This window comes from Harpia harpyja, chromosome 3 (genome assembly GCF_026419915.1).
Source record: "Harpia harpyja isolate bHarHar1 chromosome 3, bHarHar1 primary haplotype, whole genome shotgun sequence".
Taxonomy (NCBI): domain Eukaryota; kingdom Metazoa; phylum Chordata; class Aves; order Accipitriformes; family Accipitridae; genus Harpia; species Harpia harpyja.
The window spans coordinates 62,896,997-62,969,085 of record NC_068942.1 but is presented as its reverse complement, the minus strand read 5'-3'; the positions used below and the strand labels follow the sequence as shown (position 1 = coordinate 62,969,085).

The 72,089-nt window shown below is 38.8% G+C and overlaps 2 protein-coding genes across 3 annotated transcripts; one reads left to right on the top strand and one right to left on the bottom strand.

Annotated features, from left to right (window-relative positions):
- Positions 1-11,694: 11,694 nt before the first annotated feature.
- On the bottom strand, positions 11,695-18,866 carry GPR65 (G protein-coupled receptor 65). The gene is made up of 2 exons (XM_052782925.1): positions 18,783-18,866; positions 11,695-13,787 (listed from the first exon to the last, which is right to left on the bottom strand). The coding sequence occupies exon 2, from the start codon at positions 13,667-13,669 to the stop codon at positions 12,659-12,661; it is 1,011 nt and encodes a 336-aa protein (XP_052638885.1). The 5' UTR covers positions 13,670-13,787; positions 18,783-18,866; the 3' UTR covers positions 11,695-12,658.
- A 3,694-nt stretch (positions 18,867-22,560) lies between these two features.
- GALC (galactosylceramidase) lies at positions 22,561-66,419 on the top strand. 2 transcript variants are annotated; one of them, XM_052782923.1, is made up of 17 exons: positions 22,561-22,782; positions 23,814-23,882; positions 25,788-25,851; positions 27,276-27,389; positions 28,830-28,969; positions 31,235-31,273; positions 42,224-42,354; positions 49,775-49,930; positions 52,013-52,137; positions 53,373-53,500; positions 53,970-54,059; positions 55,872-55,961; positions 56,310-56,454; positions 56,988-57,168; positions 59,911-60,074; positions 61,827-61,903; positions 63,630-66,419. In XM_052782923.1, exons 1-17 carry the CDS (start codon positions 22,615-22,617, stop codon positions 63,771-63,773), a joined length of 2,025 nt encoding a protein of 674 aa, XP_052638883.1. In that variant the 5' UTR covers positions 22,561-22,614; the 3' UTR covers positions 63,774-66,419. The 2 variants fall into 2 exon arrangements, with proteins under 2 accessions (XP_052638883.1, XP_052638884.1); XM_052782924.1 differs by lacking the exon at positions 42,224-42,354 and adding an exon at positions 36,443-36,570.
- Positions 66,420-72,089: the final 5,670 nt, after the last annotated feature.

The window sequence follows — 72,089 nt, the reverse complement described above, 5'->3', positions numbered from 1 at the left end:
AGTGGTATCCCCACAGTCTGATTCACGGCTGAATTTCTAAAACATGGTTTCATTTGGTACCCTAGCTTTTATTAAATGCCTTTTACCTTAACTATCACTCCAGTGATGGATTTCCTAAAAATAGATTGTGAACTATGTATCAGTCTTTGCTGAGTCAACAAGACTAGTGGAAGACTCTCAGCCCAAGAAAGTTACACTCAGTAAATGGTGCAGGACAACGAAATTTAGTATTTTAAGTAACACAAACCCTTCTCATTCTCTGGCAATTCTTTTTTTTTCTGCCTTTCATTGCACAAAGGAAAAAACATCCTGTTTCAAATAGGTAGTTGTTATTCCTGCCCAACATAGCACCCTACAGTTATTCTAACTGTGTTTATTCCCATATAATTATTAATATGATGTAAGAGCTCAGCAAGATTCTTCTCATTATCCTTCCCAAATGAGAGCAAAATGAACTAGCAGTGAGCTACCAAGAGCTAAAGCAGTGTGTGGGAGAACAGTATGGTGCTGAAAGGTTAAGGATCTGTCCTGCTGGCCCTCTGGGGATGCATATGACCATTTTCCAGTGAGTGTACACCAAGCAGCGTGCTGAGTGACACCTAGCATTTACAAGTTGGAAGCTTTTCTGAAATAAAAGCCTGAAGTGAGCTGATGGAAAGAGCCAGAGCTCCTCATAGCAGCAACAGGAGGCTTTACTATCCAAAGGCTAGCTTCATGATAGATGCAAAGCTGCCTGGCTCCACTGAAAATATCTTCTCCTTATGCCCAAGCTTCTTCGTTTTCATTTAAATATGAAAGCAGATTGAGCGCTTTAGGTGGGTTTCCTGGCAGACCACAAAATCAATTGAATAATCTTTTTTCTAGTTAAAGAGAAAAGCAAAAAATTGACCTTAATCTTTTGTCTTAAATGGGAATATTTCATTGTGGCTTTGAGTTTTAAAACAGTAACATCTCCAAAATATTAGCAGATTTTATAAAGAGAACACTATTTCAAATAATCTGGCATGTTTGTTTTAGAAAATGCCAAAAGAAAGCAGTACTGTTTTTACAAATACTGTCTTCTAAATTCTTTGGCTTAAACTGATATGAATTCATAAATGTGTTATCTATTTTTTTAATAAATATTGTTTTTCTTTTGCCTATCTCCAAATAAGGAAACATGTAAGAAACACCAACAGTTACATTGCTAAAAAAAAAAAAGCTACAAAAATAGACAGCACATCTCAAAGAACTTTAAACAGCTATAAATGATATTTTCTTTTTTTTTTTCCCCATACGTGCACTTATGCTATAAGCTATTCTGCATAATACTTCTCTCTTATCTGGAGGTTGGACACTTCAAGCAAGTGGTGAATTTAAGACTAGTCCATCATTTGAAACACTGTGTTATCCCAGAGACATCTGGGTATGAGGCTTAGGTACATGCAGGGAAATAGAGGTAAGACCTGTATGTAAGGACATGCATCTACAGCTCATCATGGCCTCCACATCACAAAAATACTTAGTCCTCTGCATGCTCACCTGGGACAAGAGTCGGGAACTGCGTGCATCGTAGATCTTGGCACCACAATTCTGATATGAAGGCTGATAAAAGGGCGTTTTACAGGATCCTTAGTCAGCCAGGGCAAACCACTGTAACACCAGCGAGGCTGTCTTTCCTTGGTGTGAAGGTTCTGCACGCCGGCAGTGTGGTGGGATGTCACCAGTGGCACTGCTGATAGCAGTGACTGTGGTTACAAAGACAATAACCAAGCTGATCAGAAGTGCAAAGAGCTCTCGCCAGGTTTTGGGGAAAGGCAGTTGGGCCAATCCTTGTAACCAAACTACTACTAACTGAAACTGCCTAAATTCAGAGATGAACCCATTGACTTTCTGAAAAAGCGCCTCTGAAGGTAAGTAGAGGTAGGTCAATGTGGCTTCAAGACCTAGGGAAATCCCAAACATGACAGGATCACAAATTTCTCAGAAACCACTCAATCAAGTCAGTATTATGTCTAAACTTGAACTTTTCTGAGCAAAGCTCATTTATCTGGCTATAGTAATTTCTTGAAATTCAACATGAATTTGGATCATGGTCATAGTATTCTAAGGTATGGTAAAGATTTGACATTTATTCTAATAAAAAACTTTTAATGTTAAAACCACATTTTCTAAGTTACTTCAGTTATATATTAAGAAGTTTTTCAGAGAAGTAACTAACAGGGACAAAAATAATCCAAATAACAGGAAAAACACAAAAGGGGAAAAAACCCAGAAGGTTGCAGTAAAAAGGAACATCAGGTTATTTTGAAATCACACGTATATCAGACTTCATGGCAGTCGGCTCTGGAGTCCATTGAAGCTCTGAGAAAATTCTCCTGAATCCTGCTGTGGCTGTCATCGTGGTAAATGTGTCCCTTCTGACCCAGACAAAATACTGATGACTAGTGAGCTTTTTTTTTTTTTCCTTCCCCAACAACATGACACTTCCCTGTATTGTGCAGTGGCTCAGGGTTGCTTATGTTAGTAATAAAGATGCGAGGGGATGAGCAAAGATTATTTTATAAACATTCTTCTGGAGATATAAGGGAGCCAGGTGGAGCAATATAGAAGAATGAACTTGGGAAAAAGACAAAATAAAAGAAGGGAATGTATGTCAAGGGCTAGTGAAATGGAGGCAGAAGGAAAAGGAAGAAGAGGAGCCTAATGTTTCATATTGGATGGACTTGTACAACCTAACATGTAATTTTTTTTTTTTTTGTTAAATTTAATATTTAAATACATATGGCTGAACGAACAAAATGAGAGTTGATGGTGTACTACAGGACATTATTTGCATTTTAGTGGCCAAGTATGTCCTGATGGCAAAAAGGGAAATACATATAGTTCAATGCAGGGTTTATTAACTTTAATTCCTTGTTCTAGTTGCAGACATTTGGAGCATCACATTATTGAAATGTCATTTTTTTCATATGAATAATATAGCTTAGAATAAAAACTGAGCACACAGGAGCAAAGTTAATAATTGCTGAGAATTTAATTAATTCCATACTGTTTCCTGAAACACATCAATCACTTTGAAATTAAGACCAACATTGTTCAAAAAGCCAGCTAATTAATGAGTATTTTGACTTCTAGGGTTGAGAAGATTCATAGGTGTCACTGAAGTAATGAAAGAAGCTTGTGTAGTTGTTCGTTCTGGTCTTAATCCACAGAAAGCAGAAAACCATGAATACAGGAAAGGATAACGGAATATTGATTGTAGTTACAGGGAGAAGAAAGTAGTAGCACCAGCTAAAACTGTAACCGGCCCCTTGTACTGGCTTTGACTGGGATAGAGTTCATTTTCTTCATAGTAGCTAGTATGGAGCAATGTTTTGGATTTGTGCTGGAAACAGTGTTGATAATACAGGGATGTTTTAGCTACTGCTGAGCAGTGCTTGCAGAGTGTCAAGGCATTGCCTTCTCCTCACCCCACCCTACCCCACCAGCGAGGAGGCTGGGGGGTGCACAAGAAGTTGGGAGGGGACACAGCTGGGACAGCTGACCTCAACTGACCACAGCGGTATTCCAGACCATATGACGTCATGCTCAAGCATGGGGGAAGAAGAAGGAAGGGGGGACATTCGGAGTGATGGTGTTTTTCTGCCCAAGTAACTGTTATGCGTGCTGGAGCCCTGCTTTCCCGGAGATGGCTGAACACCTGCCTGCCGATGGGAAGTGGTGAATGAACTCCTTGTTTTGCTTTGCTTGCATGCGCGGCTTTTGCTTTACTTATTGAACTGCCTTTACCTCAACCCACGAGTTTTCTCACTTTTACTCTTCTGATTCTCTCCCCCATCCCACGGGGGGGGGGAGTGAGCGAGCGATTGTGTGGGGCTGAGCTGCCGGCTGGGGTTAAACCACAACAGCTGGTAATAGAGTTAACAAGAGGAGCAGGCCTAATCCTTCTGGGAAGTAGGTATGGTGAGTGTAAAGCACCTAAGAAGCCTTACCCTAATGCGAGCTCCTGGGAGAAAATGGGGAAGAACCAGTGCTGCGCAGAACCTGAAGCTGGATACTGCAGACATTAAAGAAGTGATATGGAAGAACATGATTCTAGTGCAGCAACTGAAAGGTCTGATCATCGAGAAAACATGCAGATGAAAATGATTTATTGTACTTCAGGGAAGCGAATGTCTGCAAAGAAATAAAAAGGTAAAGCATGAATCTCTTGGGGGGGGTGGTGGTGGGGTGGTTATTCAGCAGTACAAAGCGTATTCTGATGTACTTGGAAGCTGACAATAAGGAGAACTGTAGCTTTGGGAATTCATCTGCTACAAATGCCTAAGGAGAGGAGCTGACCGACTGCAGGATGAGTTTGAACTGCTGGTGAAATGTGTCATATGTGTGCTGGTGTGACATATCAAATGTGGTGTTTTGGCAGACATAGGGGAGTATTACAGCAGCTCTCAGTGAGCACTGGTGGTACCGTGGAACTGGTGCCAGCCCCAAGAACAGAGTATGGCTAGGACATGAGAAGAATAAGGCTAGTGGGATGAGTTTGGGAATGAGGGGCTCATCAGGCTAGAGGCTGGACAAGCCTGCTTTGTTTAGCAGTACAGATGTCTGTTCTTGTATATGTATGTACATATTTATACTGGAAAAAATACTGGCAAGAAAGGAGACACAATTAAGCAAAAAAGTTCTTACAAAGAAAAGTAAGCATAAAGCAGCTGATAATAAATCCAGGCTGGAAGAAAGCTCACAAGGCTCAGTGTTAGGCCTTTTGTTTTGAGCTCCCGGGTCTGATGACCCACAGCCTGACAGCTTGCAGCAGCTCAAGGCAGAGGCTGAAGGGATCATGATGGCTCACTCCAGCGTCACGGGGACTCGGGGCGCAGCGGCCAGCTCTGGTCCCAGACTCCCTTTTCTTCTGTACAAGAAACACATCTTTAAACTAGGATTTTTTTTCTGCTCGTCTATAAAGCCTGGCTAAACAGACCAAAATCGCCACCTAGTGAGGACAGTCTCCCGGTTCACTCATTTCAGACAGTCTGCTGTAAATACAACTGAGACAAACGTCTCCATGTAATATTTTGCTGCATTTCTTTGAGTGAAAATGCTACATAATACTTTTCAAGAACAAATCAAGCATATAACGAAAAAAGAATTTGCTGAGGTGACAGGAAAGCAGGCATTTTCCAGAAAATAATATGCACCCAAGCACAGGGATTCCTACCACCTCTCACTGCAATCGTTACGGTGCTTACTTTAATGTCTTTGGAGTGTATTTACAAGGGTCTTGAGTGAAGGGCCAGACTCAATGTCTGCACTGGGTGTCTTACGCCTCCTGCACAGGTAGTGTTTCAAAGGGTGCCTGAGTTCTTGGTCCTGGTTCCTCTGAGTGAATGACTAAAAATAAATAAACTGCATAATTGCCTAAAAAAACAAAGAAGTATCCAGAAGTGGTTTCACTTGTCATATGTCCGTAATGAATTAAAATGAATGCACAAGAAAGAAAAGATAAAAATGCACATACCAAGTTAGCATTTTTTTTGCAAAGACTTCCAGTTAAATCAATTTTGCAGGTTCCTTCGGCTTGACCTGAGTGATTGAATGGGAATTTGTAATCTGCAAAACTTTTCATAGCTACCAAATCATTCTTGAAGTTTACACCTTTCTATTATTTCTACCCTGACACCCTTTGTGGGTTGCTTCCTGTTACAGTGAAGAAACGAACTGAACGTTAAGCTTAAAAAAAATGCATAGTAAATCACTGTTAAGATTTTATTAAAAAATAATGACTTTTAAAACATTCTATATTTTGGATCCTTTTTTTTCCCCTCCTACATTTAGGCATGTAAAATTCACATTGTCAAGACTCTTTGTGCAGTGATAAACATAAAATGCAAGAAAAGGTAAGGGAAAATACACAAAAACCTCCGGATAAGAGCTGTGACTTTCAAATAACCACATGAAAAAATTCTCAAGAAATCATTACTATAAGTAACAGTGAGACAGGAAGAATCAGGGTTTTTTTCTCAAATGAAGTTATTTCCTGTGACTTCCCTTGGTAGAGATGGAGTTGTGGTGCTTACTGCTGATAAATATTTCTAGATCTTTTTGAAACTGCATATGCCAGGCTTATCTAAAGTCAAATTTTGAACCTACTAGTGATGTAATAGCGATCCAAAAAAACTTCAGGACTGAATTTTTCCTTTCTAAAAGGAGCTAATTTTAAACGGCTAAATGCCACTGCCTAAATTTATTTCCTGCTTTCCACAAAAAAAATCATCCTTTAAGTGTGAACACTAGACTTAGTGATGAAATGTGCTACTCAAACAGAATACGGGGAATTACAACGGCTGCAAATTTCAATGTGAGGTTAAACGTTGAGTCACTGGCAATGCTTTCAGAATACACTGTAGTATCTTACTACTTCTTCTATATTATGAGGTCCTATAGTGATATGTCAACTGGATTGAGACACTGCATTGTATTCCAACAGCCATAAAGATGGGGAAGACTGGCACCGATCATGTCAAAACAGGTGTCCAAGAAATTACATCCTGTATTTCACACAATTCTGGCACTAACTCTGTAACAAATGTGAATGCAGTATTGTTTCCCTGTATAACATCTCTGTATGAAGCTTTTTCTTAGGTTGGTTACACTACACAGAACCGGTAGTAGGTTCACGTATGCTGACTGAGCTGTCAGACAGTGACATGGGCTCATTCTCTGCATGCCAGGAAGGAGACCTGACTTCTGCCTGCATGGGGTTTCCATCAATATATCAGCAGTCATCAATAGTTTGACCTTTTCTGGGTTTTTGTGCTGTGCTGCGTTCTGAGGAGCAGAAACTTTAGTTTACTGAAGATTATTTATTGTGTTGCACTCCATGAGGATAAGCAAAGAAGACGGGTGAAGCCATGTATTTATTCCCTCATTCTGAGAATACAATGGATCTCAGGAATTGCTTCATAGATATTTGGCATAGAGTTCCTCTTACCCTCTAAGAAGGCTTTTTACCTTCCTTCCCATTCAGGAGTTCTTGGGTCTCCTAAGGTGAAAAGATACCTCAGAAGATGCGTTGCCATAAGCCAGCCCACTTTGTGAGACCCTGGAGATGTCGTATGTGAGACCTGGTGCCTCAAACTGGGCCACTAGTAGGAACAGTGGGGTGTCAAGGGAAGGAAAGGGAAACAGTGGGGAAGAGCTGTGTCCTGAGGCCATTGGCTGCCCACTCTCACACCCAGTAATCATCTGTTGTGTGTCTGGATGGACTGCAGAAAGCTGAAGTGGAAGAGACTCTAAGAGCTGTGGAGCCAGGAGGGTGACCTGCTGTGGGTGCTGTAGTGCTGTGGCTCAGTTTTCCATCTGGCATCTAGAAGTAGTCTGTTCAAGGGAATACGAGGGGAGGATGCATTTTCACTGGAGTTGTCTTTCCAACCCTACCTTCTTTCTTTGCGTCCATTGGAGTGGAGCTGCTAATCTCTGCAACTTCCTCAGACAAAACAATCTCATCGGTTGTGCCTCATCAGTTCATTTCATTTAAGGATGTGAGCCTAAGGGGTTCTGCCCATACTGCATTTACAGGATGAACTGCATTTTCCTCACAATGTTTCCTCACACATATAATGAAGTATGTGAAACAGAAGACAGTGTATGGACCTCTCCCTTAGACTGTAGCTTTCTGGATTTAGTACTTGCTGTGACATCTCCTAAGGTACCAGCTATCAGATGAAGGAAACTGAGGCGACCATTTTTTCCAATAGCTCAATATATCCCTGAGATAGAGCTGGGATTGATACAGAAACTCTGTGCTAAAATGCTAGACATTTGAAACAAGATTGTTCCTGGATGTAGTTCTTCATGCAGGGTCGGAAAAACAGCCATTACTTTGCACATCTGTTGTTAAAAGGGAGGAAGCTTTTAAACAATGAGAAATGACAGGTGAGGTCAAGGTTCTACAAGAAATCAAAATAAAGCTTCAGCTGGGATGGAGTATGGCACAAATTTGGGGATATTAGGACCAGCTCTTGGGAAAAGGTCATGAAAGTTGTTCCTTATGATAAATGAACTTCAGTAACTCATCTGAAAGGCAATGTGCCACATGTAGATGATCTGAAGAGCCATAGAGAAAACCGTGATAAGGCATGAGCTGCACCCCTATCTTGTTTACTTTACCTTCGTATGTAATGAAGATAAAACTAAATGTGATGTTTATATACAATTGGACACTAGTATAGTATCTGGGTGTGCTTTTACCCAATCTGTCACCATCTCAATTGTTCATCCAGCAACAGATCTTGACTTTACTAGGAAAACAAAACAATGGAAAAGAAAAGAATCTTTTGTCCTGGGTATTGAATCTTTAACGAAGTAGTTGCTATAGCAATAACATTTACTTTAAAATTAGTGTTTTGAGAACAGCTCCTGAGAGCTACCTCAGATCTTGTGAGACATCATCTTTTTTTTCCCAATTTCTCTCACACCTCATTTAAAGAAGCTGGAAGTCTGTACTCCCATTACCAAAATACTCAAAGTTAATTTTAAACACAGAACAAAAAAGGGATTGACCTACTTTCCCTTTTTTTTTTTTCTGCAGGTGTTTCACACCTCCCACTGTTTTAGCATTCCCATTCCACATTAGTGATGTGATTAGTATATATGTGTGCACTCTGATGTTCAGTGAGAGATGCTCTGGGACATGCGTTCTAGCTCTGCTGTACGCAGGCTAGATAGAGGCTGTAGGTGATACACTCTACTGACAGTGCTTCTGGGTTGGCACAGACGAGGATCTGACTGTATCTGGGGCAGTGTCTTTGTAATTCACCTGGATCAGGCTTTTTACATGTCAGTTGATACAGCCTTTTCTTTACTGTTTTCTGTTTGGTTTTTTTTGTTGTTGTTGTTGTTTTGTTTGTTTGTTTTCCCAAAGCCCCAGTTCAGAACAGACCATGTCTTTCCAGGATTTGAAAAGATTTAGGTGAAATAGCTTGGTTACTTTTAATTCACAGCTGAGCAGCCAAAACCTCCCTGTGTCAGCCTAGGCTCGCAATTTATCAGTAACACAGCCATTGTGGTGCAGCAATAAAAGAAAAACCTTTATAATATGCACCAGGTGTTTCACTCTTTTACCCCTTATCAGCGCCAGAGCATCACTTATCAGATGCCACCTTGGATCAGCGCCTTGTGGCAGAGCAGGCGGCCTTGGGCAGGGGCAAGCTGCTGTCTCGCAGGGCTCTGGGACCACAGGGAGCTGCCGTCTCACGCAGAAGGAAAACTCTGGCAATTGGCAGCACCGACCTGTGGGTGCAGCAGTTGCCCCTGGCTGCTGCTGAGCTCAGAGCCACGCTTTGCTTTTCTTCCCCATAGCCTCGTTCTGCGCAAGCAGATCTTCTGCTGTTGTGATTGTGCTGGTCCCAAGTGGCCTAATACTCCCACCCACGTTCTCTCTCTATGCTGTGTGGAGGCGGGGAGCAAATGAACAGTTTGCTCCTTTACCACCTTAGAAAATAGAGAACTAGACCAATGGTGACACTGATGAAACTGGTAAGTAATATGGAAAGTGGCATGTGGCTAAACTATGGCCCAATGCTCCCTTCTTTACTGGCATTAAATTAAGAGTGACATTGCTGATGATTGTCACTAGACTAATCAGAATTGCTTTAGTAGCATCATTCTCCGTGAATGGAAACAGGAAGTGGAATACATTAATCTTATAACTCAAATTCACACTTTCCTTCATCTTTCTCAGTGGCTCTGAAGTTAGACGTGTTAGGGACTCAAAAAAAAAAAAAAAAAAAAAGAAAGGCTAGGCAAGAGTCTCTGCTATCCTACAACCATGTGAGTCAGGACTGACCCCACTGACATTAACAAAGCAAAGCTGGTGTGTAGCTACATCAGAAGAGAATAATGATCTGCATCACGAATGCGGTGACACAGGTTGTGGCTAGGATTCTAGCAAAAACAGACTAAATGAAGTCTGAAATTCCACCAGCTATGTCACCACCGTTCACTGAAATGTTCCCAACTTACAAAGCTGCACTATATCTTTCCTCTGCTGTTATTATGCTGACAACAATATCATTTGGGACTAACATTTCATACCCTGTGGATATTAATTAAATTACCATCACAGCCCTTTTAATTATCCATATTCTTATTGTATAGATTGGGAAGTGAGATGATAGGAAATACAGTGACTCAGTGAGGCCATATATTAATGTTTTTAGGCATTGTCTGTGAGGAAAATGGAATTCAAATGTATGCATTTCTTTTTGCCATTAAATATACATTTGGATTGTATAAACTCTTCTCTGTAATGAATGTCCTTGCTTTGGGAAGAGTTCCTGTGAATTTGCACTTGGTTTTGCCTGCAGAGCCATCAGGAATTCTAAGTGGAATATTCAATAACAATGATACACAGCATGGACTGGAGCCTGGATGAAGACGTTTACTTTTCACTATGCCGTTTCTGCATAGTGAAAAGTACCTCTCCTGTAACACTGCAATTTTAAAAAGAACATAGGTGTTCACTTTCATATGGTAACTTTGGTCCAGCTGGGACAAACATATTTGGAGAGAGAATGAAAAAAGTGTAAATTTTTAGCTATGTAAGAATAATGAGGTAAATACACAAATGATTGAAGTATAGGACATTGTATTCTCTACATCTAAAAGTTTCCTCATTTCTCCAGAAGGTTGTGATTTGAACACACAGACTGAGCATTTCAGAACAATCTAAGGGATTAGGTACCTACATTTTATTGTCATAAAGCGACAGAACCCTGAACTTATCTGAGCTTTTTTGTGAAGCCCAGCCTATAGGCCAGCCATTGTCATTGTTTTCCTTTATCTTGAAGTGGAACTTCAGAAATGCAGGGAGGTACTACAGGAAATGATGCTATGAAAAACATCCACACATACCAATGTAAGCTGGTCCAAGCTATGGCTTTCATGAGCATTGGTGGATTACTAAATGTATAAAATCTCAGGGCCAAATTTTGTGGAAATTAAGCTCTTTGCACAGGGTCAAGGCTCTAAGTTTACCAACAGAGTCTGCAGTCTCTTCTCCTGCCTCCTTGGGGTTTGGCTGCCTCTGCAGAGGCCAGTGCTGACATGGTGTGGCTGTGCCTGGCCTCGTACCTCGCTGATCCTGACCCTGCCTTCCTGACTTGGCTTCCAATCTTGACCTCAGACCTGCCTCGTCACTATGGGTTTGTCTGGTGATCACAGAGCTGTTGGCCAACGCTGGTTACCATCATCGGACCTGCTCTGTGTGCCTCGCTGGGCTGCCATGGGACCGCATGGCTTCTCAGTGAGGATGTTGCCCAGCCTGCCTGGCTGACACCCTCAGCTCCTGGCTCCCTGTCCCTTGCAGAGCAGCCAGCTCTCACTACTCCCTGATGCACAAGTTAAATTTGACTCAGTTTTGTTGCTTAGTTTTAGTTTTCATTATTCTTTATTCGGAATAAATTAAAACAGACTTAGCTTTCCAACCTTTCTGGCATGTGAAAGCTCTAGAAATGAACCACTGAGTTCTTTTTTCCATGAAGTTACAGTGAAGCTCAGTTCTGCTTTTATTCCAGTGCTGCAGTGAAGTTTCACATTATGTTGCAAAATACATAGGTCAGCACAGGAACCAGTCGGTGGTGAAGTAACTTGCACTGCTGCTTGCATACTTTTTCCTTCATAATATATATGAAGGTATTACAGACACCCCCCCCCCCCCCCCAAACCAAAACAAAATCCAGCAAATTAAAACAAACAAGGGAAAGGAACATACTTTTTTAGAGAGGAAGGCAACAGGCAGATTAGTGACATACACAGTTCATAGGATCACAGGACAATTCTGGTTGGAAGGGACCTTGGGAAATCTCTAGTCCAACCTTCTGCTCAAAGGAAGGTCAGCCATGAGGCCAGACCAGGTTGCTCAGGGCTTTGTTCAGTTGGGTCTTGAAAACTTGTCAGGATGGAGCATGCAGAACATCTTGGTGCAACCTGCTCCACTGCTTGGCAGTCCTCATAGTTTCAAAGTTTTTCCTTATACCAACTCTGACCCTTTTTGCTTCAAGTTATGCACATGATTTCCTGTCCTCCTGCTATGCGCTCTGTGAAGAGCTTGGCTCCATCTTCCCAATACCCTCCTTGCAGGTATTGCAAGGCTGCCATTAGGTCCCCCAAAGTCTTGTGGTCTCCAGGCTGAACAAGCCCGACCTCCTCAGCCTCTCAAGTTCCCCTCTTGGAATATGAAATTAATTGAAAGTATAAATAGACAGAAACAGGAACTCATGAGACCAATGAAATTTCTCCAATTTGTAATGGAGAAATTGGTAATTTACACGCAGAGGGATCTTCTCATAAGCTGTGACAGGAGGCAGTTCTGTGGGGGATCGTCAGTAATTTTGTCAGTGTGTCATGGTCATCTTTCTTGACCATGCGTTTGTTTGTTGACATTGATTTATGCACCATGCCTGATTTAAAGATACGTGTTGATACTCCATTGATTTCATTGACCCTGTAATAAGTTCTTATTAGCTCCAGCTACTGGTTTCACTTAGATTAGTATCTGTGACTGTTGGGGTATTTCCTAGGTACAGACTGGGGAAGAATTTTTCTTTCTTTCCCCTTTAGGTTATCCAATTTTGCATTGAATGTGCTTGCTCAGACATTTTTGACAGTCTCCATTTCACGTTCTGTATGTGATCAGCACACTGTTCTTTGTAGGACAACTGTACAGAGCATGGTCTTCCACTTGGTCTCCCTCACGTTTTCGTAGGCACAAGCAACACCTGAGCAAATTCAGTATGTCTGTTCGTGCATTTTCACTCACAAAGCAGTAAAGAATGGGATCGGCAATGCAATTCAAACTTGTTAAGGCCTGTGTGATTCTGTAAACCTTATACATCAACTGCAAAAGCTGTGGATCAGTGGTGTAAGGTTCTCTGATGCTGCGAATAAGCAATATAACGTGATAAGGAGTGAAGCAAACAATGAAAGTAACTGTGATATTCAGAATAAGTTTCCTCACTTTTTTCTTTTCTTCATCTACTGTGGCTTGATTACACCTCACTACTTGGTAGATTTTATAGTAGCAAAACACAATGATTAGCAAAGGGACCAGGTACCCTGAGCATATCCGGAATAAATTTATCCATGCCTGCCACCATTCCAGGGGGTATTTATCATAGCATAACGTATGATTAGTGAAATTGCAAGGATCATTGAATACTTCTTTGTTCACCAATATGACTGAATTCAAGATGCTTTCCAGAAACCAAACAATTATGCTGACAATCAACGAAAATCTTCTTGTGCGCAAGTGCTGGAGCTTCAAGGGGTGAACTAATGCCAGGTACCTGTCAACAGAGATGCAAGCAAGGAATGCAGTGCTGGTGTAGAAATTCATATACATAAGGAAGGCAGAAATCTGACAAAGCAAGGCAGAGAGCCTCCAGTTATCTCCATTCCATGCATAATCAATCCACAGAGGCAGTATCAGAGAGTACAAAAGGTCAGCCAGGGATAAGCTGAAGATGTAGACTGCTAACTCATTCTTTTTCCTTGCCTGAATGCAAGATGCATAGAGGGATATGCAGTTGATGGGAATACTGATCATCATCACAATGCTGTACACAAACGGAAACAAATATATATCCAGGGTGTGATCATCATGGCACTTAGCAGTGTTGTTCATCATCCAACATGAGTAGTATCTTTGGGCTAATTCCAGCCTGGATGCAGTAAAAACCCCTCTTTAGTCTGATGGGTGGTCATCTGTTAGTTCTTCAGGATGTGGTTGGTAAGATTCCAGCCTTCTGTTACCAAAAAGAAAAAATGTCAGTTATAACAACATTTTTGGTTTTTTTATGGGCTTCTTGGTGGGTGTCTTTTTTTTTTTTAGAAGAAAGAAACTGTGTTTGTAGGAGAGCAGAGATTTTAAACACTTCTAGAGTTAGGAGTGCATAGGAAGAGGAACCCAAACGTCTAAGATGGTGAAGGTCAGTTAGATGAGCTTCTACAGCAGAAGCAGGATGAGCAGTTAAGACTCTTCCAGAGGGGTAGGGTCCTGCAATCCCAGGTGTCTCTTGTGGGAGTCAAAGGAGATCAGAAATTCACTTTTTATTATTCTGGTGAGCAGAATAGGGTTTTGGTCATATGAATATGGTAGATTTCTTATCCTCAATAACCTCCTCCCCTCTAAGTCAATGGAGAGACAAGGATAGAAAGACAGGGATTCAGGTATCGCTAGATGTTGGGATCTGCTCAGAAGAGGAGAATGTGTGGCTGATATGTCTCCCTATTGCGAATCACTCTCTTGTCTTGTTGCATTCTCACGCTTCCCTGCTTTGCCTCCCCTCCTTTGTATGCGATCCCCCAAGAACTTGCCATCAACTGTGCTATTCCAGCAAAGCTCACCACATGTCCCAGGAACCTTCATGTGAAATCTGGCAGGCTATTGGGTTGCTGCATGCACAGGAGAATCTGCCAGGGTGTCACTTACTTAGACTCATGTGAATTGGACATTCTCTTACAATTTTTCATTTACACTTCTTTCCTCTAAGAATTGCAGTTGCCATGCATTAGCAATTAAGCTTATCTTAGGCACTACCAGGTCTGTGGGTGTCAAAAGCTTCAACATGAAAAAAACCAAGTAAAATGGCAGCCCTGACTAAAGCAGTTGGACTGGAGGAGTTGCGTGCGTGAGCCTCAGCAGCACTTAGATGACTTGAACTTTAAGTAAGAAAGGGTGTACAACCATAGCTATGAGACAGCTGGTACTCACTGACTGTATCACAGTGCTGACACTCAGTAATTCTGTTCTCCAAAGATCTAATTGTTAAGTTCTGGAAATATGAGAATGGGGAATATTTGTTGTGGTCTAGTTCTACTGCCAAATATACTAACTGCTTCAGACTGCCTGTGATAACTCATCTGTGGTTTGAGCCTAGACTGCCAGCAGAGGAGGTGAAGAGGTTGTAGAATGAGTAGATTGCAAGATAGCACCTTCTACAACTGTTCCTACATAGGAAATAGCTCAAACTGGAGATAACTTGGGTGCAGGGGTTTTCCCATGTGGTAGGCAAATTCATTCTGCCTTTTATGGGTTTGATGCGTGTATGTGTGTGTAGGGTTGTGGGTTTATCAGAGAAACCCAAGTAGGTTTACTGCCTCTGTTGAGAGGTTATTATATGGATCTCTTTTCCATAAAAAAAAAAAATTCATGTGTACTCAGGAAAAAAAAGGAGCAATGACAAAACTAGTCAGAAAGCACATACTTAATTTTACCAGCCACTGCTTTATTTGATCAAGTTGGCTAACTTTTCACAGTTAGAGCTAAATTCCTTCACAGGCTTGAAAGACAAGGAAAGTCTTGAGAAGGAGTTGCCAATTTGGTCCATTGAGCAGCTTTGCTTACATGATGACTAATTAAAAAAAAATGCAGTGTCTATATTTAAGACAAATATAAGATATCTGCTTTTCAGTGTGGTTTAATAAAACCACCCGGTAAATAGGGCATTGTAAGTTTACCAGTATAGATAAGTATCACTAATTAAAAATCTAGCTCTAGAAATTGGATCCCAGGGTTTTGCTGACCCACTTCTCACCAAAAGCAAAGCAAACGTATGCAGACTGACCAGATGAGTAACAGATAAAATACCTACCTCTTTGTCTAATCACATTTTAGCATCTCTTTTCCTGTGACAGGTCTCTTCATGTCCAACACGGAAACGTGACCTTTCAGAAGCATGTGTATAATGTAGCAAGTGTATGAGGCAGTGTTTACTAGTCACGTGGCTGAGAAACTGGAATTCCTTCTCCCTCCCCCACAAACTCTTTCTCCATTGTTAGTTGACTTGTTATATTACAGACTCATCATCCTTACAAGCTCCCGACTTGTCTCCATGTAACTTGCAACAGCTCCTCTCGCAGTTACCTTTATCAGCTCCTTCATATCTACTCGCACACCAACATGCCAATTTCTTCATACCACCCACCTTTATTTCTTCAGCTTTCTCTTTTTAGCTCATTGTTTCTAAAAGTTTTGCTCTGTTGATCTCACTGACCATAAGGTAAAACACTTGTCCTTATATTGAACTTGTCTGAATAAACCGCATGTTCTTTGGGCAAGACCTTGTTTTGCTCTTCTGCCATCTGCCTTAAGAAACTAATATCTTAAGATATGACTGGCTAATGGCAGGCTGGGACACTGAAGATGGGATTCAAAGAAAAGGGTTGAGACCACATGAAATTTGCCACCTTGGTAATTTTTTTCTGTCCTTCATGTTCACAGGCCACTGTACCCCATGGTGTTTTTATTTTTAACCAGTATCATCAATAGTTTCTATGAACAAAGCCCTGGAGGCTGTCTAAAATTCCCCAGGTAATCCATGTCCCAGCTTTGATGACACATTGATGCTTTCAATGAGAATAATAACAAGAAGTGTGTCATTCTGGCATGTACTAATGACCTATACTGAAGTGTGTCAAAGAGCCAGCAAATGAAGTATATCACAATGCATGCTGCAGTTGCTTGCACAGAAACATAAAAGCAGAAAGTACTGTTTTGCCCTGATTACAACACATTTTGTTAGTTACTTGGGACCTTATCTGAGGGGAAGTGGTCCATACCATACTTCCTTGCTTAGATTTTTTCTCATACTTAGGACTACATAATACAAAATGATTTGCCTAACCTGAATGCATGATCTGAAGCATTCCCAGGTTTTCTCTCAGCTACTGAGCGCACCTGCTGGTTTTGCCCAGGAGGATGGTACTGGCTTACAGCTATCCTAAACCACAATGTTTGTTAATTTTTCCCACTGATTGTTAATTTTTTCTAAAAAACTACTGAGGAATATCTGTTTAATGATACAGTCTAATGGTTTGACTTTCATAGTCCAAACCCACTGCGACTAATTCTGTAGACCTGTGACTTGTTTTATAGACTTCTTTTGGTATCGGATGTGTTTCAAACGAAATAAAAATTCTCAACAGTAATTTTTTCTGTTAGCCATATTATTCAATCATTATCATTGTCCCTGTCTCTTTGACATTTTGCTACAAAAACCTCCTGTACAAGACTCTGAAAAAAGTCAGACATAAAATTCAGAGAAACAGACTAGCAAATGCTACGCTTCAAGTAACGTATGCAAACAAGCCTGTAAAGGAACCTTGTGAAAGTTTCTTGAGAAGAGTACTCATTACATATTGTATTTGTATTGATGCATTCCTACAGTATCTTTTTCTGATTCAAAGAGTGCTTTATGCAGTCTCTCCATTTACGACATTTTGAATGTAACAAAGTAAGTATAAAGTTATACATCCATAAGCACAAATCCAAAATGATATTCCATACTCTCATCTGTAAACAACTTTCTAAGGGAAGAATGGAAGATTCTTTTTTATTTTTCAGATGAATGAATTCTACTATAGTTTGGGAAATTAGGAAATATGAAGAAGACTGTAAGGATTTGGTGTTATTAACAGAAAAGTTTAGTCAGTAATTAAAAAAAAATAATCTTCCATTAGCTAATATACACCAGTTTTAGAAACATCTGCAACTGATACATTTCACCCTTTATTTCCAATTCATGTTCATAATAGGGCAAGTTGCTGTAAGCAATATTCATTATAATGTGGTAAGTTTTTGCAAGTACTTTGCTTTTTAGATAAGTAAGTTCCAGGGGAAGAAAACAACGTTGTGTGAGCTAGTGCAGTAGCTCCTGTACTGGTGCTATTGTAGATCAGCCGTAAGATGGAAGGACAGGTGGTTTTCTTGATTTCTTTTTTCTCTCAAAGCAATTTCAGCAAAGTAGATTGCTCTGTGTTCTCAAAACAAGTTACAATGCCAAGCTGATTTCCTCAACTACAAGGACCTTCCATAGCTGGATCTTTTTTCCTCATAAGCAGATCTCAAAAGTGAATTCTGAAAAACTTCACAGTTTAGGAGAGTTGAAATATGCCTTTCAGTAACATGGACATTTTTGCTTAAAATGAACAGCATTTTTTCCTCATGCAACACTAAATTTCGCTCACAGGTCTCCATTAGATTCTGTAGAGACTCCCAGGTCTAAAAGAGCTGTCTTTCTTTTTAACTTTGAGATACACTCTACGGACTGCTTTATAGAGCATAAAAATTCTGCTAACGTGAGCAAATAGAAAAAAAAGCTATGTTTTTTAGGATGTAGACCATGCAGGCAAGTATTATTTTGCTATATCTTTATGTGCATCATGTTTTCCTCTATGCATACAGAAAGATGCTGTACAAAATATTTTCACATACATGATACTTGGTATTCCAAGAAGCTATTTTTAGCACAGCTTATTTTTCTAAGTTTTAAGTGTTGTGTATATTCGTATAAATAGCGCTGAGTACCTTGTTAGTGACATAAAATATTAAAGAACAATAATAGAAGAACTAATGGAACCCCTGTGAGGACTGAGGCATTTTTTGCAGTGAAGACAGGACAGCTCAGAATCCTGAAAACTCACCCCCAAATACTGTTCTTCTCCATCCTCCCCCCCTCTTCTAACCAACAGGTATTTTGATCATGGCAATACCATTACAACAATAAATCAAGATGGCATGTCTTTCCTAATTCAATCTTTTGATGTCATTTGCCCTTTTGTCTCATGTTTCACTTGTGCTGGGAGTAAAATGCTCCTTCTCCCAAAGCAATCTTTTCCAGCCCCTTTTGTGTCCCTTCTTTTTGTTGTATGATGTCAGCATCACATTAAAGGAGAGCCAGGTTGAAATTTGTACCAGAATATAAGTTGTATATCTGACTTCTTGGATTTTGAACACTTACCTAGGCAGCCATGTGTCCCCATGTAGCAGTTTCACTGTGGTGCCATCAGTAGCGTAACCCGTGTCTGCTTCTGAGGAGAAAAACTGCTTCACCAGATAAAGCAACAGGAAGCTGCTTTTGGGTACACCAATAAGGCAACAGCTCACACGTCTCTCAATTTTTTTTTTTGCCTTTTTTTTATACCTTATTAATCTAAACTTATTCATGGGAAAAAAAGCAACAGTTACGTAGAAGTACACACAAAGGATGGTACCAACCTTGGTAAATCTATGAATATTTTTAGTGAGTTTGTAAAAGTTTCATGAAAATACTGCCTAATTACATGAGTGGAGTATATTGCAAATCTCTTATCTAGGGGACAATACATTCTGCAGAGAAACCACTCCACAGAAATAAAATACTGTGGAGTGTATATGTATTTATTTGTGTTTACCTGTATATGTTCAAAACACAGGGTCTTTTTTTGACTGAAGGACTTGTCACTTGCCTTTCCCAACAAATTTATCATAGAATCAAATAGAATCCACCTAAGAAGAGCCCATAAAAATATATCACAATAACTTCAGGAGTTTGTGCAAAAAGAATGAATTATTTTCAAAATTTGTATAACTGTTTTTTTTCTGTTTGCCTAATGATGGGAGGAAGTTTGTGAACAGTTCTAGTTAACAAAGATAACAGAATTTTATGCACTGCAACAGGTTGCATATTTATATATTTTTATATTAACTGAATCTGAGGTTGGCTGTGGCTTTCACAGGAGTGATTCTTTTAACAGATAATTCTATTCAATTAGATAGGTGGAAAATTGTTACATGAGCACAGTTTCTCTTTTCTCTCTGTGATCAGAATAATTTATTGTGCGCTCTGATTTTTTTTTTTTTAATTCTGTTTGGAATGATTAAATTCTACTTCTAAGAACCGGGGTACAATTCTACTTTAAATGTACATCTATTGGGTAACACAAAAACTGGCCTGTTTGATGATTCAGATGCTAAGGAGAAATGAAACAGCAAATTTAAAAGCTCTAAAATAAGACATACTGACTTCCTTGAGAACAATACCAGGCAGCTCTATAGTATTTAACCTCTGAAATTTGGTTCCTTCTTTTTTTTCCAGCCAGAACGTGACTTTTTCATCCACAGTTTTTCTACTGGTGCACTTGTTATGTGAAGCCTAAATTATCAAATCATTGTACTTGTGGTCATTCCTGAACTGGTATCACAGTCCCCTCCAGTTTGGTGAAAGGGAGGCTTTCCAGCCACTTGGTTAGATTAATTTCTAAAATAAATTTCAGTCAAACCTTTATTTTCACTGAGAGAAAAGTCATTAGACAAAGACCTGTTTTATCACTTTTCACCTGCCTTTTCCTAACATGGTACCTACTAAGAACAACGTCTGGTGAGCTGGTTTTGCTGTTCTGTTGAGGGTTCCTATACTTCACTGAAGAAAAAGCAGTTCTTATCATTATTAGAAATAAAGAAACATAGTTGATATATTTCTACAGTTCTTCACTGTAACAATTGATAGTGCGACTGAAAGATTAAAGGAAGCAAGAGGGGAGATGATGCGTTTTATACATTCTGGAAATAAAGCTATATGCAAAAAGCAACTCTTGACTGTGTCCATATGGAACAATTTAATTTCTGATGCAACCAGCACAGTTTTTCAGGATTTTTTTTGAGATCTGGACATACACAGTATCTCAAATCAGTCATCTCGAAACAAAAGGTGTTCTTTGGGTCGGCCGAGATGAAAGTACTATCAAGAAAGAACAACTGAAATAGAAAAGCATTAACAGTGGAAAATTATCTTATCTACAAAAGAAGCAATGAATAAGTCCCTAATAATTTTATTGGTTATATTTGGGCTTACAAAGGGTCCAGATCACATGTCCTTGTGTCATGGACAAAGGTGTAAAGAAAAAAACAGGTAAAAAGCAAGGTCAAGATTCCTAATGCAGAATAGAAGTCCTCAGAGTCCCACCAATATATCCTCTTTTTTCCACCAAAACAGATTCTAAGAATGTTTTTCTATACCAGCTGAAAAGGGGAGGCACTCAGCACATCATAGGATGGAAATACAAGTTTTGAAAGCTGACACTTTTAGGCTCCAAGTGAGTAAGAGACCAAATTCCACAGCTGAAGCCTTCTACCTGGAATAAATTGATGCATTAATTTAAGAAATTATCAGAATTAACCAATTAATAATTCATGATGGTTTTGCAAACCTTCCAGGTGTGCAAAGCTGTACAGTCTGCTGGAATGAATGTGAATTAGGACCATGAGCATAATTCTATCTCTGCACTGACTCACTGTAGCCTTGAGGAAGTCACTCTGTCCTTCTGCATGTAATAATGACATCATATAGCTCATTTGGGTGTGAGCAGGTTCATTAGTTAATGTTTGATATTGCTGTAAAGTGCAAAATGTTTTGTGAGTGGCATTGTTATTAAAAAAGAAATAAACAGGAAACGTCAGTCAGGTAATGTCATCCCTGAGACATTAGATTCCTCAATAACATGGACAAGAAAAGCAGTGGCTTGAATAACAGCATTCTTTATGGACAGAAATGTGCAAAACCTGGGCTTTTCCACAGCTCTAACACATTGCCGGCATGACATCAGCCAACACTGGAATGCCTCATTCCTCCTTTAAGCACATGGAGCACTGCCTCTGTAGAACACTGAGATCAGCAGACAAACAGTTCCCCTTTAAAGATTTTTATAGGATAATCAAACTGATTGCCAATCTCCTGATTACTTTTCCTATGAGCGGACTGCTTTCGTGAGCTGGAGTCTGAGGGAACACCCTGGCTATCCTCATGGAAACTTTTAACATGTGGCACAGCACCATCTCAGCTAGTCCCATTTTGATGCAGCTGCCCTGCAGTGTGCCCCACGAAGGCTGTAAAACAGAAAGGCTTTTTCAGCCCTGCTAGTGGTGCAAGCGAAAACCCCCTTTCCGGATCTCTCTCTGGGGTCCTGCTGACGCAGCTGCGGATCTAACTGGGGCCAACTGGGATTCCCGGGGAAGCCCGTGACGCAGCCAGCACCCCTCTCTGGGGCAGGGCCTCTGCGGGCCTGGCCCTGTGCCCCAGGGCCACTCCCTGCCCGTTCCTGTACAAGCGATCAAAGGTCTTTCTCAGAAGGCGCTGGGAGTTTTCTCCTCTAAAGTGCCGATTTTTGCCTACTTTACGAGAAATTTGGTGGCAGCCTGAGAGCAGGGTAAAACCAGGAAACTAGCTGCCGGGTGCTGGCGCGGGCCTGGAAATGAGAGGTTCACTGGGAAACACCATCCCTCTCCCAGGAAAACTGCTGTGCCTTGCCAGAGGCCCCGAAAAAACCCGTCAGTTTGGCGTAGCTCTCACAACCTGGCTGCTCCTGCCGCACTAAACGCGATTTCCCTGTGTGTTCCCAGAGCATCCCTGTCCAGCCGTGACACCCTCACCCCGCCTCCCCTCACAGCCGACTAGTCAGCTTTCCCACATCCCAAATGGCTCGCACAATAGCTTCACTCGCTATTCAGTGCCCAATTCCAGCATGCCGATAAGCTTCCCACCACCCGGAGCTTGCCTTGCCCTTTCTCAAAATGGCAACCACTAACTTCAACCCGGGAGGAGGCGGGGGGGAGGAGAATTGTCCGTAAGGGCTGGAAGCCTTCCCCTGCCTCCACCTTCCCGCTTAGCAAAATGGCGACGAAGGGTGCCCAGGCCCCGCCCCCCAGGTGACTGTCAGGTTGTGCGGTCACGTGACACGCGGAGCCGGCTAGTGGCGCGTTGCTGTAGGGACGGAGCGGCGCGCCTGGGACGCTGTCGGCGGCGCGGCGCGGGTGGGATGAGGTGCGCGGCTTTGCTGTGGGGCTGGCTCCTGCTTGGCTGCTGCTGGGGCCCGGCCCCCCCTGGGGTCAGTGCCGCTGCGTTCTTGACGGCCACCTACGTGCTGGACGATGCCAGCGGGCCGGGCAGGCAGTTCGACGGGATCGGGGCTGTCAGCGGCGGCGGGGTGAGCGGCGCCGGCGGGTGTGGGGGCTCCTCCGGTGCTGTGGTGTTAATACCCTCCTCGGGGCGGCGGTTGCAACGGACGCTTGGGCGGGGGGTTCTGTCAGTGGGTGCGTTTGGTGGCTTCGGTGCAGGCCCTCGAGGCTTCGGCGGGGCCTGGGCCGGGGGGTGTCGCTGAGGGGAGCCCTGGGGGCTGGGGGGGTGTCGCTGAGGGGAGCTGTGGGAGGTGGGGGAGGGGAGAACTTTGAGGGGAACCGGAGGGGGGCGTGGGGGGACGCGAGTGGGGATCTGAGGGGGAGTCCTGGAGGCCCTGAGGGGAGCTGGGCGGGCAGTCCTGGCTGCGAGGAGAGCTGGAGCCAGGCCCTGCTTTGTGCCTGTCCTCCGTTCAGCTGCGCAATGGCTCTTTCTCATCAGGCTGTCGGGGTGCCGAGGGCCAGCCACGTCCTCGGTGCAACTGGAGGAGAGCTAAGCCAGGGTGGGTTTTTTCTGTAGAGGGTCTTCCTAGCTACTTGTCTCTATGAGTTTCAAAATGCTGGAGGAGCCAACAGCCAGTCGTACGCTTTCCTGTGGTCCAGCCAGCAGAGCTGTGAGATCCTGCGTATTCTTACGCCCTCTTGGACCTACTGAGTTGCTTTCCTTGCCCTCCTGCCTGTGTGGCCGGTGAGCTCCCGTTGCCTTTGGTCTACAGTGAGCCAAAGCAGGGAGATTCTAGTGTAGCGGGTGAAATGGTGCTGGGAGGGAGCTGTGTTTTGCTTGCGCTAAGGCTGTGAGATCTCTTTGTTTCTCTATTCTCTCGACTCTCTTTGCAGTAAATTGCAGGTAACTGGAGTACAAGGCGATTGCAATCTGCGAAACCAGAAATGCACAATTGAAGGGTTAGAAAAGAGTTTTTGTAGGGGCTTAGCTGAGTTCCTGGTGCTATAATTATTTTTCTAGGTTTATTAGCTATGTGAAGGTCCTAGACTGACAAACAGGGATGTACTTCCATGTTTGAAAGTTCGGTTTTTGTATTTGCATGTTTTCTTTCCATTTTAGGCCACATCTAGACTTCTGGTGAACTACCAAGAACCTTATCGCTCCCAGATTTTAGATTATCTGTTCAAGGTAAAGTTGGTTTCACTGCTACAATAATGTCCAATTTCATGCAGAATTTCTTATTGTGTAATTTTGGAACTCCTATAGTATATTCAGTACTAGCTGAAATTAGACAAAATCTCATCTTGTAAAGCATCTACTTTAATGTTGATTTTTATCAGAACCTTAAGTTTTAGCAGTTGTTTTTGACAACTAGCATGTTGTTCAGGAGCCTATTTCTTCAAATGATTATGAAATTTCCTTTTATGTTTTCACAATATGTTTTAAAAAAAATGTTTTCAACATATTTTCATCATCCTTGTGGGCTTAATGAGGATTAAATAATTTTTGTGGCTAAAATGAGGGGTTTAGCTGTTCATAGCGATTGCAGGAAGTGGGTCTTTGAGACAGTTTTGACTTTTTTGGAGCACAGATAGATTCACATAATGTGATAGACTGCATCATTTTAATAGCATATGTATGTCAAACTAGTCCCAAGTATAAGTGCAGTTACTCTAGAAGGTGTGTGAATGTTACTGGTTTGTAAGATGCTTTAGTTAGCGAGTATAACCTGTGGAGTTACCCAACTCAATATATGGTAAGATTATTGCACTGTACAGTGATAACTTGTTTTGCTTTTGGCACTGTAAATTACTGTGCTGGAAGAGAATGTCATGTCACTTTCAAGTAGTGTAATCCAGATGGCTGGAGGGGAATAATTTACTGTGTAGTTTAAAGAATTGGTTTTAAAGGATAGAGTAAGGCATAATGTGTGACTGGGGCATCAAAACCTATGTTTTTTGGAGACCAAAGCTGTGTGTTACAAATATGAGTTTTCTGAAGGAATCACTAGGCATGTGGTAAAAGAAAATCTAGCTGAGAGATCATGATTTTCAAATAATTTTTGACATGTTTTTTCACCAAAATCTCTTAAGCTGTCATGAGATACCTGGGAGGGGTATACCTTGCCTCATTCTCCTTGTTTTTTAATGTCAACTTTCATGATAGGGATGGGAGAGCAAATGTATTAGAAGTTAAAAATGAGAAATGTTAGAAAAAGAAATGGTAAATTGGGAATATTTGCTTATTTAAAAACAAATAAAAAACCCCCAAATTTGTAAGCCAAGCAAACTGTTGTCTGTGCAGCATATTTTCTTAATCAAACTGCATTCTCAAATCTTAAAACTTTTTTTTTTTGTATGCCAAAATTATACTTGGGTAATTTCATGGAGGAGGCCAGCTCATTAGTGCTTATTAAAATAATGATTAGTTGTAACTTCTGGCTTGAGCAACTCTTAAGCCACTAATGGCTGGAAGGACATACTAGGAGTGGGATCACCTGTATGAGCTTGAATTTTATATTCTGCTGCACCAGTCAGATGCCAGGGGAAGAGGGTAGTGGAGTAGGTGGCCATTTGTTTTCCAGTGTGGTGGTTTTTTTTCTCTCTTGCCTTTCCGCCTGTAGTTAGCAGGTTATTTCTGACCTGTATGTATGCTCTTTCAAGTAAGCAGTGTAACCATTCACATCAAAGAATAAATTACTTAAAGAAATATTAACTTAAATAATTTCATTTTAAAAGAAAACAAACTTGACTTCTAGCAACATTAAAAATACTGTTGTGTTCCTCATGTAGCCCATGTTCTACTTCAAGAGCGCTTCAGTATTTTCTTGAGCATAAGCAATGTAAAATGTGCACAGCTGGGGAGAAGTGTTGTTAATGGTGCCAGTCAGTGAAACTGACTAAAGATAAGTACTATTTGTCTTGCTCAGTTTACTTTTGAAGAAGAATTTTGTATAATCTCTCATGGCATCTATAATGGGTGTTTAAAAAATGTATTGAATTTTTAGCATCCTCAAAATTGTACACTTTTTAATTGCATTCTTCTTGTTAACAGCAGGATTCTGTTTGTTTTTCTGTCCCTCTTTTTTTCTAGCCAAGTTTTGGTGCTTCTTTACATATACTCAAAGTAGAAATTGGAGGTGATGGACAATCAACAGGTATGAATTTTGCATGAGCAGGGTTTAACTAACTTCTCTTTGCAGTGATGCTGTAACACATCCTGCACGTGTTGCTTTAGCTGAACCATAGAGATGCATTCTGTAGTTGTATTGAAGTTGCAGAAAAACATGAACAATGTCTGCTAACTTGTAGAAGAGAAATTTACACTAACATTCTGGAGACAGTTCTCACTATCACATGGTCAATAGGTTGTGTTCTAGAGCAAACGAGGTCTTATTTTCCTCACAAGATTAAGGAAGCTCTAGTAGCTTTGTGAATTGCAGAGCATTTCTCAAGCACCAGTTTTGCAATATAAACTGTAAAACTTGTGTAGGACTAGGTAGTTTATGTCTTAAAAGCATGAAAATGGGAAGACAGCTGGTCAGCAGCAGTTACGTTTCTTCAGTTTAACGAGCTGCTGCATATCACTGGACTGGCGTTGTCTGACAGTAGGTGTGATCAGGGGTCTAAGTTTGGAATCATATTGTTCTATGTCTCTGACAAATAGAACTTCCAAATAGTCAAGCGTTAGTAAGGTTAAAAAAAGAAATCAATCCTATCTTCTGTAATAAAATGTGCTGTTTCAGCAGGCTTCATAAAAAAAAAAAAAAAAAGTCTCATCAGAATAGACCTCTGGAACAATTAGGCATGTAGTTTAGCATAAGTAATTGTTGCAGTTGCGTGCACAAGTTATTAACTGACTTTTGCGTGTAATGACTTCCCATGCAACACCAATTTTTTTGCACCTTTCTAGTTTGTTTACCTTTGTCTGAGGGAATTCAGTGCATAGCCTTCAATTCTGAAAACTTCCTGCAGTCATGGAACACCATGGAAATGATAAACTGGATCTTTTACTATAAAAATAAAAAATCTCTTTCCTGTCACTGAAAAACTTCATAGCAGTTCCTTTCTTTTCTCTCCCTGGACTTGCCTTGCACAGAAGAAACAGACTGTAACCTTTTGTTTGGTTTTTGGTTTAGATACAGCCTGCTTTGACAAATGTGGTGGTTTGTTGGTTGGTTTTTTTTTTTTTTTGTCCCCCCTGCTGATCTTAATGCTGTAACTTTCATAGTGGTTGTTGGGACCAAGATAATAATGAATATAGATTTAATATTATCATAGCCAGGGATAGAAAATGTCCAACAGTTAATCACATTCTGATGTTAAAAGCAGGCATAGTCCCTTAAAAATAAAAAATATTAAATTTATGCTAAGTTAATATGCTAAGAATGAAGGGTGTCAAGTCTTGCATGTTCCTTCCCACTACTCATTTTGCTTTGAAATACATACCAAAGAACGTGTGAATCATGTTGGAGATACGTGTTTGCATATTATGGCAGTGAGCAATACAGAAAACTTTATAATGTGTAACAGCTTATGACATAGAAGATAATTGTGAGCTACCTGTCTCTTTGCTTCCTAGATGGTACTGAACCCTCCCATATGCACTATGAAAATGATGAGAACTACTTCCGGGGCTATGAATGGTGGCTGATGAAAGAAGCTAAAAAGAGGAACCCCAAAATTAAACTGATTGGTAAATAGCTTCAAGCTTTAGGATTTAAATGTTTTTTTTTCCCCCTTAACCAAATTACATTCCTGACCCTTAATTAGCATATTAATTTTAATGGGCAGATGTTTTGATGTTGCAGTAGACAAAGAAGAATCTCTAATATTTGGTAAGCTTGTCTTGATGCTTCACTTAAACCGTGTTTTACTTCGTTACAGTAGCACAACATTCTTATGTCGTGCTACTTAACAAGTAGCATAACAAGGATGTATGTAAAAAGTAGCATAGGATAAGAAATGACTCTAATAATTTGCTTGTATTAAGTAACATTAATGCTTAGACTGTATCACAGCAATGAACATAAATGATTTATCATGAGAGCTGAATTTCTGAATAATAGAGTAAAAAAATTGGGAGGGATAAAGTAAACTTATAGGAAGTATAAATCTGTAAGTCTTATACGCACTAAATTCAATTATATGTTCTTATTACAAACCCATCACCCCCTCCCCACTATAGTAGTTCTTGTCTTCTGATTTGTCTTACTCTGTGTAGTTGAGTTGTAAGAGAACTTTCCTGTCTCCCTGTTTGATCATGGGTTGTGTGTGTGCTGTGACAGTACAAATGTTGAACCCTAGATTTTAATTGAAATACTTTACAAAATGTATTCCACATGAAACAAGGTAAAAAGTCTATCAATTAAAAAGTATCTAATCCCCCCCCTCTTCCAGGGATCAGGCTTTGCCATATCCAGCCACAAGGCATGACTTGGTGCAGGATTTGCTAGTCAGGTTCTATTAGACAGGCACTGTGACAAGCAGTAAGCTTACCATGTATGACTAATTGTGATTATTAATAACCTCCCTTCCTTCAGATGAAGCTCTCAACAAAGGAAGGAGGGTTTGCCTTTGAATTAGCCTATAAAAAGTCAGCTGAAAACAGCATGATCTGGTTAGGTTAATTTGTTGTTCTTGTTTACTACAAGATCCAGTAAAGAGCTAAGACTTAGAAATGCTTTTTCATGATCCTAATCTTTCTTTCTCTATTATGATCAGATCATCACTTCTAAAATTCGTATTCAGGAGATTAAAAATTTTTGGCGTTCAGTATTGATCCTTTGTCTGTAACTTTGTAAATTTTTATCGTAAAATCTTTGGAATTTTAAACCTTAGAGCTAATACCACACAATTGAAAGATTGTATGTAGTCAGTTGTTCTCTAGTAATGAAATTTTTCTAGCTTTAAAAAAAAAAAAAAGGCAGCTATTAATATGTTTGATCACAATTTATATTAGAGCATACTCTCCAGTTAAATAAGTTATGTGTCATTGTCTTCACTGGAACTATGTGAATTTGAAGTGCATATCTGCTCTTTCATTTTAGGTAGAACAAATTACAGCTTGCTATTGAAGCTTACTGAGTAATGTAGACCAACCACTTATCTTATTGTTTTTCTTCTCTCTTTCCAGGATTACCTTGGACATTTCCGGCATGGATAGGGAAGGGTGAAAACTGGCCCTATGACTATCCAGATGTCACTGCTTATTATATTGTTTCTTGGATATTAGGAGCTAAACAGTATCATGATTTGGACATTGACTATATTGGGGTCAGTAAAGCAAAATCTCCTGTACATTTTATCTATCTTCATTCCTAAGATCTTGGTGTCTCTGTTGATTACTGGGGGAGGGGAATGGGAAGATAAATTGTTTTGTGATTGCAGTTTTGGCTTTTTCTGTTGCAAGGGGAAAGGCAGAAGATATGTTAGTTTACAGTCTTCCTGCAGTAATGTCCATTAAAGCAGAACCAGTGTAAAATGGCTAGTCTCCTGCCTTCTCAGTTCTAGAATAAAGTTACCAGAGAATGTGAGAATTCTGAAATCCGTCTGAGTCTTGGGCTTGTAATTTTCTGTATTGCTTGTTCTGCTTGGGTTTCACCAGTTAACTAATTCTTTTTGTTAGCTGGTAAGACAGAGTTTGTGAAAGTCAGCTGACGTGACTTCTTGGCATAAAATATGGTCGCGGTTTTGCAGAAGGGCAATCCTCTAAAATTTCTTCCATTTTTACCTGCATTATTTATGGTAGATAAAGGTGCATATGTTACAGTACATTATAACTACTGTATTGTGTTACAGTGCAATATAAGGAAGCAGTGAATTAATGTCTGAGAAAAATGTCGTGATTTGGAGATGAGAAAGAGAAGCAGACAATGTGGAAAAACGCTTTTCAAGTTCATTATTTGACTGAGATTCAACTTTTTTTTTTTTTCTGATTAAGAAAATGTGTTGCTACGATTCCTCTAAAATCAGTCCTATACTTACTGAAACACTTATTTTGTACTTTTAAGTGTTTTGATATGAGACAGTTGTTTAACTGCAGAAAAGCTGAAAATCACTTTGGTAGTCCAGAGCAAAGCTTCTGAAACTATGGTTCCCATGCCTCAAAGGAAGTCTCAACTTTCTGCTGTAATGTGGGAAGGTATATCTGATGTATAGCTCCTCTAGAATGCACCCCCCTTGCTGTTGCTGATTTATTTCAGCTGTGTCAGTCTTGCATTTTGGGTAACACAGTGATGCTTCAGCAATTCCCCTGGGGGGACAGGGAGAACAACTGCTCTTAAATTTTCTCCTTGCTATGCTCTTGGAGCAGGAGGCAAGTTCTGCACTTTACGTATTTGAGTAATGTCTGGCTTCTGTGTTGTTACTTCACAGTGATTGGCCTTCTGAATTCTGTACTTCTAAGAAAAGGGAATTTCTGCTTCTGCAGGCACTGTGGTGACATTGCATATTGTCCGATTTCTTTGTGGGTATAATCTGAAATACAGGAAAGCAGTGAGGTCTGAAGGTTCAGAAACTGTCAAAAAAATTTTAATGCTGTTCTCATTCTACATTGTTAGCCTTTACTGCTCTTTGGGTTTATAGCGTATGTTATATATAATTATTTGCTTTATGATGAAATGAGCCTTTCAGTAAGTAACTTTTTGATTGGCTCATTTCTGAAGTCACATATTAGCACTTAGAGAAAGATGTAGAAATGTCAAAATCAAATGGACATATCCCACCTGCAAGAAACTGTCTGCTTGTACATGGTTGGGTAATCTACACCTACAAGGGATACTTTTACCTTTACTGGGGAATGTGAGTCACAGTGTTCATGTTGTCGTTAGAAAAAAAGTAAGAAGGTTTTGGACTAGGCATTTTATTGGCCAGGGTATTTGGTAGAAAGGAAGACCAGCAGTCCTGCTTCTGAATTTTGAGCTATGTTTAGCTTAAACACTCTTTCCATAAAAGATGGAAAATCCAGAGCAACAGAAATGAGATCATTTTGTGTCTGTTTACTTAAACTGTGCTGAATCTCTCTTGTGCTCAAGTATGGATCTAATCCTGTGTAAATGAGGAAGAGAACTGTAAGTGTCATTGAATAACCCCTGAAAACTGTAGGCAGTTGTTCGATCTGTAGCTTATTCTAGCTCTCCTATGTCAGTGTATGTCAACAGGGCCCATTCATTAGGACCACACCTTGAAGCCACAATGTGTTTCTCAATGATTTCTAACTAACTGTAGACCCATTGGTAATAATGTCATGTGTAACGCTGCTACCATTGTAGAGCTCAAGCAGCTCTAGAGGTCTTTTCAGCAAGAAGGCAGTAAGTAGACCTTAGAGACAGATAAACAAGCCGCTATTTTGAACTTTCATACAGAATTCTCCTCTGAAGAGCTGATAACAAAAACCAACCAGAGCACTTTCCTCTAGCAGACTGAAACCATGGAGTTCATTAATGGATTGTATGATCTTACATATAGATAAATAAAATCTTTCATTATGCATTGACATATCCTGATTTTTCTAAATGGCTTTTTACTTTTCCTTTATAGATATGGAATGAAAGGGCATTTAGCAGCAAATATATTAAGGTATGTATTTTTTCTTATTTCTCTGAAGTGAAATGTTTGTCTTTGTTATCACATGTAAACAATTAGCTTTTCTGAATTTACCTAGAGAAGGGACCTTAATCCTGCAACTACTTCACTTACTGAACTCTGTTTCTTGTAGTTGCAGGCATGGAATGCTAACGGGATCAGATCTCCAGATTATTTTTTTTTTGTGTCTGTCTGTTCCTTCGAACTTTAAGTGTGTCAGTGTATGCTAATGTTTAGGACCTCTACAATTTAATGGAAGCTCCAGTTGAGGCTACTGAAATCATACAAATTCAGCATTAAATTCATCATCAAATACACAGTATTTCACATAACCAATCTTGAGATATCTCTAACATCTCTCACTGCTGCCAGCCCCTGCTGCTCCCCTGCCCTTCTTTGAAAACTCACTTCTGTTTATTATGTTATCTTGAAGTGGAATCTGAAGTACAAGCTTCTGGTTTGTTCATTTCTTGTTGCTGCTTTGAGGCTAAGAAGCAGTAGCATTACCTCTTCTTAAAAGCAAATGAGTTAAATTGAGTGCATAGAAAAACTGCTGATTTTTTTTTTTTTTTCAGAACTCAGCAGGGATTTGATCCCATCTGCTTAAAATTAGTCAATTAGTGGCTATTAGAAAAGTTTCAATTCTAACAGTTTGTGTACACTGGATGAGGTTAGTCACATCATTTGTCCTTGGCAACTTCTGTAGTTATTTTGTTCAATGATTAGTTTTAGTAGAATGATACAGGAAATTGCTTACAACAATTAAAATTGACATTGCAATAAGAGGAAAAAGGTAACTTTTAAGTATCTTTCATGAGGCTGGCATATATAAAATTCTGCCTACTCCTGAAAACTGAGAATGATCTCCTATAAAACATTTCTTTTTCAAAATTATATCTCCTAGAATGTAGAATTAGATGAATACCCTTATAGCTGTTTCCTATGATTTGTGCAGTGCTTTGACTGAGGGAGGGCAGGAAGCATTGGCAGAAAGCTTGTTGCTGGTTGTATACCTTGTACAAAGAGGAATACCTTATATCCAGCTTTATGGGTTTCTTGTTAATAAATATGTTAATCAACCATGTATTTTAAACTGATTTACCGCGTCCACTGCCACCACAGTAACTTAGTTTCCAAGTCTCAACACATCTTAGACCAAGTTCTGTTATGTATACTCACAACTAATTTCATTAATGGTATTTTCTAGACTCTCACTTTTGTAGGCTGCTAGGCCATTAGTTCTTTTTGGACACAGTTTTTGGGTGACTTACAAAATCCTTTCCAGAGAAAACACAAATACACTGAAGTGTGACACAGCAGTGTATCTTGGCATCTGTGTCAAGGTGTCATTTCTTTGGGCATGTGTTGCACTAAAGTGTAAAGGAGTTTGGCAGAAAATAAACCCCCTTGGGTTCCAGCTTATCCTCAGATATCAGAGGGGCTGAGGGAAGTTAGGCTTAGATTCTGGGTGATGCCCAATTCAACACTGTACGGTTGCATTCAATATATATTGAACGACCACGATTATGGACGCACAAATAGCGCAATATACTTTCATTCTAGTTGCGTTCAATGAACTGTCACGGCCAGACTTAAGAAGGTTGGTTGTGTTTGACAAACTATCACGGCTAGATTTTAATGAACAGTACAGTTTATTAAAGCAGGAGAGCAGGTTCTTTTGGATTGCCGGTGATAAATACATTGTCTGCAAAGCACGGGCAAATACGAAGAATATGAATAGTACAGTCGACTACAAGTGTGCTAAATTATGGAAAAACTCTATAAGTTTCCTGGGGAAGCAGTCAGTATAACCAAGGGTTTGAATGTTACCCAATAGGTGTCCGTATGGAGGAAGGAGAGGTTCAGCCTGTTGACTGATCCTGGAAGTCAGCGATGTCCTCCCCACTTGTCTACGATGGTATCTTCCCTAGCATTCCTCCTCTCTTCAGCCCTTTCATACTATTTTCTTATTTTTAGGTGGAGGTTGAGTGACTCTAGTCATACATACCTTTATTTTGATTGGTATCAATAAGTTGCCTCCAGCAATTACTCCACAGCATGTTAAGTAACAAAACTCTGGTGGAGATGCTTCAGATTTTGCTAGTGAAGCTCTTAAATCCCTGTGTAAACTTGTTCAGTGGGTGTGCTTAGAATCCTCTTAAAATATCCCATCCCAATGTGTGCTCAGCACAAACCACAGCCTAACTGTTTTTAAAGCTGGGAAATGAGTTCATAGGGTGTTCTTTTTATTACACCCCCCCCCCCCCCTCAGGAACTAGAAGTTTTGTGTTATATTTAGCCTCAGGCAGTGTGGGTTCCAGGCTTTTCTTTTTCAAAAATAAAAGTGGTTCACTAATCTGGTATAGGCTGATGGAGAAATCACTAAGGATACTAGTAGTCTCCTAAAGGATAATCCTAATCATAGGTAAGTTATGCTGGTAGGGGAGGAGGGGAAAGAGTTTGTATGTGTGGGCTTCAAGTAGAAATCTCTAGTTGTTCAGTGTGTATGTTGTAGAAACAAAACCAAACAGAACTGAAAACACTTGTTTGCAGGCTGGAATAAAACAGTGCAAAGAAGGTGGAAGATAAATAGTGAGGTTTTTTGTTTGGTTTGTTTTGATTTTTTTTTTTTTTTTTGAGCTGCAAGTTTTATCTCTTCACTGACTAGATGTTGTGTTGCTTGGAATACCTATGAGACTGAACCCTTTGTAAAAAGATTCATCAGAGAGAGAAGGCCGATCTTAATATAAATAAAATACTCATTTTATTTCCCTATATCACTGATTGGCTCTTTTTTTAAAACTGGTTTTCTGGCTTTTTGTATGTCTTGTAAGAAATAGAAACATTTTATTTTGCTCAGTCCTATGTCATGTCACCTGGAGGCTTTCTCATCTGTTTGTCTTGGCTTTCTAATGTGGGGAGAATGAATGTGGAGAACAGTCGAGTGTAGGTGCAGCATTCTACTTGTTAGCTTTTTAAATGCTGTTGAATTGGGACTAAGCTTTTGGCTTCTAGAGCTAAATGTTTTGTTTAAAATTTGATCTTAAAATCACCAAAGTATTTGCTGAAAAGTTGTCAGCCTTCCCTCCACTGTACATTAATTGATACAAGGCTTTTTATTTAACACCTGTTTTACCATTCATTCTCTTGCCATGTGACACTGCATAGTATATCTATTCTCTAATCAGCACAATAGTTCTATTTGCAGTCCGCCATTTTGAAAAAGGTCTATTTACTGAAGTGTGCCGATGCACACCAAACATTTTCTGTAATGTCTGACAAATACATGACATAGATAGGCTCTTAGTTATCTTGCTAAATTTTTACTTCTAAGAAGTTATTTTAGTTAGTTCATCCATGAAGACGCTAGTTATTTTTCTTATTAAGCAGAAAAAATGAAAAAAGAAATTATGATTCTATTCCTTATAAATTCTTATTCAAGAAGATCCTATTCTTCCAATTATATTTTTAAATATGGTCATCTTAAACTAACCCTAAACTTTAAGGAGTATCTGTATATAAAATTTAATACTGGCTGTGGGGGAACCATTCTGCATATGTTGTTATGGAGTGCATTTTGAGTGTCTGCGGTTCTGTTTCCTTGGTACTTACCTTTCAACATGGAAGTTTTGCAACCTTTCTAGTCATTTTGTTCTTCTGAACTATCTCTATGGTTAGGCAGTTTTTCTGAATATCTATCTAGCTAGAAAGCTTTAAATTGCAAGGACCTTACTGTAAGTATTTTTACCATTATGAATTTTTCATGTGGTAAACTTTATGCTTCAAAGGCTTCAAGCAGTTGAACAGAGTTTCATTGCTACTTTTCCTCTTAGTAAGTTTTATGTCTTTTAGATCTAGGCTTTCATTGTCACCAACACTTGGACTTCACTTTGTGTCCTAATTTGACTACATGTCAAAATAGAAATGCTCACTGTTCTCCTTCACATTGCTGGAGGGCTATTACAAGAAATTATTTAAGGATTCATGCTTACTGATCTTCAAATGGTTGGAAAAATCTTTCTTATGTATATATGCATGCATGCATACATACAACACATAGTACATCATTCCTTTGTATCCAAGATTGAAAAAAGGATTTTAGACTGTGGACTGATGTCCTTTTTCAGATGCAACTGTATGTGGAAGCTGCTGAAAATGCTTTTTTAATTTTTTTTTTTTTTTAATATGAGTGTTCAGATAAAACATGCTTGTATAATACCAGCCCTTGGTTCATTCTTAGCTGTTAGAGCTGGGTATATTTTGCCTGGGTGTATTTTGTCTAAGAAGTTCCACAGGCAGATGTGAGAGGTTTATCATCTTTGACAGTGAAATAGTAAGGAGAAGCTGGAAAGACAGAACAGGAATTCTCTTCTGCTGGATGTTTGAATTCAAAGTTGACTGCCCCCAGTTTTGTTGTAAATATGCAATTCCAGTTTTATGCATTATGTTCTTGAAAATTAGCGAGACATTATGAGAGCCAAGTAGTGGGTAAATTTAAATATCAGACACAACATCAAGGATCTTTTTTTTGTTCAGTAAAATAGCCTGTGAAAAGAATGCTTAGGTGCTCTTTACTTGAAAAGGACAGATGTTTGGCAAAGATTTCTGTTCCTATAGAGACCTGCATGGTTACAAGGTCTTTTCCATTTTAAAACTTCAGTCCCTCTTTTCTCAATATACTTTTTTTGGGATCAGGTTAACTTTCACTTCTGATCACTTGTGGAGGTATGTCCACTTCCATATTCCAGCCAGTCATCATTTTCAGATCAACTTAACATGACTGACTTTACATATGAGTAATGGATTTATCATAATGAATTACATGCATGCAGTGGATGAATCACTAAGTTGAGAGTGTCCGAGTAGAGTACCTGTATGCACATGGGGTGTCAAAAGTAATCCAAATGATGAGAAGCCCATTTTTGTGTAATGGCTATCTGAATGTCATGGATAACCCTTCAGTGTTAAAAATACTTATCATTAACTTTGTCTTAGTTGTCATTATGGCTCTCCTTTGAGAATTGAGAACTTTTCTTATCCATCTTGGTCTGAAGACAAATGCTTCCACCGACTCCTACAGTTCTTAAATTATTTTCAGTCTTAAATCTTCATGTTGTCTGGTTGATGAAGGCTGTCCTTTAAGTGGTGTTATCTGTTACTAAGGTACTTCGACAATCTTTGGACAGACTGGGTCTAAGGAACATTGGCATCATCGCTGCGGATGGAGATTGGAATATTTCAAAGGAGATGATAGTTGATCCCTATCTTAATGATGCTGTTGAGGTAGTTGGGTAAGTGTGGGAGAAGGGAGGAGTTTTACACATTGCTTATTGTTTCATTTCTGTAAGTTAGTCTTCATTTTCAGAAGTCATATATTCTTATTTCATACTTCCTAGCCATTCCCATTTTTTTCATCATCATGTACAGTGATAACTGATTACTCTTTCCTGTCTTCCTCTCTTCTTTCAGTTTAGTACATGTGTAAGGTAGCCTTATTGCTCTTCCATCATTTCTTTCAAGTGTTCAGTTAGGAGCTCTGTTTTAGGCTTCTTATCTTAGCATTAGCGAATGACAGGAGACTTATAACTAATCTGCATGTGCATCTTCAAAGTCAGAAAGACCTTAGGACTGAATTCTTGGTCTGCAGTCAGTTCTAACTTCAGGTGAACTTGAACTTTCACACTGGAACTTACCACCCTGGGACTTCCCATGATTGCAGCATTCCCTGTTACATATGCTTTGCTTGATATTTTTCTGGTCATGTTCTAAAGCTAGGAGTTTCTGTTTGTTCCTTATATCTGATAACAGATAGTGTTAGAAGCGCATACACAGATAGTAAAGTAGGAGTAAAAACAAGCATCCAAAGTTTGTTTTTAAACTAATACAACCTATCTCAATTTTAGCAGCTGGGAATGCCCACTGTTGTAGTTCTGGCAAGTGGCAACTTGATTGTTTGCCTGCACTCTCCCTCCATAATACGCTTTCTTACTACCTTGCTTCTATCAACTGACTTGGTAATTATTCTGCTGCCCTTGCTTTCTTTATAATCTCTGATTTCTCAAAACTATAAATAGTTTTAAAAATTATAGAACATTCCCGGTGGACATGACTTATATGTGTATAAATTGTTCACTTGTGTTACATCTGTTAACTTGCTTACCTCTGTTGTTAACCTTACTCTGATAAGAACGTGCTTGTGGTCACTAGTGTACCATTTATCCTCATCTATATGTAAGGGGGTGTGATATGCTTATAATTGTTTAAACTAATGCATGGTTCAAAGGTTATAGCAAGTCAGTTAAGAAAGCAGTTTTTTTATAAAATCCCTGCTTATGTGTTGAACTTGTAAACACTGATCACCTGGAAGTGGCTGCCTGAGAAATACCAATTATAATGCCAGCATTGAGTAACTCATTTGGTTTAAAAACATATAACTTTCTTAAGTTAGGCAAGATTTGCACCTCAGCAAGTTATAGCACATTAGGAAATGTTTTAGTTATGATTTCCATGCCAATGAAACTTGCAGAATGAATGAACTGAGTGTGTATGGTTCTTATTTCTTAAAGAGCTTGACAGAATCAAGGCTAGGAGTGCCTATTTTTGTTTGTAGCCTTTAGGACCAAGGACATGTTTTAGTTGTTTTTTAAGATGAAAGTTCTTTTTGTCAGAGTTTTTTCTTGAATGTCATACAGATTTTTCTCCAACTCCCCCAGTCCTGCTGATCACAAAAAATGAAGAGTTAGGAGACTATTTCCTGTGCAGTAGTGTTGTTACCTATTAAGAAATTAAGGTTAGTACAAAATGAGAACACCATGTTTCTCAGCCCGTGCTGACTTTAAGGCACCAACTACCAAACAGAGTTCTTGCTGACCTAGAGAACGATAACAGTATTTAGGTGTCTGTCATTCAAATGCTCAGGTTCAGAAAGTTACTGAAAGTACACTGTATCTGTATGTCTCTTAGATAACCGTGTCTAGTTGTTTGCAAAATTTACTAGTCAATCTGTTTTCTTAAATAGTCTTAAATTGTTTTCTCAGAAATCCTTTCCTGTACATTGTTCTGTAATCTCTTTTCAAGTATAACCCTCTCTGTGGCTTTTTCTTAGTTCTTCCATTTTGGAATGGAAACCTGGGATTAAATTTATATTGTTTTATTTAGAAATTATCAAGATAATTGAAATTATAGCTTTGACATCCATCCACAAAAAGTAACTGACCTTTCCCTTTCTTTGTGTTTCCTTTCATCTTCTTTTTTCCTTTCCTTTCATTTTTGCATCAGGTGACTTTTACCTTGATACCATTGCTCCCTATGAGCTTTATCCCTGCCTAAAATACCATTTGCAATCTGAAGCATATGTAAGGTAGATTTAAGGTAAAGTTTCTATGTCCGTTCTTTCCCCTCCATATTTGGTCTGCTGGCTTATGTTTTAAAAGATGGAGGACTTCATATTTTCTCATTAGAACGAAGGCTACTAAGCTGTTATCATTCAGTGTGTTTCAACTTCATTGGTTAAAGGAGTGGTCTTCTGAATATACTGCTTTCCATCATTTCATACCAATGAGTTGCAGCACTTGCCACTGAAAACAGGAATTTCATTAGAAGAAGAAAAGAAAAAAGCCTTTATCTGCTACTAAATCAAATTACTTACCTGGTATTCATAGAGTGCTTGAAAATGAAAAACAAATTGTAATATAGTTAGCTCAAGTCTTAAACCATTATGTTATGCTTCCTTATTTTGTTTGCAAGACCATCTTCCCTACTGTCTTCCTATGTTATTTTGATGGGTGCTATTTCTGTGTTTGTATAGTATATATTCATATTACTTTTCTCCCAGGATGTATTATGACTCAGTACTACATCTTCTGTGTTAGGCATGGATTTTGTTTGCTGTATTTAATAAAGCCTACAGAGCCCATAGCTCTATTTGGCAAGTCTTTTCTTAAAGGCCTATATGCCAATACACAATTAGACTTGAATATATTCCACAGTCTTTTTTTTCCTGATGTTTATCTAGAAGTAGACAAATTGAAAATGTTTTTCCATAGTTCTCAATTGTTTAAGTTATCTTTGACTTGTAAGTCATTATTAGTGGACAGTAATTGTATGTTGGGTGGTGGAAAAAAATCTGCCTTTGTCAGTTTTTATTTACCAGACAGAACAAATCATATTTTATTTCTAGTTGATGCAGCATGCATCTTTTCTAATACAATAATCAAATAGCAGAAATAATTGCTGCCATTTCAATTTATCTTTTTTTCCTGTCTCCTAGTGTCTGTCATTTAAAAACAGTAAACATGGTAAGTTTTAATGGACAAAGAACATGAGTGATATATTTAAGAGCTATTTGTCAGTTACTATGGCTTTTATGTAACTGGTTCTTGTTCTGTTGATTTTCATAGTTAATATAGTTGCAGCTTTAGAGGAATCATCAGTCTTATGATCCAGGAGCGCTTTCTCAGTGCAATAGGAAGAACAAGTTCAGTTCGCTGTTGTTTGCTCTCTCTGAGGTAGAAAACATTAGCTGTAAGAGAGAAAGATGAATTGACTTGTCTAAGACTATGCTAAGCTGGTGGAAGAATAAAGATTAATTATAGAAAATACTGTCTTATGGATTTATTTTATGATTTGGACCATGCTGCTTTTGCCATTGTTTTAGACAGGATTTTTGTATTGCATAGTTCAAAGCACGAGCTAGAAACTTAATTTTGGATTTATGTAACTGATCTTAAGTTGTAATGTTTGTCTCAATTTAAACCAATAGATTTTACTGGTAGGACAGCCTTGTCTTTTTTTTTTTTTTTTTTTTTCCTTATTTCTGGGGATTAGGTAAAATTATTTCTGTAATTAGTCAGAATTATTGACTAACCTGGTTTGCACAGGACCTCTGGAGGCCATCTGGTTGAACTCCCCCCCCCCCCCCCCCCGCATCAAGCAGGTGCAATTAGATCATGGTGCTGAGGCTTGTTCAGCTTTGATATCTTCTATCTTCATAACCCCATTGGGCAACATATTCCATGTGTTTGACCGTACTCACGCTCTTCTTTTTTTTTTTTTTTTTTCTTTTAAGTTCTTACACCTAACTGAATTTTTCATCAGTCCACAGCCTGTACTGTTGCAAAGGGTTATTCTGTCCCAGGTATAGGACTTTGTGTTTGCATCTGTTGAACTTGACGAGGTTGCTGTCAGCCTGTTTTTTCCAGTCTGTTAGTTCCTTCTAAATAACAGCCCTCCTTTTCAACATATAACTGTTGTTGTTAATTAACCCTGGTAGGCAGCTCAGCCCCACACAGCCATTCATTCGCTCCCTGTCAATGGGATGGGAGGGGAGAATCAGAAGGGTGAAAGTGAGGAAGAAGTGTGGGTTGAGATAAAGATAGCTTAATAGGGAAAGCAAAAGCTGTGTGTGCAAGCAAAGCAAAATGTGAACCTCCCGAGTTTTATTGAAGACATCAAACAGTATTGGCCCTAATATCAGCATATGGGGACATGGCTAGCCAACTGCACCCTGGTCGGACTTTTCTATCCACCTTGGTGGGAGACTTTGCTAAAGTCAAGGTATATGATATCCACTGATTTCACCTTGCCCACACAGGTAGTCATCTTGTTGTAGAAAGCAACCATGTTTATCAGGCATGATTTGCCCTTAGTAAATCCATGCTGCCATTCCAGTCATCCTCCTATCCTTCTTGTGCTTGGAAATGGCTTCCAGGAAGACTTGCTCTGTAACCTTCCTGGGGACTGAGGCTAGATTGATGGGCCTGTAGTTTCTCAGATCCTCCTTCTTGAAGACAGGCATTAAAACTGTTTTTCTCTAGTCATCAGGGACCTCTCCTAATCACTAAATACTTTAGCTTTTGTGTGTATGTTAAGTCTGCAAACCAAATACTGCCTTATTCTAATGCAAGATGTAATGGGAAAATACGATGCAGATTGCTACATTGTCTTCAGGCAAAGTTCTTAAGACTTTGGGGCAGGAAATCTTGAGGTTTCAGGCTACTGTCAGACTGCACATAAGCTAGTTCAGATTCTGATCGGTGGAAAAAAAAAAAGTCTTGCAGCACTGTTTGCTGCAGATAGTGTTCTGCTAGAGAAGATTATATATGGTAGAAATATACAGAGTGATTTGAAGGTAGGTAGGCATTTGATGTTATTTGAATTACAAGTACAGCAAATGCTCTTTAGGGGACCTCTGGACTTCAAGAAACTACATTGTTAGACTCGGTCTTACGTGACATTTTAGGTTTGTTTCATTGACTTTGAAGGCCTTAAAATGTCTCTAGGGACTACTACGCAGTTGAGTAATAAGGTGTGTATGTGTCTGGGGTTTCTCTTGTTTCTTGCGTTGGTTGTGTTTAGGAAGAGCTGATCTCATTCGTGTTGCTTCTCTGTTAAACTGAAATAGTTGATTAGCAGGGAGAATAGGGGGAATCACCTCTTTTTCTTAATTAAATGTTTACTGTGCTTTCACAAGGTTTGTAAGTTATAATTCAGTTGTCCTTGCCCTGTGTGTCGTCATTGTGGCCTAACCCTCAACATTGCAACATCTAAGTGGCTGGCTTGCGAATAGAGTATCTTGCACGAAATATGATATGCTTTGTCTTTAACTTTATTTGCAGTTTTGTGTGTGTAAGAAAATAAGAACCAAATGTTTTTAATTTTTCCTTTTGTCATGTACTTTGGGGTTTGGCATGGTAGAGAAAGAAGGTGTCCTTCTTTGAAGGCACTTTGTGCTTGACAATCTATTACATTTTGTTTGGTGTAACAGTTGTTGTCCAAGTTGTAAAAACAAGAACTGGAACATGATTCGGTTTTGGAATAAATTCAAATAGTGCTGAAGAAGGTGCTTCCTTTCCCAATATAATTTTTTGGCAATTTGAAAAACATTTTTTTTATTTGTTCCTTCTCTCTGTTCTTTGCTCTCCTTTTTTTTTTTTTTTTCCAAAGCTGTTGAGATACACGTTGGATAAGCACGGTCTGCAGCAGGTGAGGATCATAGCCAGCGATAGACTGTGGGAGCCCATTTCCTTTGTCTTGCTGCTTGACTCTGAGCTCCACGGAGTGGTCGATGTGATTGGGTAGGGGGTTCTCTCTGTTTTTCTTTCTTGGTGGTTTGTTCATAGTTTGTCTTCATCTTGCTTATTTGTAACTAGCACAGCCAAAGCTTTACCTCTCTATACTCTTACCTGCAATGAAAGGATTGATACTATAATCTTTCCTATGAACCCACATCAAATCACATGGGCTGTTGTCCTAGTGACAGCCTCAACCCTTTAATTGAATCATGAATCTCCTATCATGTGGAAGATTCCTATGGGCTGTTGTTGCACTTTTGATGAATTGGAGTTTTTTTGGACAGCCCTGTTTATTCTGAGGGTTGTTTTGGTTCCTGTATTTGGTATGCAAAAAGTGCTTTATCTTTACAGCTTTGTATACAGCCTTGTATTACTGACTTCCACTGGTCTGTTACAGAAATGGGTGTGATCCAGAAATGAATTTTAGTTACAATAATGTCTTGATTCTTAGTTCCCATTTTGTTTTGATGGGAAGGTTGTGTTTGGAAAGCATGCAACCAGCTGACTTGTTTTTCTAGTTCTGGGTTTCATCATATGATGCTAATATTTTGCAAAAGTAGTAGACTAAATCTGAGATTGGTTACTGACTTGTCTGCTGAATGGATACGTGTGCAAGACTTGCTCATTAACTTTTCTTTTTACAGTAGCTCTAAATTTTAATTATTAGGTTCCATAAACTTGCCTGACCCAATCACATGCTTCAAATGTGGCTGTTCCTTGCTTCAACTTGACTGTTTTTCATTCATCTTTATATATCTGACCCATAGGAGGTGTAGAAATGAAGGCTTTCCCTCCAAATGCAACAGGCAGTCAGTGCCCCCCCCTTCCCCCAGTCAATCCCTCCCCCCATTCTGAACAACAAAAAGTACCCTGACAGTTGTTTGCAAGTGGAGTCTTGGATCTTGTGCTGATCAACAAGTGAAAGCAATTGTGAACTTACTCTGACCAGATGAAAATCCATTGTAATTACCATGATCCCAATGTAGTGAGCATGCTTTCTTTCTGGTTTTTGGCAGCTACAAGTATGCACCCAGAGTCAGTTCCTGAAGCTCAACTGTTTTTACACTATCTCAGTAAGCTGTAGTTGCTTAACTCTTTTCAAGTGTAAGTTTTATGTCCCTACTCTGATTCAATATTAACAGGGAGATGAAATACTCTCTTGTGTAATGGATGATCAGTTGGCTGCTGGACATTTAGTAGTGCACATCTCATCATGTAGCTTTTAAAAAAATTGTTGGCTTTCTTTTTTATTTGAAACTATTAAAAGTATTTCAGATAGCCAGGATTTTACATGGATGTACATAAAATCAATTTTGGACTTGGTAACATAATTTGTGATCTGTGAGGTGTCTCATCAGGCAAGCTGGATGGGAGGCTAGTTAAAGCTGCTGCTTTGTTTCATTTTGCACTATTTGCATCTAGGCTTCATCTGCAAGATGATGTAATGGCTAGAAATTAGAGGGAGCCCTGAAGACACACTGTAAAACTATTGAATAGATGTTCACCCCCACAGGAATGACCCAGGTCACCAAAGCTCTTTATAATGTGATATTTCCAAACAGCTTTTCAGAGCTATTATGGTTGCATCAATTTTACCAGTGAAATGAAATATAATGAATTATAAACAAGTATTACTCCTACTTTGAACACATTTAAATTACACTGTAGCTCTTGAAAACAATATTTTTCAAGGATGGGCTTGCAAATTCCAGGGCTACTCAGGAGTACTTTAGATGTGCTACTTGTTTGTAACACAGTTAAACCAGTTAGATTTTTGCATGCTATACAGTTAGAGACCAAGCTATTCTGACTCTACCTATTGAAACCCCACCCCTGCCACCACTGTTAATTGAAAGAAAATAGGAAGTGTTTAGAAAGTGTCAGTGAGTTTAGGAGTAACAGCTTTCACTTTCACCTAATATAAATTTAGTATGCCATTAGGTGACAATTCAGTCTTTCTGGTTAGAAGCATCAGTGTTCTTAACCAGATCTGTTCAAAACACACATTTGGCTGAATGTGTCACTGAAAACCAAGCCTTTTAAAGAAATTTTTTAGACCTAATTACACCCAAGTTAACAACCTAAGAAAAACAAGATGATGTTGTGACATTACTGCATAATGGAATCATGATGTGGTGCCTGTAGGAGTGGGAATTCAAACTGCCCCAAGTCCCTTTCAGGCTTGTGTGCAGATACAGAATGAGAAATAGGAAAGACAGTGTTGTTAGCTGACGATTTCTGTTTTCTAGAGATGTTTTTGAGAACTAGATTTTGAGCTTTTCATAGGTAGTGGTTTTCTGCAAAGCTTCATTCATTGTAGTGATGGTATTATATAGGCTGATCTTTTTAAAGATTTATTTAATTTCTACAGCCTTATACTGATGCATGAGAGAAAAATGGTGGAAAACCCTGCTATTTCTATCCTGATTTTCCCTTTCCTCCCCTTTGGGCCATTGCTATATGCAAAACAAAAAATAACACAAACTTCTTTGTTTTTTTTTAACTAAGTTATCCAAATGAAGTCACTGTGGGAAGTTGTGCAAAGCAGTATTTACAATCCATAAGTAGCAGAGCTTTTCTTAATTAATGTTACTTTCTTAATATATCTGATTTAGTTTAGCTGCCCTACACAGGCAACTGTGGATTATTTTTCCCATTGAAGTTACTGCTTCATCATCTGCTGTATAAAACACACTTAATCTCATAGTAGTTAATATTTTAAAAATACTTTGTTACCACTCTAACAGCTAGAGGCCCTGATGATGAACCAACCATGTGCTGGTTCCAGTGAGATTGAAAGAAGGAGGGAACAATGACAATACTTTTTTAGTAAATGACAGTGGTTTGAAGAAATGCAGACACTGATAGTAATAGCTGTTGGTAAACTCTTCTCAGTAATAAGAGGTTTAAACCTGTGTCACTTTTGTTATAATTTTGTTCCTACTATTCCTTTCATTACCTTTTCTCTGCCAAGATCCATTCTTTTTCCCCCTTTCATGATATATATCACTTTTTCCTCTCTCTTTGCAATGGTCTTCTGTTACAGTGTTACTGACTCTGCTCTTTTGAGCAGAGAATCCAAAATCCCACTGCTTCTCCTGAAGCATCACATCTATAAGAATGATGCATAAACTCTGCTCCAGTTCATTTCAGGCAGTGAGAAAGGTAGGTGTTTAGGAGTCTGTGGTTTTTCCTGAAACATTAATCAGGATACTCAAGTCTTTCCAAATGGTAGTGGTCCTTGAGTGGACCAATTATTTCCTGAGAGTGATTGGAGTGTAGTCACTCCTTTGTAGGAGTTTTCATTTCCAGTGCAGTAAAAAGATTGTTTTCACTACTGAAGGAGCAGAGCACGCTGTTCCGGACACAGCTAATCTCCTGTCCTTTGCTGCACACCTTGTGTTAGTTGTTGAGGCTGTAGAGTGGCACAGGATGTCTAAAAGAGGGCTGTAGCATGATCTAGTGTTTTCTTTAAATATAAATCACATAGAGTTCAACAAATCCAGCACACAGTGGCTGTGAAAGCCTTCACTGTAATCTGATAGCAAATGTTTATTTTGTGCATTTGGGTGGGTCTTAAAGTATACATTCTACAGTGCTATTAAAAGCTTAAAAAAAAAAAAAAGGATTGGTGTACTTTTTAAAAAAATAAGTTAGTTATCATATGGAATAGGAGTTACACACTCCTTAGTCATGTTCTACTTTTTAAGGACTAATTTTGATATTAATGAAAGTAAAACAAAACTCCTTGGTTAACAGCCATGTAAGTGAAAAGCAAATACAATGTAAATTGTGTTCATTAACAGTAATAGAAATTGCATCTAAGAGCAGAGAAAAATGATTGATTTCTCAACTGGTGGTGAAGCTGTTTTATCTGATTGCATATCAATGGGTCAAAATGAGAATATTTTAAGTGTGTGGGCTTTAAGTGGAGCAAAGCTACCAATAAAGATACACTGAAGGAGTCTGCATCTAGAACCTGCTTGTTCTCCCTGTAACTTTAATCCTGTTTATCATCCCTATTTTTTCCAATTTATTTCAAAGGCTTTAGTGTCTCTACATAGAATTATTTTTCTTCCTTCTTATGCAAATAAAGGTGACCCTTTGTTTTAGTGCAGGAAATCAGAGCTCTATAGATCTTGTTCTGTGTAATCTTATATAAGGCTCTCTATAACACACCCTCATCCCCACCCCCCTTTTTTTTTTCTTTTTGTAAAGTACAGCTTGTATTCAGCAAGGATGTTGACTCTTAATATTTAAGAAACAGCTCTTCAGGATATGGAATGTAGAAATACAAATTATTCCTTCTTTGCCTTGTCTTTGCAAGCTACATACTTTATGTCGTTACAAAAACCTTTTCTTGGTATTAAGGTAATACTTGTGTTTCCAAGCCAAAGGGGAAACACACAGTAATCTGTACAGCAGAGAGGGTTGTAGCTAAAATTTCTACTATCTGTTACGTTATCATTAGTGAAGCTATGTATGAAGGACTACAACACTAGGAGATGGTTGCTTGTCCAGTAGGGGGGAAATAATGGAAAAAAACCCCACCAAGTCAGCCTAGAAAAACTGGTATTTCTTGTGTCCCTGTCACAAATTTATCAATTTGTCAAGTTTCAGGCTAGTAGTAAAGGAAATATTTATGCCTGCCTTCCCAGTGCTGATAGCTTCATTTTAGTGTATGTATTTAGTGTGTTCACTGAGTGTGCTAAGTGAGGGGAAAATCATGACCCTGTTTTCTGCAAGTGATTTGAAAGGTTTTATTTCAGTCAGGCTAATTTGGCACAGTGAATCAATGTTGTGAGTAAGTATAATCAGTAGTCTTCATTTGGGAGAAAGCATCTCTCCTCATACTAAGGAAGATCTTGGAAAGAAAATTAGCTTTCATTATATTTTTCAACTATTTTCACTTTACAGCTCCGTAACTTTTCTAGTCCAACTGGCATGCCTTTTTGAAACCTGAGTTTATTAAGAAAGTGTGCAAAACTAGCCAAGTTCATGTTTAGGTGCTAAGACATTCATGCAGTTAAGTTCTTAGAATAATGCCTAGTACTGTATCTTACTGTTGATTTTATAATTATTTATGGTTCTGTTTAAGATGGTACAAGGTAGCATGTATTTTCTCTATTTAGCATATTATGGTTATGAAAATCTTGAAGCTCAATTTCAGGATAAAGCTTTGCTTTAGCAAGCTTCAGAAATTGCATTATATATTTAAAGCAAGGTTTACTTATATGCTGGCATGTATCATAGCATCATAGAATGGTTTGGGCTGGAAGGGACCTTGAAGATTACCTAGTTTCAACCCCCCCTGCCATGGGCAGGGACACCTTCCACTAGACCAGGTTGCTCAAAACTCCATCCAACCTGGCCTTGAACACTTCCAGGGATGGGGCATCCACAGCTTCTCTGGGCAACCTGTGCCAGTGTCTCACTACCCTCACGGTAGAGAACTTCTTCCTTACATCTAATCTAAATCTACCCTCTTTCAATTTAAAGCCATTACCCCTCGTCCTATCTCTACATGCCCTTGTAAAAAGTCCCTCTCTGGCTTTCTTGTAGGCCCCTTTAGGTACTGGAAGGCTGCTATAAGGTCTCCCTGGACCCTTCTCTTCTCCAGGCTGAAAAACCTCAGCACTCTCAGCCTATGCTCCGGCCCCCTCATCATCTTTGTGGCCCTCCTCTGGACCTGCTGCAACAGGTCCATGTCCGTCTTACGTTTGGGTCCCTAGAGCTGGACACAGTACTCCAGGTGGAGTCTCTCCAGAGTGGAGTAGAGGGGGAGAATCACCTCCCTTGACCTGCTGGTCATACTTCATTTGATGCAGCCCAGAATGCAATTGGCTTTCTGGGCTGCAAGCACACGTTGCTGGGTCATGTTTAGCTTCTTGTCAGCCACTACCCCCAAGTCCTTCTCCTCAGGGCTGCTCTCAAGCCACTCATCGCCCAGCCTGTATTTGTGCTTGGGATTGCCCCAACCCATGTGCAGGACCTTGCATTTGGCCCTGTTGAACTTCATGAGGTTTGCACGGGCTCACCTCTCAAGTCTGTCAAGGTCCCTCTGGATGGCATCCCTTTCCTCCAGTGCATTGACTGCACCACACAGCTTGGTGTCATTGGCAAACTTGCTGAGGGTGCACTCAATCCCACTGTCCATGTGGCTGACAAAGATGATAAACAGCGCCAGTCCCAATACCAACCCCCAAGGAATGCTACTCGTCACTGGTCTCCACTTGGACACTGAGCCGTTGACCACAGCTCTTTGAGTGCGACCACCCAGCCAATTCCTTATCCACTGAGTGGTCCATCTGTCAAATCCATGTCTCCAATTTATAGAGACAAGGATGTTGTGTGGGACAGTATCAAATGCTTTGCACAAGTCCAGTCAGATGATGTCAGTCGCTCTTCCTTTATCCACCAACGCTGTAACCGTGTCGTAGAAGGCCACCAAATTTGTCAGGCATGATTTGCCCTTAGTGAAGCCATGTTGGCTGTCACCAATCACTTTCTTCTTTTCCATGTGCTTTAGCAAAGTTTCCGGGAGGATCTGCTCCATGATCTTGCCAGGCACAGAGGTGAGACTGACTGGCCTGTAGTTCCCTGGGTCTTCCTTTTTTCCTCTTTATAAAGTTGGGGGTTATGTTTCCCCTTTTCCAGTCAGTGGGAACTTCCCTGGACTGCCATGACTTCTCAAATATGATGGATAGTGGCTTAGCCACTTCATCTGCCAGTTCCCTCAGGACTCTCAGATGCATCTCATCAGGTCCCATGAACTTGTGCACCTTCAGGTTCCTTAGATGGTCTCGAACCTGATCTTCTCCTACCGTGGGGGGGTTATTCATTCTCCCAGTTCCTGCCTTTGCCTTCTGTGACTTGGGCAGTGTGGCTGGAGCACTTGCCCGTGAAGACTGAGGCAAAAAAGTCATTGAGTACCTCAGCCTTCTCCATGTCCTGGGTAACCAGGTCTCTCGTTTCCTTCTGGAGAGGGCCTGCATTTTCCCTAGTCTTCCTTTTATCAGTGACGTACCTATAGAACCTTTTCTTGTTGCCCTTGACGTCTGTGGCCAGATTTAATTCTGTCAGGGTTTTGTCATTCCTAACTTGATCCCTGGCTGCTCAGACAGTTTCTCTGTATTCCTCCCAGGCTGCCTGTCCTTCCTTCCACCCTCTGTAGGCTTTCTTTTTGCGTTTGAGTTTGTCCAGTATCAGAAGAAATAATCTTCTGCTGATGCAAATACAATAAGCTATGGAATATTACAGCTTGCTCTCATTCCATTTTGTTCTATTCCATTAGTATTATTCCAAAGAAAGTTTGTTTTTAATTTTCAGTTTGGAGGAGGTGAATCGTTGCTGGTGTATGTACTTTCAGGCTTTGATTTTTCTTTTTGTGTTAAGTGCTCTTTCTTTTTAAAATATTGTGTAGGGCTCACTATCCTGGAACAAAAACAGTGCCAAACGCCTTATTAACTAAGAAGAAACTGTGGTCTTCGGAAGATTACAGTACTTTCAATGATGAAGTAGGTGCAGGCTGCTGGGCTCGGATCCTGAACCAAAACTACGTGAATGGAAACATGACCTCGTAAGTGTTGTGCACTGTTGCTCACTTTCACAACTTCATACATAAGAATTGTTTAAAGTACTACATAGCACATCCATCTGCTATGGTAAGATAGTAGGTAAACTGAAACTCTCTCCACTGTCAGTCTGAATAGCAAAGTATGAAGTCTACTGTCCTTACCTTTTTCTGGGGTAGAAGTCCCACATGTTCTAATGTTTTCTTGAGTTACTGTTCCACAGTATCCAATGGCTTATGCAGCTGACTTCAGATGCCTTTGAGACTCTAATGATATTTGTTAAAAAGAGAATGTTCTTAAGAAGAACTAACAACATGAAAAACATGGGAGGAAAATAACAATAAAACTAATTTATCTGTATTTTTCTTAAGGCCTTTATCAGGTTGGTTGTCTTCAGTTAAAAGTAGGAGGTATGGATGCAATTATCTATTTTTTTCCATACAACTTCTTTCTTGGAGTCCATCCTAAAACATGCTGTAGTCTTTTGATATGTTTCTGTTTCCTGCACATTTTCTTTCCCAACTGAAATCTGGAAGAAAGCTGTTCTATTTACTGGGAAATTACATAACTCACAGTTTTAGAAGAGAATAGAAAACATGCTTCGATGTTTCCAGTGCAACAACTACTAATCTGAAAGAGGAAAAAAAAAAAAAGTCTGATTAAAGAAAATATAGGCATCAAGATGTAAGCAAAATTGTTCAAAGCTTTTAGTTTTTATCTAACTTCATTTTTGAACAATAAAGAGAAATCTTTTTGTCTGAAATGCTTGAAACAGAGCACAGCACAAAGCACTTAGATACTTGTAAAGGGAGGTTGCTTGAGTCACCTGGTTTCTATGAATCTTCTGTCTCCTTCTCTGCAAGCTGAAACTTTTTAACAGATGAGTATTTCCTACATGAATTCCTGACCATTCTGGTTGCATCTTGACTCTCATAGGCTTTAATATCTTGCTTTGGGGCTTTTCTTTTCCCATTGTTTTTCTTTTTTACAAGACCTTTGTAATTATATATATGCCCCATTTGTTTGGCAACCTGACAGCTCAGACCTATGTATTGTATTTAGAAATTATTGTAGAATAGTTCCATGTCCATCTATCCAATATTGAAGTTACCTGGGCTTTTATATTGAAAACAGAGTCTTCCTGATGAAAGGCAGCTTATCTTTCTGCTAAGCTCATTTCTTTTGAACTTGAGTTCCCTACATTTCTTTTCTAAGTTTGAAACTCTGCAGAACAAGTTTTATGTGAGAAAGTTGGGTTTACAACTCAAGAGTTTTTTATTTTAAGAGCACCTTTTTGTAGGATTTCAGGATCTCTTCTGAAATGCATGTGTAGTGTGATAAATCTATGGCAATGACTTTAGAATGAGGCCTTTGCACTCATCTATAAACAATATCAGAACAGCATGCCAGCATTTGTTTTCTACATAACTGCTTTATTAAGCTATATTTCCATATTTATGGCACACAGATCTTAAGTTTAAAGTCCTAGCAAAAGATTTTCAGCGAAGACCAAATCAAAAGACCTGAAGTAATTAACCTTGTCAGTATCCTGACAACTTCTTGAAATAGCAACAGCTCCTGGAAAATGGCTAGTTAGAGTTGTTTTCTCTTTGTTATTTATATGGATAAAGGAAGGATTTTTTTTTTTAGTGGTATTTATCCATGGCCCCAAGCCCCTCCCCACAAAAAGACCTACAACCACCACCAGCAACAACCAACCAAGGAAAAAAAACAAAACACCCTAACAAAAAGCTGTAAACCTTGAAAACTTAATTTTTTCCCCTTCAAAACAGGAAAAAAAAATACAAATGGAGTCTTTAACACTCAGTATGTTTCCTTTATTGTGCAACTTTTTGTGGTGATATAGCCAGAGAATGTATCCGTTTTGTAAGAAGTTCTCAACACTTGGAAGTTGATTTGTTTTATTTTCCTCTCCTGTGTTTTTTTATTTCTTTAGCTAGAAGGATTTTTTTTTTTCCTTAAACTTCTTTTTATTGTATGCCAGACAAAAGAGGAATAAATTCTTGTACTAAATTCATCTAGTACTATCCATATGAATGGAGCAAACAAACCTGTTTTTCTTCCAGAACCATTGCATGGAACTTGGTGGCTAGTTATTATGAAGAGTTGCCCTTTGGTCGATGTGGATTAATGACAGCGCAAGAGCCATGGAGTGGCCACTACAAAGTAGAAGCTCCTATCTGGATTACAGGTAAAAAGTTTGCAGTTAAAAGTTTGGTGATCTGACACAGAGCATAACTGTATTTTCTGAGACCTTTATTTATTTAGTGTTTTTTATGTGTATTATTTTTTGTACCAAATTAAAGTAGATTTGTGAAAGGTTTTGTGAATGCTTTAAAAAAGAAGAAGAAGAAGAAGAAAAAAGCTTCTTTTAATAGAAAGCAGAAAGATCTAATAGCAAGAGAAATCTTAATACTTGACTGTTACATACAGCAGAAATTAATAAACTGCTGCATTGTATAGCTGTTACTATTAAAATATTTTGATCTGAAGTGCCCATAAAGGTTAGTGTGCTTTCCTAGTTCCTTTCCCTCTTCTTTTTTGTAATCCTTAAGTAGACATTTGATACATCTCAATTTGAGAAAATGGAACAAAGAACCTCTGTATTCTTGTACTGGTTGAGATTCTTGGCTTGTGTAAGTCAGCATTTCCTTGTGCCTGGGGAAAGGGCAGTATGTTCACGTAGTGTCTATGGACACATGGATTCACTGGCTACTCTATAGTCCTGTAATATTTTGCTGTCTTTGCCACAGTTCAGTAGAGCAAATAGCACATGCAATGCCATAAAGGAGGAACAAGGCAAATGCCTTCATTTTTATTCTTCTTCTAGTTACCTGTATATGTAAAAGCATTAAAAAAAAAAAATAGCCATACTGTCATATGAGCAGTTCAGAACAACTGAGCAGTTTTTCCTCTTTCCATGTTGCTCAGGATTTTCATTATCTAGGTCACATTCTTCTTTGGTACTCTCTATTATATGCTGAAAACCTTACTTATTTAGTTATTCCTCATGGAGATGTCCATCTATGCTTTCTCTGGCTCAAGTGTTTACTTTAAAAAAAAAAAAAAAGAAAAAAAAAAAGGAGATATTTGGGAAAATCTAAGCTGTGATGAATATTAATATTGCATGTATGTGATTGACTTACATAGTGGTGTAATAGTTTTTTCTTCCTGTCTAAATGATTGCTATAATTTTAACTGTTTTGTCTGCCACAGAGCTGATGTTTTTAATTGTGCCTTAGTATAATTCTTTAATCTTTCTTCTTGTATAGGTAGAATTTGTTTTGGAAGTTCCATTACTTTCTTCCCCAAATAAAGTTTTGTTGTGTTAGCATGTATGAGAGAGAAATTTAATTCAGACTACAAATGGTATTATTTTTTCATTAAGACTTTATTTCTTCTGATTTTTGTTCTCTTTTGTCTCAGCACACACAACACAATTTACTCAGCCAGGCTGGTCATACTTGCAAGTGGATGGACACTTAGAAGGAGGTGGCAGCTTTGTAGCTCTCACAGATGGCCTGGGAAACCTTACCATCATCATTGAAACTATGGTATGTGCATCAGCAATTCCAGTGAACTAAAAAAGATAAAGGAAATATTTTGTTATGAGGAACCTGTTTTGATTTATGTAGTTCAATATTTGTGAATATGTTCTTTGATGCTTGTAGCTTTGTTAGTGAGACCACTAGAGGTCCTTTTTTCTATCTAAACTTTGAATAGCTAGTTGAATCATCCTGGAGACCAATGTATATGTCAACTTTATATCACAAATTAGCTTTAATTTGATGACACATTCTGGGAGGAAATTAAATCATGCTTATTTTAAGCAGTATTCAAAATGAAATTATTAAGCTAGTGTAATTGCAGTTATCATTAAGATAACAGTGAAATAAATAGTTGCAAATTGACCTGATGTTGCTTTTTAAATTTCAATTTATGGTGTATGTTTTTCATGAACATTGCTATGTGATGCATTCCAGTAATTTATGTTCCTTCTGTTACATTTATTTTTTCCTTCAGACTCATAATCACTCTCAATGTATCAGGCCTCCACTGCCTCATTTCAGTGTGACACCTCAGAGAGCAACTTTCTACCTCAAAGGGTCATTTGTAAGTAGATCCTGAATACATTTGATCAGTCTTGTAAAATGAATTGCTAGCCATAATCAAATACATAGAATCATAGAATCATTTCGGTTGGAAAAGACCGTCAAGATCATCAAGTCCAACCATTAACCATGCCTCCTAAACCATGCCCTGGAGTACCCTGTCCACTCGCTTTTTGAATACCTCCAGGGATGGTGAATCAACCACTTCCCTGGGCAGCCCATTCCAATGTTTGACAACCCTCTCAGTAAAAAAATTTTTCCTAATATCTAACCTAAATCTCCCTTGCCTCAACTTGAGGCCATTTCCTCTTGTCCTATCTCCAGACACCTGACAGAAGAGACCAACACCCACCTCACTACAGCCCCCTTTCAGGTAGTTGTAGAGAGCGATAAGGTCTCCCCTCAGCCTCCTCTTTTCTAGACTGAACAACCCCAGATCCCTCAGCCGCTCCTCATAAGACTTGTGCTCAAGGCCCCTCACCAACTTGGTTGCCCTTCTCTGGACACACTCAAGCAGCTCAATGTCTTTACTGTAGTGAGGGGCCCAAAACTGAACACAGTACTCGAGGTGCGTGCGAGACAATATCACAGGTTATCAAGAAATTGGAGTTCTTTACTTCCAGTACTAGAGGCTGTTACACACCTGGCAAAGTTTTAAGCATTCTAGTTATGCTTTTATCATGAGATATAATGTCATAACTGAATTTGTAGAATTACCACCTCCCAGTCTAATCATCTGTATATTGAAGAAGAAATTCCCCAGAACAGAAATGCAATTAGATTTTTTTTCTTTAGGATTTATTCCAAGGATGGGTGCTCTGACATTCTGACATAGTTTGAACAGCCAGCATGGCCATGACCTTTCTAGTTGTTATCAGCTCCTTTCCAGGGGAGTTACTGCAGTTGATTGTATACTGTAGGTTATGTTGTTCCATCCTGTGAAGAGATATTCTGAGAATGTCCCAGTTGTTTGTTTTGTTTTTTTTTTTTAATATTGCTAAACTGAATTTCCCTCTGAAATGTGAACAATACTTTCACAGTGTAAACTGGAGTGAATCTGTGTTAGTTGATTTGGATGATTGCTTGTCAGAAGCTGAAAGTGTTTACTTACTTGGAATTTGATTTTTGGTGGCATTAGTTGCCTTTTGTTTAGGAGGAGATAGTTTGGACAATACTTTTGGCAATAAAATGGTTTGCTTAGGAAAAGTAGTTGAGCATTATTTCTGATATACAGCTCCCTTTGGGAGAAGTATCAGACAGCTTATCCAAATCAAACTCTAGGTTGCTTGCTTTGGGTAACTAAAAAAAATTGTAGCGGTTGGATATAATTAAAATCTGTAACTAATGTAGTTGATATGCCACAGTGTTGCAGAATTTTGGAGATCTCTAAGTGAAGTACGTTGCTCAAAAATTAATATCAAAGAACCAGCAACTAAACTAAAGGTATCATGAAAGCAGGATATTATTTCAGCCTGGTTGCTCCTATGCAGAGCTTGTATCAAAGGGATACTGTTGCTGGTAATAGAGAAGCTAAAGATTGCATGTGTGATGGCAAGGCTTTCTGTCTGTATAAGCAACATTACTGCATGTTAAGACAATGGCTTATTGATGTATAATCTATAAAATGGTAAGCCATATGTAATGGCTAGCTGAATAGAGTGGTGGCCTCTAATGTGATCAACAGCTCTAAAATAAAAATTGGACACCCTTAGAGGACTGATATTTCTCAAGGTGAATACTCAAGAGTTTGGGGGGGGGGGTTGTTTTTGTTTTTTTTTTTTTTTTTCTACTTTTATATTGTGTTTCATTGTAGTATATGGTGGAAACCCTTGAAGTGTGGCATTCTAGACTTGGTTTTGAATCTGGAAACTCTAGTCTTTTCCAGCAACTCCATCCTGTAAAGGTAAGTCGATCAGTGTTAATTACAGTCTCTCTACAATTTCAGGTGTTTCTTCCCCCTTTGCTGAAACTCCTGGGCTTTCATGCCTAAACTGCATAATTAGGGCATGTTTTATTAGCTCTGTTTGACTACAATTTTACTAGCTTATATACAAGCTTACCTGGAGGTAATAAAGAGTTTAGGGAAAAGGGGTTTTCAAAGTAGCTTGGATATATTAAATGATATAGATATATAGAATATAGGATTTTTGCCTTGAATCAAGACTTCAGAGGATCTCCTTTAATTCAGGAGCTTGGGTATTTTGTTATTTAGTTGTTTGATTTTTGCAGCTTGAGCTTTCTTTAATTCCAGGTGTGGAAGGGAAGTTTTTCTTTAGATCTGAACGTGGATGAAGTCTACACTTTAACTACACTCAAGACAGGGCAGAAATGTGGTTGCCCAGAGCCTCCACCACCTCAGCCCTTTCCTTCAAATTACAAAGATGATTTCAATATTCGTAAGTCAGAATTCTCTTATCCAAAAACTTAATTCACACACAGCAATAGTCGTGATGTAGAAAGGCAGTAACAATTATGTTTTTTGAGTCCTCTAATGTAAGAGACGTGAAGTAGTCTGAACGTGTGTTTTATTTTTGTTTATTTATACCTGCTTCTCCAACAACTTACACCTGCATACTTAACTTGCAATGAAGTGTATTTAATTCTGTGACTTAACTGGGTGGTCACTAACAGTTTTAAAATTCTTGATGCAAATGATATAGCTCATAACTATAGTGAACTAGTTTTTGAAGGAAGATAGGGAAGAAGGTAACTGAATTTGTTAATGTGTTTGCAAAAACTGGTATCTGCTTAAAAACAAAACCAAAACTAAAATCACCTTCCAACTTCCAAAACTTCAGTTTTGGAGAGTGTGCTTTGGTAGAGTAAGTCAAAATTCTGGAGAATATTTTCAGGGGAAATTTCTGAAAACAAGAGTACACAGAAGAAAAATAATGTTTTGGTGTTGATATGTATTTTGTTTTCTGATCAGGTAATCCACCTTTCAGTGAAGCCCCAAATTTCGCAGATCAGACAGGTGTATTTGAATACTTCATAAATGCTTCTGACCCAGGAGATCATGTGTTCACACTCCGCCAGGTGGTGGTTCAGCGACCTATCACTTGGGCTTCTGATGCAGACCAGACCATCAGTGTCATAGGAAATTTTCAGTGGTATGTAAATAGTATTTTCTTGTGACACCTGGGGAAATGTCCTCCTTTCCAGTGTGAGTTATCATCAGTTAATCTGTCTCAAGCCTCATTTCTCTTGGACAGAGGGCTTTTGCATTCAGACTCTCTGTAGACATGTAGAAATGATGACTTAAAGTGACTTCCAAAAGTCATTGAGCCCTGCTCAGGGCTGTTGCCAACTCTAAGAGATCTGTGTCTCTGTCTGAATGAGTCTTAAAAACATGAAAGGCACCACATCTCTTGGTAGCTTGGCCCACTGCTGCACTGTCTTGGAAATTTTTTTTTTCTCATGTCCTGCTGGGCATATTTGTTCAAGCTGATTTTTCAGAATAATGGATCTGGGTTAGCGTACCAGAAAGACCAAGTCAAAATCCTAATTCAAACTGTGCACTGAGTTTCAATACGTTTTTAAATGGGACAAAAAAAATTATTTAGTTTAAATTACTTAGTTTTGAGTTGTCTTGCTTGATTGTTAGCAATTTGATCAATCTCATATCAATGAAATAGTGTGAGTTAATTCAGTTATATTTGTTGCAGACTGCCATCTTCTGAGCAGTTCCTAGAATTGTGTGGATTTGATTCAACTGCTTAAAACAGTTTTATTTCTGGGTAAACGTAACTGAGATTTACTGATTTGATAAGAGTATGGTTATGACTGCAATTCTTTCTAGGAGCTATAATGAAAGTAATTTGGAATCAAGCGGCATATTTTAGCATAATGTTTATTTAAAATTAAAAAGCATTTGGGAAAAGAGCCTGTTAACTAATTGGTTTAGTAATAGTAAGTAATAATAAATTTTATGCTTAAAACTTTTTCTTCTATTTGGAAATCTACCTTAAATTCATTTAATATGTTCTTTAAAACAGCCATTTTGTCAGGTTTTTTTTTGCTTTGATTGGATCATTGATCCCCCAAATGCTTTTTCAGAACATGTTTCATGCTTCTAATTTCTGGCCTGGATAAGTGATTAAATCACTTTGCTCTGAAGCCTGGAAGAATACCACCATCTTGGAGGCTGTTCTTCAGTTACCTGATGTTTTCTTCTGCAGCCTTCTGTTAAGCAAAGTCTTGTATTCCCCCTATAATCAGCTTTCCCTTGTTGAGTATTCATCTGCATTTACTGATCATATTCAGTAGTCCCTAAAACAGCTACTGTAAATTACTGTACTGAGATTCCTAAAAACTTATTATTTCATTTTGCTACCATTTCTTTCTGAATTTTCATCTTGTTTTTAGAACCAAGCTTGCTTCCTGAATATTCAGCTGATTATTCGAGTTTTACTGATCTGTAACTTTTCATAATGATAGTCGTCAATTTCAGGCCCTCTGACTTGTTTGCTTCATCCTCAGTTTAAGGCTTATCTTGTCCTATGTATATGTTTTCAATCATTAGTGCATGCTATTGAAATACTGAACCAATCTTGCACTGAATTTCTCTGTGGAATGATAATTGACTGCAGTCATGGATGGCAATTTATTGTGATTACATTTCAGGATTGTTTAGTTGTTTTTAGTTTGGATTTTAATCTTGTGCTTGTGAAAGCTTTTTGTTTCTACTCCTGAATTTGTTAGTGTTTCGCTCTGATGGTTTTATTGAACATAGCTGTATCCTGAAAATATTACTATTTAACTCATTCTACATTGCTTCCAATCTCTTTATAATGGCTTAAGCAAGATGTGGGGGTCTGTTTAATACGTAGGGTGGCAAGAAAGAATTTTTTGTTTGTGGAATGAATATGTATCCAAGAATCTGATACTTCTAATAGCATTACATTAGAATGAAATCTCAGGTCATTCTTACTGTTATGTAGGAGGTGGGGAGAAGAGTTGCAAAAATAAATATTTTTTATGATTTAGTTATCAGCTGAGCTGATGTCATAGAGAGTCTTTTCACATTCTGTAAATAATTATAGATAATTAGAAACTTCCTAAATATGTGACCTTGTAGCTGTATCCATATTGCAAGTCCTTTTAGACATGGGATGTAGATTTTTAATTTGAATGTAAGTTAATAGAGGTAAGGAATGCTTTTAATTTTTATTGTTAAGAGGCTTGTAGTGCAGCTTTGGGGTGGGGGAAGTTGTGTAAATTTTCTAGGTGCCATTTGATTGTTCTGGTATTCCTTTGCTTTATTCTCCTTTACAGCTGTCATTATATGTATAACATGGTGCTTTACTGTTGAGCTGAAGTATTACCTCAGGAAAATCAAATAATTTCAACGTATTTGAACATTTTGTTTAAAAATGTTTGGTTTGGCTTTTGAGCAAGAGGTCTGCATTACTTGAGACTTGGTCTGTATTAAAATCCTAGAGAAAGGAAGATCAAATTTTAGCAGATGTGGTGCTATGGCCTTGAGTCTTGGGTTTGATTTAGTTATCTAAAAGCAACTTTTCATTTTACAGATCTGACAGTTTTTCTGTGGAGATGCAAAACTTCTCTTTGTTAGGGTTTTTTTAAATAATTAATTGAAAGTTGCTGACAATACACTTCATTTTGTTGGTGGTTTCTGAGAATTGCTCTTTGTAAGAAAATCTATGGACTCGCAGGTGGGAAACAACCACTCTAGACAAGTCCTGTGCATCTCACACCTGTAGATCACAATTAGGATTGCTAAATCTTTCCTCAAAAAGGTGGTTGTACTACATAGGGAATACTCTTCTACCTACTGTCTGCTCAAAAAACCCCAATTCCTTGCTTGTTAAAACACTCAACTTCCCTTATAGGGTAAACATGACAGTCACTTGTGACATCTACATAGAAAAACAACGTGATGGGGGCGTGTTTGTTGCAGGAAGAGTTGACAATGGTGGGATATATGTTCGACGTACCAAAGGAGTTTTCTTCTGGGTTTTTGCAGATGGCACCTACAGAGTCACTGGTGATCTAGGTAAGCACCTTTTTGCTAAAGTGGATGCTGAGATATTGACATATAATTTTGATAGTCTTGATAAAAATCACTAACATTCAGATTTTGTAATTCAGTTGTCATCACTATGAATTTAACCCATTGTCCTTTAATGCTTGCCACATTTTGTATGTGAAGAGAGCATCTGAAGGCTACTGGCTGGTCCACTTCTCGGTCTCAGATTTCTGGATTTTTTTTTTTTTTCTGCTGACAAAACCTACTTTACACTAGCAAATGTAAATTATTTTGCTTTTCATAAATACTCTGGTACAACATTAATTACAGAAAGGTTTGATCTGTATTCTTATACTACACCTAAAAAGAAAATCCTGCTTGAAATGCAGTGGCCTGTCTTGTAGAGCAGTGCAAATCAACGTACTTACATCTGGCTTAAGTGGTGATGAATGGCCTACTGTTTCCACAAACTAAGCGTTCTACTGTTAGTCTAGGTCAGTGGAGTGAGAGGATATTCTATTTGTGATGCTGACATTCATATGTGTTCATCTACAGAGCACTTGACAGGCACATGGAAGAGTGTATGTCATAATACTTCATCAATAGCTAAAATTTCTTTTTAATTTGCTTTGAAATAGTGGCAAGTTTTGTTGTTTAAATGCATTTCCTATCACTTCATGAGTATAAATTCAAATCTTCAATAGTTTCTGTTGAGTCAAATGCAATTTCTAGATCTGCAGTATATCTGATATGAAGATAGCCTATAATGACCTGTTTCACACTATACTGGACCTTAGAAATAGTCTCGTCTTCTATTTGGTAGCTGTAGTTTCTCATTTCTCCTCATTTTGTTGGGTTTTGTTTGTTTGTTTGTTTTTTCTGTTTTTTTTTTCTTTCCTTTTTTACCATGGATAGGTAGCATAAAGAAGGCTTTACATCACCTTCTCTTGACATACTTGTGCTCCCTAGGGAAACTTCGCAATGTCTAACTTCATAACAACTTAAGTTTAAGCTGTATGTAAAAATATACTCCTGTTTAGGATTGACTCCAGTATTTATTTTTAATAAGACATAACAACATTACCCAATTATTTTCTCAAGCTGTCAGAAATAATTTTTCCTAGATGAAATGAGTGGATTTTGATTAACCACCTCATTATTTCAGACTGAGATGCTTGTTACACAATATGATAATTTTTTTCTGTACTGCTATTTTCAGTGATCTTTATATTTTTCTAGAAGGGAGCCTGAGTGTTAAATTAACTTGCAGCTAAAACTGTCTACTGAATAATTGAAGATTCTACTTGTAGCACTTAATTTTTTTCAGGTCTTCCATCCAGGTGTCATTCACACCCAATTTTTGCTTAGCTTAAATTTTGACTAGAACTAAGCAACATGATGATGTTACAACTCAAACCCTCTGATTTAAAGAAGTTCCAATACATAAACAAGGAGATCTATAGAACAAGCAGAGCAATAGCTACTGTCAAACTTCATGAACCCATATTGTCAATAGAGGGAATCCTTATCTCAGGCCAAATTCCCAAGAGCATTGGAGATTTCAATGGAAAAACAGTCCTGGCAAAACAGGAGAATGCATTGATAATGTAGAGTCTATGTTTGCCTGTTAAGCCTTCCATGCTGCAATTGAAATTGGTAAGATGTCAGTCTTGAACACTTGTGAAAAATAGGTATTATTTTCCTTTTGCTGCCTTGGTATTTATCAGTCTCAGCAAAATGGTGAAGTAACACTTTGCTAACCTTAAGCACGTTTTGCAGCCGGAGAAGAAATATTAATGAAAGGACTGTCTGGTGTCCGGGATAACGCGTGGCACACACTTACTCTCAACATTCAGGTAAGGACACTGGCAATCCTAAACGGTTTAGACAAAACTGTGCTATGCTGTTGACTGTCTACTTGCATTAGTTTGCCCTATCTAAACCACAAATAATATCTCTGTTATTTTAAACCAATATTAAAATACCATACCAAGTTCTGCTGCCTGCATTTTTAAAGAGATCTTGGAAAACTGGAGAGAGTATAGAAAATAACTGAAAAGATGAGTTGAAAGATGGAGACAGGCAGGCTAGAGAGGCAAATCTTTTGATTAATCTAATGAAAAGATCATGACTTGACTTTGTGTTCTGAAGACTGTCAGTAAACTACTAAACCAGCCTGTTTTACAAATCTGGCTCCCACCAGTTCGCTTTCCATGCTAAGGACTTGTACGTGGAGCTAGTTTAGGACTGGGGAACTCAGATGAGCTGCCATTCTTCTTTCCTATACTGAAAAAGCATGGGCATAGTGTTGATGTAAACATGGGCCACAGTTAATGAGAAGCCTGTCCACACCCCCCCACCCGCCTTTTGGCCACAGTCACTTGGTGATGAAAGTAGTCCCAAGCTCTACTTTAAATATACCTGTGCACTTAGCTGGGTGTGACATTGGTGCAAGTAACTAAAAGGCTTTAAGTGCCTCTGCTGAATGCCTGATCCCTTTGCCTAATGTAACCTTTGTGCCTGCAACGTGGTGTGAAATGTGGGGAAGCTTGAATCCTAGCTGGGGAGATCTTCTACTGAAGCAAACTCTCTTTTAGAATTATGCACTGTGTCTTTCCCTCATCCTAAAATGTCAGTATTAGGGTTTTTTTGTCTTTTGTGCATTCACATTGGGAGAGAAAGGGACACTCATACCTGAGGCATTCACTGGAATGGATGTAGTTTAATTTTGGCTTTTGTACACGCACACTTAAGACAGTGATTGCCATCTGTAAAATGGGCCAAGATATTTGCTAACCAGAATGGGGTGCTGAAGATGAACATAAATCGTTTAAAACGCAAAGCAGTGGTGGTAATTTTGAAATGATGATGCTACAAACTTCCATGTGTGCTGTTGAAGTGATTTGTACCACCTATGCCTTTGACGTAGTGACAGAAGTGCAGAGCCCTCTTTAAAGAATTCTCACGCTGACTCCTTGAAAGACATTCTTTGCTTTTACCTGTGTCTGTAATTGTCTTTCAGGTTAAGAAATACAGGTAAACTGAAGTACTTTTTTCCTAACTGCTGTTTAGTGGAACAGTGGCAAAGTAAATTGTAACTTTTCCTGAGAGTGTTTTTAATTTTAATGGCAACATGATACATGAAGGTTCTGCTGTCCCCTCAGCTTAATGACTAAAATACATTTGTCTTTCCTTTTGACTTTTGCTTAATTCTGCAGAATCAGTGCCAGGTGTATCATATCCCCTTAAGACAGTGGGGCTGTTTGAGGGAGCCTGACACAAGTGAAAGAGTAAAACTCGTTTACCTTTCAGATTCTACACTGAGTTTGCAAAGCTGTGAGTTAGGGGAAGATGAACCTTTTGTATATTCACTGTAAAGGCATTAGATCTTTTTCACAGAGCTCATAGGCACTGGAGGATTCTATGCAACATTTAGAAGCACCTCTGCATGGAAAATGTGTGAAATGTAGTTGAAAGTTGACTTGACATCTTTCTGCCTTGTCTCTTAGCCCATGTGAGTAGGCTCAGTGTCAACACAATCACTGGATTATACAAAGCTAACTTTTTTCCTTTTTTTGACAGGGCACTTCTGCCTCAGGGCTCTTAAATGGTTATCCACTCTGGGAGAATGTCACCATTTCGAAACTAACTAACGGCTGGGCTGCTATTGGAACTCGCTCGTTTGAGTTTGCACAGTTTGACAACTTTCATATTGAAGCTAGCTGAGGTGGCTTTTGCATTTGGAGAACCCAGTTCTCATATTACTTTGAATAAGAGCCAGTTCAAACTTTGAGGACAACTTAATGCTATGCTGAGACTGATCTGTTGGCAAGGAATCTGAATTCTGTCCTTATTATTTGTTAAAGGTTTACTTGAGCAGGTATCAATATGGCTGTAACTTTATCCCCTGGTTGCGATGGGATTTTTGCCCTTTGATTTTTGGGGGTAAATTTTAGTTCAAGGTAATGATGAAAACCAAATCATGGATTTAAAACTCTTTTAATAAAACGACATCTTAACTTCCCAGCTCACTTTCAAGATAACTGTAGAAGTTAACAGAAGAGGCATCTCAAGCTGCATTTTTAATACTTACATGATTGTGTCCATTCCTTTCATTCTGAAAGAAAGAATTAAATGCCAGTAAGCCTTATGAGCCAGTGGCCCCATACTTTCGTAGGTCTGTCATTCTCAAATTTCACTGGATGAAGTACGTAGTTTTTCTATAGTAAAAAAAAAAAAGGTGTTTTGTCTGTGTTTCTGCTACAATCTGAGGCTAGACATTACAGTACTCCAAGTGCATTTGATTACTTCTTCCTGATTACTTCTTCCAACTTTCATTGCCAGTCTTAAAATAGATCATATTTTCAGTGGAATGGAAATGTGCCTTATGGCTGGTCAGACGGTGCAGGATGTGCCTTACTTCTAAACTACCTCCTCTTTCCAATGAAAGGGTTGAAATGGTTGAAAAGATACCGTAACTTGCAGTTCGTTAATGATAGCTTTGTGGGTTTTTTGGGGTTTGGTTTTGTGGTTTTTTGTTTGGGGTTTTTTTTTTTTTTTCATGGTGTGTGAAGAATAAAAACTTTGCATCATGGATGCTGCCAAGCAGAGTGCTTACTTTCATGTCAGGTCACATGTGGAAAAACTGGCCTTTTGTTCCTAGAAACTTGGGCAACCATCTCTCACTTTTGATGGATCTAAAGCTTAGAGCAGAAAATAATTAAAGCATCACAATGTTATTTAGCTTATTATATTACTGTAGCACAGAGGAGATGCGGACACTATCACATCCTGGTATAAAAGAAAATAAAAAAATAGCCTTTGCCTGTAAGAGCTTGCAATCTGTTCATAAGGTAAGTGACAGCAGGTGGACACAGACAGAATTGTTTAGTGTGCCAGGCAGTGGTATTGACACAATAGTGTCTGTTTTTAAACTTTTCCTAGGCATCACGGAGTAAAGTTCAGAGGGAATTTCAGGTCCTTGGGAAAGGAGGGATTCTGTTTTGCTGTTGCTTCATTGTTTTTTTTCCAAGTTACTGTGCTACAAAAAAAAAAAATTCACTGCGAATATAATGAGGTACTGAATAGGATTTTCATCACACACATTCCAAATTCAGTTGGCTTCTGAATTTTTCTTGTTTGCTGTTGGTCAATTTGAATGAAGATGATATCTATTGCCATAACGAAACATGCCTCCTGTGTCTGTCTACTTTTCACATTCACATCCTATTTAATTGACAAGCAAGTAGTTCCACACACTTGATAGGGCACTGATAGCTGTATGAGGCTATCCATAGCAGGCAGTATCTTATCTTGAGAAACAGATTTGCAGTCTGCTTTGATTTATACAGATAATTATTCTGATCCACTTTATTTTGAAGGCTGATTCTAGTAAGTGTTTAGTCTTCGAAGTTGTCATCTAATACAGAGTTAATCTAATACAAATCATTACTGGAAAATTTTTATAAAGGTTATCTTCCAAATTAGCTTTTGGAAGAGAGTTCTCAAAATTTTATCTCTAATAAGTTACTCTAATTAGTAACTCCATCTCTAATAAGTTTTATCTTTTAGCTGTTATACTGATACTGCTATTGACTGGTTATAAGTCATTCATACGTGCAAGTTTCATACATGCTAGTAACCCTGAAAATGGTCTAAACCACTAAACTTTAAAACTCTTTTAGAAGGCTTCCAAATATTAAGTAACTATTTACTTAACTGGGTGAAAAATGAAAGCCATTTTTCCACTTCAGTTTCATTTGATGGTTGAAGTATAGGTGCAAATCTGTTCATTACTTGCTTGATTTCAGAAGGGATGTCACTGGTAACTCCAGATATGAAGGAATCTAATTTTAGGTCCTCATATTCAAATAATATGAGTATAGGAGAAGTAGTTCTCAAAAAAACCCCAACTTATTTCAGCTGTGATGGTTTTTCCTAGTAGGATACTTCTTGGAGACTTCCTGGTAGCTTGTGTGGCTGCAAGCAGTGTTTGTGTAAGAGAGAGATCAGCAATGATGCAATTATTTCAAAGGAGCTGTCCACTTTTTTTACCTTTTAATGCAATAGTGGAATAAACTGTACTGTTATATTGTGCACTAACACAATGTATTTTATCCCTGGAAGTGCTGATTTTTTTCTAATCTTAATTTATAATGTTAGAGGATTAAACTGTTATGAACAGAGTAAGTGATTTAATGGTGATATAATGTTATTCATCTTTATATGTCTGTAATTCTTCACCCTTCAGCAGGCTGTAATATGTTTGGCAATAACAAGCTGTCAGGTCTTTCACTGAGGGGTGGATTTATGTTGTTGATTATAAATACTAATCATTGCAAATAGACAAATAAAACACTTAAAACTCCTTTATTTGTGCAGAATGCTTCTGTAAATGCGTCTTGGTTTTCTCCAGTAAGAAAGCTGACAGTTTTTCCATTGTGATTCCTGATAAATATGCTTGGCATTAGCTTAATTGGGTTGGAAGAGTTTTTCTGACACTCTGAATAGCCAAACAGTCCTCATTAACAAATATCTCAAAAGCCATATGCATTAGGACTTGTGCTGTTAATAAAATGTTTTTATAGCGCTCAATATAAATTTTGCTTCTTTCTGGGTTTTTTCCTGCATTTAGTTGAAGGGAATTAAATTGTATTTGAGGTCCAGTCATGCAAAACTGCTGAGTAGTAAGGTCTTGTGAGATTTAGCTGAAAGTCTGTTTCTAGGTATGGAAACAGTGCTGTACAGATGTACTTTTAAAGTTTAAATTAGGCTTCTTTAATTTGAATATCCTTTTGAATCTAGCTTCAAACATGTTGCTTCCCCCCCCCCCCCCCCCCCAAACTTAAGGGTTCAACTTTAAAAGGAGGGGAGAAATTCCACAGAGCTAGTCATGTTTTCCAGGCCATCATGCCAGTAGATACAAATTACCCTGGAATTACTGTTTTCCAGTAGCCAGGTATATACTGCCACCTACACGAACACTGCATCAGAATCAATTCTGTCCCTTCTCTGCCACCCCACCTTTGAGGTCAGACACGATGAACAGTTCTTAGGATTTTCAAATTCCTGCAAAACAGCAGTACTCCTTTGCTTTAAAATTACAGGAGACTCTTACTACTTTAGGCTAGTGATGATGGTTCCTTCCGCAGCTGCCTCCTTCTTTCACTGTATCAAAAGTAAATTTCTAGTTCAGGATTTGATTTGTAGTGGTAGTGGTTTGCTCTTTCCTTATTGAATCGGTTTTATTGCATGGTAGCAGCAGGTTGGTTTTTTTTCACTTCATAATTTTTCATTGGCTTACCTGAAGTTTCTGTCCAGAGTCCATTTTCTGGAGGGGTGTGCCTATTATGAAAATAGCCACCATAATTATTGCTCTTTGAAAATTTCAGCAGCATGACCGGAGGGACAGTGCTTGGAGACCTTATTATCCTCACTTCGATGTTTTGGGGTGGTTTTTTTGTTTGTTGATTTTTTTAGGTTTTTTTAAACCCCTTTGTAAGTACCACGTTCATACAAGTCTAGCACATGCTGGGAGGTAAGGGGGAGAAGGTTGTAAAAAACCCCTAATTTTAAAAGACTTGCTAGGCTTGTTGCAGAATCATCAGGTAGCTATTTTAAGGTTTTGAGCATATTATACTTTGATACTTGATGAGAAGAAATATTATGTGCCAATTAACATCAAGGCTTTCTGAAACAGAGAAATAAAAAGCAAATGATTATCCATTTTCTTAACAAAGATAACTTAGGTAGAGGTTAAATGCTTTTTGTGTGTGGCGGGAACCTTAGCAATCATCCTGCCAGTATTGATAATGCATGAAAAGTTAGCATGAGCAGGTTCCTCTTGCCACTAGATCTGTTCCTTCCATTTATGCCCAAGTGTCACTGAAACAATAAAGGTGGTGTTTCTAGAACTTGTGTTTAAAAAAAAAAAAAAAAACAAACACAAAACACCTACTAGCAACTGAGCAGAGAAAAATGTGTGTTGCAGCAGTGTTGCCAAGGTTTTGCTGTGCCAAGATAATCCTATGTGGTTTTCATAGTTGCCGAGACAAACAACTATAAACCAGTATTTTTCCCCTTAAGGAATTATTTTCGGATAAGGTTAGAAACATATACAGAACCCAAACATCAATTTTGTCAGGGGCCTCCAAGTAACTTTGCAACTAGTGTGTTAAACGTGTCCTTTACTTTTGTACACCCCAGGCTAAACCTAGACATATCTCTGGAAAATGGAGATGAAAGTAACCTAAAAGAATTCGTTGGTGTTGACTTTTTTTTTTAAAATGCCTTTTCTGTTGGTATCAAGTGTACCTGACTGAGAGTTAAAACTTCACTTAGAGCAGGAGGACAGTAATTTTGATTTTACTGTGCTCATGGATGCATTTCAAAATGCAGAACCGTAGTAGAGGATGGCTCAGTACAGTACTAACTTGAGGGTTTGCAGGAGGAAACAGAACCTAATACACTAGGCTAAAGTTGTGCAGCCGTGGTCTGGAAACCCTTGATGGTCTAAGACAGAGAAGATAACACCAAAATGACTATTTAAAAAAACCAAAACAACCCAAAACAAACTCTGCACATGTGTACCCAAATAATAAGGGTAAAAGCAAAGAACAGTCCAGGTTTAGCCTGACTTCCTTTGTTCAGTTCCTGCTGGGAAATGCAGTCCTCTTCTTTGCTGTTTTCCATGAACAATAATTAAAATGTCTATAGAGAATACAAAACTTCATTGTTGCTAAAAAGCAAATGTTGTTTAGCTAATTATAGATGGCTGCCATGTTCCAAGAACACTAGGATTAGAAAAGGTTAGGAAACACGACAACAGGTTATGCAGCTGAAAGGCATGTCTGTGATGTGCGAATCGGTCCTGCTCCTGGTTGCAGAAGGTTTCTTCTTTGCTGGGGTAGCAGCAGAGCTGTAAGAAAAGGGAACATGTTTCTCTGTTACTGCCACCCTCCTTCCAAGGTTTTGGGAAGCTTCCTGTACATCAGCCAATCTGAGATCTCACAGGAGTGGCCCTGTAGCCTCTTAGGTGGATTATACAGAGTTAACCGAGTCATTTGAAAGAGCATGTGGCAATGATGAATAGCAAATCCTATTAAGGATGTCCGTATTCCCTTCTGATCTGACTGCTCTTGTAGTGGGAGCAATAAAGGGTAGTGTATGCTGGCAAGAGATCAGACAGGTTTTGTGCTGAGCTGAGGTGCACGCTAATGTCTCAGTGCAGAGATCCATAAAGCTGCACTGGGATGTACGATGTCTCTGGCATAAGCTGCCTATTTCCCGTTCAGTCTAAGACTGCTGCTTAACGGTTCAACTACAATTTTTTTCTCACTGCTCAGCTGATACTTTATCTTAAAAAGAATGTTTGGCCAGCATTATAGGAAATTTTCTCAACACAACAGGGCAAGTCTGTACCAGAAGGAGGAGGCTGAGAATACCCTGTTGATTGTTCAGCCTACCTCCTTGCCAAATTAGAATTTTTTCCTGTTGTACGTTTTTGGGGCCCACCTTAGTTGAGTGCTTCCACTTCTCTTTTGTAGGTGGCTATTCTGCTATTGATTTTAAAACAAACAGCATTGTTAGTTTTGTTTATGATCTGTGGAAGGGGTGGAGGGAGATGGTTCAGCTTTTCTTCCTAATTCAAGCTAAAAGCAAGGCTAATAGTGCAGAATGTGTCTAATATTTATTGAGCTCTAGTATTTACTTGTGGGGTGGCTTGAGTCCTTCATGAAACACCTGTGATTCTACCTTGAGAGACAAAATGCTTTGATTAGATGAATGCTTTCATATAGATATATCAACTATGAATAACCACTTCCCAAGCCAATGGGAGTTTCTTTTACGGTGTTACTGAATCCATGTGGGAGACTGCTTTCAAATGCCATAATGAGAAAGAGGTAAATAATTTTGTCTTTGTGATAGTTCTAGTAGATCTCTGCAACACAAATCCCACCCTCCCCAAATGTAAATATATTCTTTACATCCCTTGTTTTCATTCTCCTTCCCTGTTAGCACTTTTTAAATGGTGAATACTCACAGACATGTCACCCTTCCCACTCAAACACTTAGACAGGTGAAAACGCAATAATCTTCATCTTTTGTACAATTTCATCTTTTTAGCTCTATATTACAGCTAAATAGTTTTTTTTCTTGTGTTGAATCTAAATATTGTCACTTCACTGGATTTTGCCACATAGTCTACAGTTAATGAAACTGAATAGGTTTTCACTGGAACCTGATTTTTGTAATAAATAAAATTCATATAAACCACATTCTGCAAGGGGGCATCAGCAGGACCCTATAGGCAACTAAACTTTCTTCTGGTGTTTTAGCTGCCAAGCCACAAGTCATCTTACCTGTATTTTTTCTTCCCTACCTTTATTGCCCCACACGCACCCCTGTGCCATATAGGGTGGCTCCCATGGTAACATCCTCAATGGTAGTATTAAGGATTGAAGGTGAGTGTTTTTTCTTGGGTGTTACATGGTGAATTGGGAATGGTAGATGCCAATCTTCTGTACCTTCTTTGTAGAACTGAACCTCCTACAAGTCAGGCAGGTTTTTGATCACTTTTCTTATACAATCAGGCATTGGAGTGTTAATAGTCTGAAGGATTTTCTTTCTTTCCTTTTGGACCATGTTTCTATTTATCATTTCTCCTTCTACCATCAAAATGTTCACATTTTACTTCCCACCCCCAAGAAGCCTGATGCAGAAAGGGTGCTGGCTTGCTTTCATTACTTCAAAACCTGATTACAGCAATTTTGTGTTTAGCAACCTCTCTGATGATCATATACTGCATTCTCAAATGCCTTTGAAGACTTCTGTTGGGGGTAGTTATCCATACTAGGTCATTTCAGAAGGCAGTTTCTCTGAAAAAGTTGCTAGCTTCCACTAAAGTGATGTGCTGATCATAAGCTTGGTGATGATTATTTTCTGCTCTGTGAGGTTTTAGCCTTGCATTGTTTAACGGAAGTGTCTTTTCTCCCTGTACCTGCTTGTTTCAAAAGATTGTGGACCACAACCCATTTCTTTAATCCTGCAAGGAGCTCAGTACCATGTAAATATTACCAGTGCCCTCTGCTGCAGACAAGAGGAGTGCGTGTTGCATGTTGTACATTTCTCATGATCTGGAGATTCTCTATTTAGGTTTATCTCTGTTGGGGACAGTGCTCTGAAAGCAGAATGTAATGAATTTACCTATGAAGCTGTATTAACTTTTCAAAACATACTGTTCTGTTTTTAAGTGACTATGGAGCGCTATGTGCAGTCCTGGATAGTCCTGGGTTTTTTAATAACATTTAATTTCACTACACTTACTAGAGCTTTAAGTGAGTGGTAGATGGAGATTTGGAGTGCATCAGTTAAAGGATAGAAAACTGCAACTGTTGTTCAAAGTGCCTGTGCAACCCAGAATGAATATGAGCAGTGTGAAGATTTAAACAAGTCTTGGATGTCATAGTATGGCATTTATTCCTAACACAGTATCCTGGGTTCACTCCATGCCTCAGTTTCCTCATTAGAAAATGGATGCAACATAGGGGTATAGTGGCACTGAGCACTCCTGCTTAATAGACCTGAAATAGAGCTGCTACTTTAACTTCCTTCCTACAAAGACTAAAAGCATTAGCAAGGAAAAGGACTGATTAAAAGCTCAGTGTCACCTCCTATCGAAAGTGTAAGTGGGAAAATGACAGTGCTCTGACAGCAAGCCACTGCGGATGTGCCTCCGCTCGGCAGTTGTCAGCTCTGCATTAGTGATGGTGGGGGACTGGGAGTGGTGACTTTATTTGCTTTTGAATCTGCCACTGAACATGCTTCCTTTTTTATTCTTCATGTCAGAGCTACAGTGCATAGGACAGTGATGACGCTCTACCTCTAATGACAGTCACACTATGGGTGTGGGTCTTTTCACAGAGTTTTGGAAGGGACTTCCTTGATTTCCATGTACCAGCAGTACATTGGTGTCCTGTGGTTTATCTGCCCAACAGTCTCACAGTAGGATAAAACTAGGCAAAAGCGATGGAGTTAGTGAGT

Bases quoted from the DNA above. Each gene is read 5' to 3' on its own strand.
- GPR65 (XM_052782925.1), bottom strand. From the start codon at position 13,669: ATGATGAACAACACTGCTAAGTGCCATGATGATCACACCCTGGATATA.
- GALC (XM_052782923.1), top strand. From the start codon at position 22,615: ATGAGGTGCGCGGCTTTGCTGTGGGGCTGGCTCCTGCTTGGCTGCTGC. The intron at 31,274-42,223 runs GTATGTATTTTT...TTTTTTCCAAAG, and splicing joins TTAGCAGCAAATATATTAAG to CTGTTGAGATACACGTTGGA. The intron at 42,355-49,774 runs GTAGGGGGTTCT...AATATTGTGTAG, and splicing joins GGAGTGGTCGATGTGATTGG to GGCTCACTATCCTGGAACAA.